A 72,089-nucleotide genomic window follows, 5' to 3' on the forward strand; every position below is an offset into this window, starting at 1 on the left:
TGTAGGAAAAATAGCCAGCTACTATTCATGCCGGTATGTTGACGGAAGGGCTTGTCTACGAATGGGAACGCCTTGGTTACTTACTGTAACCCCTGTTCTCTGAAGAAGGGAACGAAGACCTTACGTCCCATTGCCACAATCCCTATGCTCACCCATGAGCGATTGGGCACTGTTTGGCTCCTCAGAGAAAACTTAACGAGTGTCTCTCTGCATGCTTCCTATATACCCGCAGCACGGGGCATGGATTGCGATGTAAATCTCACTCGCCAGTGTACATTGGCTGTTTCTGTTAATACACAAAGGTGATAGGTGTAACGATGTGGCAGGAATGAAGCGGAGAGAGAATCCAAATGCAAGCACTTTAATAAAACAAACAGGTAATCCAATGGACTCAGGACAGGAACACTGAACAGCTACCAGCAACATCAAAACAACGACCGACAAAACACAACTGAAGCACAAGTGTTTAAATACACAGGCAAAAAAGCTAAACAAGATAACAAGGGGGCGGGGTTAGTTAGAAACACATGGAGAGACTAAAAAACAAGAAAAACTACAAAACATGGTACAGAACAGGAAATAACAAAAGTCAACACAAGACAAGGAAAACAAAGACAGGAATCGTGACATAGATTAAGGAGCGGATTCCAGACGCTCCTCATGAATAGTCCAGGAGGGAGGTGGAGCAGAGGCGGATCCGGGGGCGGGATGGAGGGCCAGGCCCATGGAGCGGAAGAGGACCTGGAGACTGCTGCAGGACGTAAGGCCAGGTTGGAGCAGGATGTGCAGGCGACCAGGGTGGAGCAGGCAGTTCAGGCGGCCAGGGCGCAGCAGACGACCCATCGGGCGGCCAGGGCACACAAACAGAACCCGGCTCAGGAACAGACACCAGAACAGTAACTGCCACAAGGACAGACACAAACACAAGGACAGACACAAACACAGAAACAAACATTGGCTCAGGAACAGATGCCGGCTCAGGAACAGATACTGGCTCCCCTGAGCGCTCAAGTTCAGGCGTGACTTGAACAGTCTCTGGGTCGGCAGACGTGACTTGAACAGTCTCTGGGTCGGCAGACGTGACTTGAACAGTCTCTGGGTCGGCAGACGTGACTTGAACAGTCTCTGGGTCGGCAGGCGTGACTTGAACAGACTCTGGGTCGGCAGGCGTGACTTGAACAGTCTCTGTGCTGGACGGGGCCAGTGGTGAGGGCTCTGTGCTGGACGGGGCCAGCGGCGAGGGCTCTGTGCTGGACGGGGCCAGCGGCGAGGGCTCTGTGCTGGACGGGGCCAGCGGCGAGGGCTCTACAGGGCTGATGTGGAGCTCAGGCTCGACAGGGCTGACGTGAAATGAAGGCTCAGCAGGAATGAGCTCTGGCAGGTTGGTCTCGACAGGACTGACGTGAAAAGACTCAGGCTCAGGGGGTACTGTGAGCTTGAAGGGTTCTTCATCCACCAAGCCCACAGTAAATGCCGAACCGCTCAATAATAGGGCCAGTTTGATATACTGCTCAAGGGTCCCGTTAAAGTCATGCAGGGGCATGAATGAACCGAGCGGTTCAGATAGGCCTCCCCGAAAAAATATCATTAGACATAAATCGTCCATAGGAGACAGATGAGCCAGCTCCAAAAAGTCCCTCACGTAGTCCTCAATTGGTCGATCCCCTTGACGGAGACATACAAGTTGTGCTGCTGGATTCATGTTGGTCGGTCGTTCTGTAACGATGTGGCAGGAATGAAGCGGAGAGAGAATCCAAATGCAAGCACTTTAATAAAAAACAAACAGGTAATCCAATGGACTCAGGACAGGAACACGGAACAGCTACCAGCAACATCAAAACAACGGCCAACACAACACAACTGAAGCACAAGGGTTTAAATACACAGGCAAACAAGCTAAACAAGATAACAAGGGGGCGGGGCTAATTAGAAACACATGGACAGACTAATAAACAAGAAAAACTACAAAACATGGCACAGAACAGGAAATAACAAAAGTCAACACAAGACAAGGAAAACAAGGACAGGAATCGTGACAATAGGGCTCTTAGGCGCGTCACTGACAAATAGGCCCTTTTTCTTTGGCTTATTTTTTTACTTGACAGACTTGGTCACTATGAAAGAATCCTTAAAAAATCTTAATTTGTATTACACGAAGAAACATCAGAACACTCAAAAAAAAAATCAGTTAAATTTATGGTAAAAAAAAACATTTACATTTAGCTGACGCTTTTATCCAAAGCGACTTACAATTGCTATATTTCAGAGGTCGCACGCCTCTGGAGCAACTAGGGGTTAAGTGTCTTGCTCAGAGACACATTGGTGTCTCACAGTGGATTCAAACCCAGGTCTCTCACACCAAAGGCATGTGTCTTATCCACTGCGCCATCACCACCCCTAAAACGACAGCTGTGGTTGTCAAATATATTCTGTAAAAAATATGGTAGCAACATATTAGGTTTTAAAGATTTTTACTCATAGTGATTTTTTTTTTTTTAAATGATACAATGTTAATTTACCAAGCTATTGAAGTACTAATATCTGATTTGTACCTTTGTAATACACTGACAACCACCAAACACAGTGCTGATGAAAGTCATATGATGATCACAAGCAGCTTTTCCATAAGCAGAGGTTAATATTAATATGTAAAAGGTGCACAGTGTCATTCACACAAACACTAAACACTGTTATGGTAACACACGACATACATTTTTTTTTAATAAACATTAATTTAACAACAATAGTGACATAAAAACCCTTATGTACATAACTGATGAGAAACAACTAAAGACAAAATGTGATTTCAACGAAAATACATAAAATGTGAAGTGTCACGCTGGGAATTCTGGGAATGTCAATTTCCCTGTAAATTATACAAAGACTTGTTCTTTTTCACTTCAAAACAATACAAATTTAATGGTATTTTACTGTGCAATTACATTAAATGTAAGATTAGATCTATTACAGTTATTCACAGTATATAGTACGTAAACTTTCTGTTAATCATTTAACTGTTTTAACAGTTGAATTTAAACTGTATGTAGCCTATTTTAAATCATGATATTTTTTTTACAGTGTAGTTGGGGACCAGCATGAGGGTGAGTAAATGGTGACAGAATTCATATTTTTGTGTGAACTACCTCTTTAACAGGGTTGGTATTGCAGAATTGCTTTTGTTAAAGAGAATTTCACCTCCTTTAACTTGACTTGGATAGCAGCCATGTTTGGTTGTATAAAGCCAGAGGGAAACTAAATCTGTTTTTCAGTATGTGATGTATTATTTTTCTGTCATAACAGGGCACCTCTTTCAGATCATATCTGCCTAATCCCTAGCAACAGCAGGGGTTGCTGAAGTATTGCAACATCCTTCATCAATTAAAAAAGCACTCGCTGCCATTTTCCATAAACTGGCAGAAATTACGTAAACATGCATCATTAAAGTGAAAGCTGCCAAAGAACCTATTACACTACAGAAGCCCACCCCAGCCCCACCTTCTCTCCCTCATATTGATCCATTATAAATAGACCACAGCGCACTGGGACACCGGACCATTTGGTGCCTCTTGTCTTTCAACCTCTCCAATCATTTTCTCATGTTTGTCTTTACCATCTCCATCTCCATCCCACAGATGAGGCTATTGATATTAATTAGATGCAATCTGAAAGTATTACCATTAAATTACAATTTTACTTTCTTTAAATAACTCTGAAATGTTAGATGTTGGCCCAGTGCTGCTACATCCTCATTGTAATACACCCTTTGTCAGCAACAATCTGAAGTACTCCCTTCTTGTGAGCTTTTCCATCAAAAGCTCTCCATCTCACTTTCAAATGTATAAGAACATCTATGGCATCTCCCAATATATATATCTTTCCTCCCAAAAAGAAATGTGAATCAATAATCAAAGCCTTTTTGAGATCGAGCCCGAAGGCTGTACGTTCTTCATGCTCTCTGAACTGTTCGCTCAGTCTATAAAAAAAAAAAAAAAAGAAGAAGCAAAAAAGCTGTCTTTTACATGCTACTTGACAGAAGGCAACCTATATGATTTCCTTGAAAAGCTTCCATGAAGAACATATAAAGGTTTCACACACATCATGCTTTTGTAAGGTTAACACAACATCCTGTAGTGGCAAATTATGAACACTATACTGTAATTGCTGATGAAAGGCTGTTTTCCCGCAGTGTTTATGAGAGAACACCATTACAAAAGAAAAAGAAAAACGCAAATGAGATATCCTTACTTTCTCATTCTAAACAGCAATGATGTATAGTATAATAAAATAATACTGGCTGGTAAATTTATTGATATACATACACTCACCAGCCACTTTATTAGGTGCACCTTGCTAGTATCGGGTTGGATCCCATTTCGCCTTCAGAAGTGCCTTAATTTTTCATGCCATATATTCAATAAAGTATGGGTAAACATTCCTCAGAGATTTTGGTCCATATTGACATGATCACCCAGTTGCTGCAGATTTGTCGCCTGCACATCCATGATACGAATCTCCCTTTCCATTACATCCCAAAGGTGCTCTGTTGGACTGAGATCTGGTGACTGACCATTTGAGTATAGTGAACTCATTGTCATGTTCAAGAAACCAGAGATTATTTGAGATTATTTGAGCTTTGTGACATGCCATGTTATCCAGCTGGAAGTAACCATCAGAAGATGATGCCAAGACTGTTGCCATTCTATCAGTTTGAACCAGTCTGGCCATTCTCCTCTGACCTCTGGCATCAACAAGGTATTTTCACCCACAGAACTGCTGCCACTCACTGGAAATTTTATCTTTTTCGAAGCATTAGATCAGTAGTTCTATCAGTAGATCACACTCAGTCACTTAAATCACTTTTCTTTCCCATTCTGATGCTAAGTTTGAACTTGACAGTCGCTGAGTCTGAAATTCCCATACTTTATGAGTAGGTACTGCAATTGAATTTGAATTTACTTCATGACCGTTAAAAAAGTATGTTCTATATACGGTACTATGAATATGTGTAGTACAAATGAAATCCGTACTACATCTACCATATTGTCATTATAACGTGACCTACAAGCGTCAGTTGTGTCGCTTTACTGCCATTCATAAATCCTCTCCCATGGCCTCATGGGATAGTAAAGTGTCCATCGAATGGCACTTCAGAATCTCGGCAGAAGTAGTAGGTCTTCCAGGTAATTTTCGACTACTGTTTTTTTAACACTATTTGAACACACTGCTCTTTTCGTCTTCTGTTTTTGAATACTAAGTATTTGACTACTCTTTTGGCATACAGTTTTTCACCTACTATATGGTAGGGAAGTACTTGATTTTGGATGCAGTGCATGTCTACATGCCTAAATGCATTGAGTTTCTGCTATGTGATTGGCTGATTAGATATTTGCATTAATGAGCATTTGAACAGGTTTACCTAATAAAGTGCCTGGTAAATATATATTCTTCCAAAACCAGTTAAATTTTTATAGCTCTCAAATCTTACTGTTTGCCAATAATTTTCTCATTTGCTTCTATTATTAATCCTGGCTGCGTGTTTAGGAGAAACATTTGAAACTAAATTGATACATAACCGAGAATATTCATGGAATATTCAAAGATTTGAATAAGCAACCTCTGAGCAATAAAACATTCCTCTGGGCAGTTGTGCATAAGCTTTAGCCATTTTTTAAAATATATATATATATATTTTTAAATATCTACTGCAGCTAATAGTTGGCCTTTGGGGAGCTTAGCATAATGAGACCAGATAATTTGGTTAGAGTGTTGGTACATGGAAATACATTTGCACAGTAAGACAACCTCTGTTGAGGTGTGTGGTTGTAAAATTCTATTATGGTTTCTCTAAGCATAAATACCATCTGATGCTAATGCTCTCTTTATTACTGCAGGGGTTAAACAACAGAGGCTGCCCATGCTAGCAGGATAAAGCATACCTCCATAACAGGTAAACCACTGAAGTGCTAGTTTTCCCAGACCCATTTTTAAGAAAGTATTGCCAGCATGCAGTTATCTTGATACCATACGAACATTTACTGGTAAAGAGTTTTGGCTAAGACACCATTACCACAGTGATTATTACTACAATAAAGCTATGCTAACTGAATATTAGCCACGCTTTGTGAAAAAGAAGTACACTTTAATATACTTTTAAAAAAAGAGTAGTTATTACGAAAATAATATACTTTAAATTAAAAGAGTACGTGCCAGCTGAATGTAATAGTTTCTAACACTTAATTGCATGTTATTTGTGAATCAATTGAAATGTATTATAGTATAAATTTATATTAAATGCAATTACCTGAACTTAAGATTCTGTAGTGAAACATAATGTCGGAACTGCAGATGCCTCTGGCATGTCTATAAGTACTGAATGTTTATGTATTTGAAAATCAGTGACTGACTTGCACCCAAATGCACCACCATCTGTGACCTTTATTGGTGCTCAGGGCAAAGGCGAAGTCTAATCGGTGCATTACTATTCCAGGCATCTCCTTCCTGGCATTTGATCAAATGGATGTCCATTTAGACAAGCAGCCCTGGGACCTTGCGTCAAAATGTCAGCTTATTATCTGTTTGGAGACCACCAAGCTCCAATACTGGCTATATTCATCCTCCACCTTGAAAAGGACATCACATTTTTTCATGCCTCTTTGTATTTGTTGCAGCTGGTCTCTAGTAACGAGGCCACTTGACCTTAAACAACTGAACCTGCTACAAACCACTGACTCCAAAGTTTACTGTTGTCACTTTCCTTCTTGTGAAGCATTTGAAATTGTTATCAGTTCTCATTTTGTGAAGCATTTGACTTTGTCAAACGTCTTTGGTGTGGTGGTTTGGGAGTCCATTTCTGTCCGTTTGATTTCTCTACACCGGCATAAACAAGCTCTCAAAGGAGAACACAAGATAGCATCTTCCAGCGCACATTCTCCCTGCTGATTTAGTTTGGACACAAAGTGTAGAAGCACTGACACTGCAAACCAGTGTCTCTCTCCATTAAGAGGATAAATGAATCTATCTCTTCATGTCCATATTCATTCTCTGTTGTGTAGGAGAAAGGAAATGCTCATTTCTGTTTACCCAACCAAGCTAAATGAAAGTGGATGGGACTGAATTGGCTCCTCTGTACAGACCGTCGTGTCCAAATCTGAGGGGAAATGCCACTCATGATGTGTGTGTGGTATGGACCAGGGTCAGAAAGGCCCGATGGCTTTAGCGTTGCATTAGTATAAGGGAAGCTAGATGAAATCTGACTGCGTGTATCTGACTCTCATGTATATTAACCAGGTCCGTCCTCAGAGAGACAGAGTTGATAAAGCTGTCCAATATAGCAGAATCTCCTTCAATCTGTTGTGAGATAAAAGGATCTTTTGCAAATCTTACACTTGCTTGTCTTTATGCTTGTGTGTTAAATGCCTTTTTGAGTGACATTATCAACTCTATATATCATGGATAGTTATTAGAAGAGACTGCATGGGCGGCTTGAGAGCCTTTTCATTCAAAGGGTGTACAACAAGTCATTATTGTTAATAAATTCGCAACAACTCTCTTAAACAAAGTGACACCAATGAATTACTCCTTGTGAAGTGTGTTTAAAAGAAGTGTTTGGTCTTGGCAGAATAGATATGCTACGCTGCCGCAGAGTAAATACGGGACTTGCTACTGCCAATAGATACACAACACGCTGCTGTGAGCAAGTTAGACATGCTGCTGCTGTACAATATAGCGTACATGAATTACGCATAGCAAAGCTATACAGGTGGAACTGGGGAGGGTGGAGGGTTTCTAAAAGCATGCTGCAACTGCTACAGAAAATACTGACCAAGTATTTGAAGGTTGAACAGTGAGCCCGTTGGCTACTGATACAGCAGGAACCAATCAGCTGTGTCCAATAGAGAATGATGTGATTCCAAGCAGATTGAGTTAAGGACCTATCAACCAGCACCATCTAGAGATACATGACAGAACTTTGTATTTCAAAGAAAAGAGAGGTAATTGTGAAATTAAATAAAAACGTACGTCCTGCTTAAGTGGGTCAAAAAATAACCTCTTAAGTTGAACTAACTGTATTTAATAGAAATTTAACCATTTTCTTTCTTTTTTTGTTGTTGTAAGTAACATGCAATTACGTTTTTTCTTGATTGCTTAAACACTATAACCAGGCTTTTGAACTAAAATTGCAAAACGTCTCGGTTACGTATGTAGCCCTCATTCCCTTAAGAAGGGTCACTGTCGACTGATTGGGATCACGCCAGGGAGCCAGTCATCTTCGAGTACTATTGAAACGAGCCAATGGAATTGGCGTACATGATTTGCATCACATACTCCTATGACAGGGGGGAGACTCAACCGGACAGTGACGGTAGAGCAGGCTCTGCCAAGGGAAGACGCAGGCTCACCACAAGGAGCCGTACCGTGGAAGAATATACATATGGGATCACCGTAGGGTTCAAAACATATGGACCCAGCCTAATACAGGTTCCACCAGTGCATACGAGTGATAGGCCTGGCTTTGGACGTTCCGCCACATCCTTTGCCGAAGGGTATGGAAGAACTCGACAGGGTTTGGCTAAAAAGGGGAACTCTACTTGAGCAAGAATTGCCCATGTATCCAGTCCATAGGAGGGGAATGGCGCAGCAAGCCGACACTTCGAACTGGGCTTACAGTGAAACTGGCTTCATGTATAGGGAGCCCATGGGAAGCAGCGGTTCGACACATAGGCTAGTTATCTAGCGAACGTGATAGGTGTCGCTCAGCCCTCAACTCTATTTATTTTATTATATATGTCATCATGCCACATCCCTGAGAATGTACTCAGAGGAAGGAGTCAGGAAGGGCTGTTGAGAGGAGAGGTCTGGTTGGGCCAATAAGGGACAACTAGCAAGACCTGCTCCATCTACTCCCTGACTTTAGCACAGTTGTGTGCAAGAAGGCTCAGCGGGGAACGCATTTTTGGGGGGGCCCTTGGCCAGCTGTGGCCAGATTTTTTTCTGTCGAGGGATGTCCACTCAGACAGGAGAAAAAAACAACTGGTGGAGGGACGAGTCCAGAGGGGCAACAGATGTAACTGTGTGGTCCCAAAGTGGTCCCAAACAGCTGGACCACCTGGGGACGGAGACCCCACTCTCCCTTAGCCATAGGCTGTCATGAGGCTCGTTAGCAGCATGATTGAGCAGGCCAGAAGTAATAAGAGGAATGTAGCGAGCTCAGAAGCTTCCGACTCCGAGGAGGAGGTGGCGGGCGAGTTGTGAATGCGAGGGAAACATAGCGCAACGGTCGCAATGTTGTCTTTTTAGACCAGTACAAATTCAACACACACTCTTTTTCAGAGATGCGATAGGCCAAATCCATCTCCAAACTAGAAAAGTTGTTCCTCAGCCCGTGGACAAGTTTACTCTTTCCCAGTTGACCTGAGGACCCAACTGGCTATGAGCACTTGAAGGGAAAGACTTTGTACTGATACTTCACACCTTTTGAACGCACGAACACAGCATGGCTTGTGGTGCGGAAGGATAGAGACCTGAAGTACATGTCTCTCAGGTCGAACGCTTAACACCAATTGTGGGGACGGACCATTTCGAAATACATATCTGTGTAACAAATTGAACGGAGGCTTCGAAAAAAGGGCCTGTCTCAATTAACACAGAACCAAGATGGTCGTGACCCACCTCTCTAGGGTACAATGAAGTACAGGCTTATAGAAGACGGCCTTCATATCGGCTGGAGGGAGCGACTGCATTGCGTCCTTCACCAGTAGACTGTGATGTAAGCACACAAGACAGGAGCACTGCTCAACACTTAGGTGCGACTAAAATCACTAATTTTAGTAGCATATTTGCTCAACACCTAGGTATGATGAATTTCACTAAGCTTGGCGGAAGCTGAGCGAAAAGGAATCGCAAGCTGAATCTGATGGTATAGTTTGGGGCCATCTGGACCGGTTGGGAAGCATTTTTAGCTTCCACGAACCGGGGCCAGGGGACCACAGACGAACCCAAGGGGGGGCAGCGAGGTAAAGTACAGGGACCTGGCTCGGAAGGCCTGAAGGCGGCCCGAAGCAGCGCCTAAGTGTGGTGCACAACACTTACCTATCTCCACGAGACGGCCAGGGATGCGTGAGAAGGCGGATGACCGGGTCCATGAACCGCACCCAGCTGCTGTGCTGGCGAACAAGAGGGGGCTGAGGGGTTCAAGATTCAAGCCGAGAACAAGCGCAGCCTGCCCCGAGATACCAATCCTCCAACCAAGTCTGAGCGGGACACGGTGGATGATTCCACTCGAGCCCGGCAGCCTCGGCGGCCCATTTCAGCATTGTTGAAAATTCTGGATCCAGCTCGGACAACGTTACACTCCCAGAGGGAGATAATGCAGTTGAGTGGTCAACTCCAGAGGCCAGCTCACCCTCTGATGCTGCTATCGACATCATATCCTCTGGGGGAACCCCAATGGAAACGGCTGATCGGTCCATTACAGAGGGACCAGCACATTCAACAGGAAATACTCCAGCTTCGCGGACAAAGGCGAGTCTCGATCTCAACACCGCAACAGTCATATTACCACAATGGGAACATGAACAGTCCACAAAAGCTGCTTCAACGTGCTGTAAGCCCAAACACGTGATGCAACAATTGTGACCGTCAGAGAGGAACAGGGAACGACCACATCCAGAAATGCACAGGTGGAATGACATCTTGAAAAAGACACAAATGCAAACGTGTTGCTCTTTCAGGAAATAGTACCCATCACCAGTGCCGGAGCACACAGGGGAATGACCGCGGCAACACTGAACAGTGAACTGAAATAGTGAAGCACTCACCTTTCCGCCCTCTAGCCAGCCATCAACAAACACAAACATTTAGAAATTTGTTGCTGTTAAAACAATAGTTGAGAGCTCAAGGCTTTCGATCACCGCTGCACTCGCGCTGTAGAAACCACCAGCACTGGGAGAGTCTTCCAGAAGAACACAGACACACTCGCTCAATGTAAACAACAGCACTCTTCAGAGACATCAAACTGTCGGCTCCGAAGCGAAAGGCAACTAGTGCGTGCATCCACTTCCGTAACATACAATTACCCAAGTGGAAACACTAAGAGTCAAAATTTATCACACACCAATCATAACCTTCAATAGATAGATAAAAGGGCCAGAGTCAGTTCATTGGGTTTTGGAACAATGGATCCAGAAAGACATGAAGGAAGAAGTTGAGGATACTGGAGTTGAGCAGGAGGAGGACGAGGAGGAGGACGACGAGGAGGAGGTTAAAGAGGAGGAAGAGTAGATGGGAGTGGAGGAAGAGGTGAAGGAAGAGGACAAGTATGAGGTAGAGGAGGAAGGAAAAGAAGTAGGGACTGGAGGAAGAGGTGAAGGAAGAGGATGAGGAAGGTGAAGGGCAAGGCCAAAGAGATAAGCATTGCCACTCTAGTTGCCCATGTTTTTGTCCATGGTATAACTATGAGGGAGGCTGGGCAACAAGTACAGCCAAACTTGAGTCGCTTTACCGTCGCCTTGATCCTAAGAACCTTCATGGAAAAAAAACAGATACAGTATATGTACTTCAGACTGCTCTCTACTGTAACTTTTGAATGTAGTACACTGTGCTGTTACAACACATACATGTACTGTAGCTGTTGCCCTACACTACTGTAATAAAAAGAAATGCATCAAATTGCCTCACACAGATAGAGTTTTCTGAATGCTTCCATTTTGTAAAAAGGATGTGTTAAAGTTACAGTAATCAGTACTTCTATTTTTCTAGGACACAGAGACGATGGAATGAAAGAAGTCTGCCAAATATTTCAGTTGATGCGTGCCAGCGGGCAACAGGCATGCAAGAGGATTTTACCCCCGCTGCATGGCTAGGGCCAATATAGCCTGTGATGTGGATGAGATTCTCTGGCCTGACCCAGACCAAAGACGGGATGCTGGGGCAGAGTATTATTATTTTATTTTTTTGGTGTATTGTACTGTACAGTACATTACGGAATAAAAAAATGTGCCAATGTATCCATTGTTTGTGTCTTTTGTGTTCATCATGTGAAAAGGTTTGTCAGGGGGGGAAACACAAGCAACATAACTTACCAGTTTTGGAAATGTTGTTTTGAATTTATTGCACCAGTGTCTACGACTATGTTGTAGTGTGTATTTTTATTAGGGCTTGTGTGTGATGTCCGAGGGCAAAGTTTGGTTTTTCAGCAAGAGTGAATGGTTTTGAGTGTAGAGCTTCATTTTGACCTGAAAATATATCTGGGGAATTTGGTGAGACGTTATGGATTTGTTTTGAGAATACGAGGCATACTTTCAAGAAATGCGTTCAAGCAATCGAGAATAACTGTAAATAGTACTATTTTTTTAATTATGCTATAGAGTACTTCTTTTTCACAAGTTATTTTGTATTGTAATAGACAGCATTTTGTCCATTTAAAAAAATTGGGTTTAATTTCTTCTTACTGATGTTGGACTGGGTGGCATGGGAGTCCAGGTTGGTCTGATCTCATGCCACGTTCATGAAGCATTTTTCTTTCTTTCATGCTTTTTGTGCATTAAACCTGTCCTTTTTGTGTGTTTCCAACTTTTACATTCCATTATTTTCAGCCATCTGTATTATATATTGCTAGACCATGATTCAAAACAATGTGTCCATGGCCAGGGGGCAATTTTTATACCATTACGGTGCCCTGCTGTCCCCGTGGTGCTGTGCCGTCTCGCAATGTGACAGGAATACAGTTAATTTACCTCTATATACGGTGGCTACCTATATATACAGCAGACCCCCCTTCTTCTTTCTTTACCGTAGTTCATCGTGTGTGTGTTTCCTGGAGACGCAGCCTCTCATTGAGTTGACATATATGGGCTCACGGTGGTGTAATAAATTGTAGAAAATTGTTACTTATGTCTTTCAGAGTGACAGTCTCAGATTAATATCAGTCCGGCTCTATCATTGAATCCTGAACACTATTTATTCATTCCTCATATATTTGAATTTCAGGAAAGATAAATGGATTTTAGACACAATTTCATTGTTTTCTCAACTAGACACACACACAAACACCCAGCAGGAAACACAAATGTATGTATGAGGTGTTTGTATATTTACATGGATTCCAGTCTATAACAGGATATGAAATGATTCAGTGTTTTCATTAGTGCTGTTGATAATTGCGTCATGTGTACCACAGAAGCGTTATCCCCTGTAGCAGCTTGAGTTTGGCAGGCAGACAGTGAGAGAAGAGGAGCTGTTTTTGTTTAAATTTGTGTTGAAGCTTCTCCCATTTTGCTCTCCATATGCTGACCCAGGAGATAATAAACCATATGGTTGTAAATTATGTTAATTGTTTGGGAGTATGTTGTTAGTGTAACTGCAAAAGCAGTATTATTTCCTATAAAGTGCTAAAGCTTGCTAGTTTATTGTAGCTTATTTGGTGTTTTGTTCCATGATATGGCATTTGAATTTGTATTGTATTTGAATGATTATTTTTTGTAAAATATAGAGCTAGGTTTGGCAATCTCATGGCAGTTTTGATAAATGTAAAAAAAAGTAAACACTATGTGTTTGCATTTCAGGCAAAGATTTTGACAGAGTAAAGTTCCTTTTCACATAAGTCTCTTGTTGTCAGTACATCTGCACTGCACTGCACATCAGATCTGTTTATTTTCAGTGTACTTGTTTTTTTAATTTTATGTATTTTTTTTTAGAATCTTCGTACACGTTTCATTGTACACTGTATATTTTATTTCATTACATTAATTTATTATTTTATTGTTATTATTTGCTTTTTATTTATTTTATTTTATTTATTTATTATTTATTTCCTTTTAGTATAGTGTTATTCCCTTGGTTTATTGTGTGGAATTTTTAAATTCCTAAAATGCCCTCTAAAATTAAAATTTCTAAAATGATTTTTTTTTCTTTTACAGTTTTTCTGAATTGCTAAAACACTAAACCCCATTCTCTGAACCAAATTATCAATAGTCTAAACAAATTGGTAGAATAAATCACTCTTTCTGTAAAACATTAAACAAATTCAGGTAGTTAAAACACTGTTTGCACTCTCATGCACTTTTTGCAAAACTCTAAACACATTCTCACTCACTAAAACACATTTTACACTGTGATGCACTTATGTTTCAAAATGCTAAACACAGGTAGGCGAAAATCAAACACAACTGCAACTTAGTTGTCATCGTTTACATGCGACTCAAATTTGTTCACAGTTATTTATAATCAAACCAACTGTACATAATACAAGTCAGTTCAGAGTCCCAAAATGTACTCAAAATGTTGCACTGAATGTTGATACCAACAATGGATAGAAACAATATAAAAGGGAGAGAAGGAAGAGAATGAGTAAGAGGAGGTGAACAAGCAGGAAGTGGATGAGGACGAGGAAGAGCAAGGTGTGGAGAATGTTGTCAAGGCTGGATCTTGCTTTAAGGTTTTACCCTTTGCCTGCAGAGTTGAAATTGTCTGCGATGTGGAGAAACTCCTCCGGACGGACCAACATGAAGACATTATACTGAAGCAGAATCAATCTCTCTCACTGACCTTGATTTTGCAGTTGCACAACTCTTCTGATTGTACTTTACTGTAACCTTTTTGGCTTCACAGTATGCAAGTGGTGAATATACAGACATTCGATAGGCCTACTATTCAATATTCAGTGCAATACTATACTTGCAGTGGAAACAGTATACAATTTATTCACCTTACTACTGCAAGTTGTCATTACTGTACTTTTTTACGTAATTACAAAATTTGTTTAATATGTTACAATATACTTTTTTCTGTAACTGCATGCTTTGGATTCTGTGTTCTCCATTTTTTGATGTAGTGTCTAATGAATCTGTAGTGTTTATAATTTTGACTCGCTGTGTGTATGATCTGAAAGCATTGTTTGATTTTGAGCACAGATAAAATGGTTTTGAGGCAATTGTTTGAGTTTGCCAGAAGAGTCCAAGGTTCTCTGGATGTGGTTTGAAAATTTGGTTTTGTGTTCAAGGTTTTGAGAAAGTGAGAGCTGGTTTCAAGAAATGAGTATTAGCAATTCAGAAAAACTGTAAACAATTAGCAGTTTAACTGTCTACAGAACCATGTACTTCTTCAACTGGATAAAATTGTGGAGTCCATATGCCATACTCACAAAATAAGTGTACTACAAAAAATTATTGCAATGCCAGTCACTTCCGGCACATGTTACCTTCACTTGCTGTATGTGCTATTGTGTCACTATGATTACTAATATTATTTCCGAAAGAACTAATAGCACTAATCAGCCTTGTATAATACATTAACATTAACATTGTTGTGGGACCTCCCCCACTAGTTGCCAACAGCAACTTTCCTTCAAATTATGTGTGATGCACAGGCTGGCAGAAAGAAAGGCAGCGTCCCTAGTGTCTCTGATGCTGGATGTATGGGATGGGCGTAGTGCCAGCAGGTGTGATTGGCTTGTCCCCTCACATCAGTGTGAACAGGCGTCCTCATCATGCGTGTGTGTGCCAGGGGAGCTGTACGCCATCTGCCGCCCTCTCCTCCAGCAGTCATAAACCCAGCCTTCATGCCTTCAGCTATATGTTTTGACTAGTTTCAAGAAGCCCACTCCAGGACACTTGCACTGGTGTACCATGACTTTTATAAAGCATGTCATGCACAAATGTTTGTTGTTGTTGTTGTTGTGAGATCGATTACATGTTTGATAAACTATTATCTAACATAAAATGTATCTTGCATGAAAAGTAAATATTAATATATTGTTTTGGAAGAACTTAATACTTTAAATTCTGCAAGGATGCATTAAATTGATCAAAAGCGACATAAGGACATTTCAAATTTCACAAAAGATTTCTATTGGGGGGGGGGGGGGGAACTGCAAAATTCTGTTCTTTTAAACTTCATATTCATCAAAGAATACTGATTTTATTTATTTATTATCCCAGTTACAGCAGCAAATCAGCATATTAGAATGATTTCTGAAGGATCATGTGACAATGAAGTGAGGAGAAATGATGCTGAAAATGTTGCTTAGCCATCACAGGAATAAAATACATAGCCTACTAAATTTAGTAAAATAAAAATGTTATAATATTTCACAATATTGCTGCCTTGGTGGGCATAAGAGACTTCTTTAAAAAAAAAAAATTCTCACCAAACCCAAACATTGGAATTGTGTGTGTGCGTGTGTGCGTGCGTGCGTGCGCTTAACATTAATTTTATATTATTTATATTTTTTATATTATTTTAGATATTTATGTAATGTAATAAGTATTGCATTCATGTACAAAATACATTAGTAAAAAGTCATTTATGTGATATAAAAAGTCACACAAATCAAATAATTAAACTATTTTTAATAAGCATTGTTGGTATTAGTGTTAACATAAAACTGGGTTAACAACAGGATTAAATTACAGTTTTTTTCAATCGCTAACAAGCGTTTGTCCAACCAGTTGTCACATTTTCAAAACTCCAAACACAATTAGCACAGCATCGGTCTTTTGTGGCCATACCATTCACACATTTCATGTCGTTTTCACACAATATGCAGTCAGTGAACACATTTCCACAATGCTTACATTTTCTTAACAGACAAGCTATACCTCCCAACAAAATTATGGATTATTTTTGTAGTATTTACAAATGTTAACACACACCATCCCACAATAGCAAAAACAATATTCCAAACCTTAGATACAGTATAAAAACCTCTGCTTTTGCAATGATATCAGTTCAAAAACAATATATCTCAGCTGATAATAAACAAACAATTGAATAATTGACACATAGCTGATTTATGTTAGGTAAATTGGGCCAACCATAGCGGATTCCAGTCTGGCTTAGACTCAGTGGCAGGGGTTATTTTTTTCTATTACATGACACTTATACAGTAAAAGGAGGACTTTGAGGAGTGATGTTTTTGGAAACAGAAAAAGAAAAACACTGTAATGTCTGGACGAGGAAGAGTAAGAGCAAGGGGCCCAGTGAGAGGAGCCGTGAGAGGTGCAGTGGGTGGTGCAGAGAGAGGTGGTGCAGAGAGAGGTGGTGCAGAGAGAGGTGGTGCAGAGAGAGGTGGTGCAGAGAGAGGTGGTGCAGAGAGAGGTGGTGCAGAGAGAGGTGGTGCAGAGAGAGGTGGTGCAGAGAGAGGTGGTGCAGAGAGAGGTGGTGCAGAGAGAGGTGGTGCAGAGAGAGGTGGTGCAGAGAGAGGTGCAGAGAGAGGTGCAGAGAGAGGTGGTGCAGAGAGAGGTGGTGCAGAGAGAGGTGGTGCAGAGAGAGGTGGTGCAGAGAGGTGGTGCAGAGAGGTGGTGCAGAGAGGTGGTGCAGAGAGAGGTGGTGCAGAGAGAGGTGGTGGTGCAATGAGAGGTGCAGAGAGAGGTGCAGAGAGAGGTGCAGAGAGAGGTGCAGTGAGAGGTGCAGTGAGAGGTGCAGTGAGAGGTGCAGAGAGAGGTGCAGAGAGAGATGCAGTGAGAGATGCAGTGAGAGATGCAGTGAGAGGTGCAGTGACAGGAGCAGTGACAGGAGCAGTGACAGGAGCAGTGAGAGTGTCACGGAACATGCAAGATAAAAAGGTGTGAGGACTCAAATGCAGAGAATGGTAATTTATTACAAAAATAAACAAACACAAAGCAAAAACCCATGAGGGGGAAAAACACAATAAATAAGAATGAAACAACTGAACCTTAACATGAAGCGGGGAGCGGGGACCGGGGAACAGGAGACATTAGACACGATCCGACAAAGACTGCAAACAAGAGGAGACTTAAGAAGGGAACAAATCAAGAGGAGACAGGTGGAAGAACTCAAACTATAATCAGGTAACGAGGGGGAGGGATCAGACAACGACCAGAGCACATGGGCCAGAATAACAAAACACCCATGTGCAACACAAGACAGGACAGGCATGTGACAGAGAGGTGCAGTGAGAGATGCAGTGAGAGGAGCAGTGAGAGGTGCAGTGAGAGGAGCAGTGAGAGGTGCAGTGAGAGGTGCAGTGAGAGATGCAGAGAGAGGTGCAGTGAGAAGATCAGTGAGAGGTGCAGTGAGAGGAGCAGTGACAGGAGCAGTGAGAGATGCAGAGAGAGGTGCAGTGAGAGCTGCAGTGAGAGGTGCAGTGAGAGATGCAGTGAGAGGAGCAGTGAGAGGTGCAGTGAGAGGAGCAGTGAGAGATGCAGAGAGAGGTGCAGTGAGAGATGCAGTGAGAGGTGCAGTGAGAAGATCAGTGAGAGGTGCAGTGAGAGGAGCAGTGACAGGAGCAGTGAGAGATGCAGAGAGAGGTGCAGTGAGAGCTGCAGTGAGAGGAGCAGTGAGAGATGCAGAGAGAGGTGCAGTGAGAGCTGCAGTGAGAGGTGCAGTGAGAGATGCAGTGAGAGGAGCAGTGAGAGGTGCAGTGAGAGGAGCAGTGAGAGATGCAGAGAGAGGTGCAGTGAGAGCTGCAGTGAGAGGCCCAAGGAGAGGGCAAGGTAGAGGTGTAAGAATGCGTGGTGGTGGCATTCCAAGGGCTGCAAGAACAGTAGTCAGTGATGAAATTCGTGCCACTATCATTGACCATGTAATCAACCACAGTCTTTCACTAAGAGAGGCTGGTAAACAGTAAATGAAAAAAAAACTGATAAGCTTTTTACTGGAATGCTTTTGAATGTGAATATTACTGTAAACGTCGACATACAGTTCCTAACCAAGAAATTTAGTGTAAAAACGGTGGATTGCATGTTTTGCATGCAAATACCTGTAAAACTGAAACACAAAAGTCTGTGAAGTTTTTGTAATGTCAACAATAGCCAGTATTTTGAAACCGGGTGTACTTTGATTGACTGCATGTACCTTGTGAAGTGAAAACAAGTGTTATTCTTTGACAGAATAATTTCATTCTGAGTCAGATTTCCAGTGTTTTGGTAAAGTGAGTGTGTGCAGAGAAAGATGTGTTCTATTTTGAAATGAAGAGTTAGTATATATTTAACAAAATGAGTATTTGAGAAGAAAATTTTCCATTTGGCCAATTGTGTTTTGTAGGTGTGAGTCTGTGTTAAGAGTTTAGGAAAAGTATCTGAAGTATGGGTAAGCGCTTGTTAGCGATTGAAAAAAACTGTAAAATGAATAGTAAACAAAACTCATACAGTTTTTTTTTTTTTTTTTACATGAGGCTAATGATCAACATTTTCTAAAGATCAAGCACCTCCTTTTACTGAACATTTGTCAAATTTTGTATTTATTTAAGTTCAATAGGTTCATGTCCATCTCAGAGGAACCATATTTAATGTTTACTGTGGTTTCTGTAGAAGCTGAGCTTGATATGTATGGATGACCTTGGCTGTTTTCTTTGCTTTGGGTTTGTTTGGATGGCTCTGCGTGAGGCCTGCACATGTGTCTGTATTTGTGCTTGTCTGCTTGAGTCAGGTAGCAAATGTGTCTGGGGGCATTATGCTAAAGCTGGTCATGGCAAAGGGCAAGGCAGAATTAGGTTGCTGGACTATACAGCAGCTTTGACCTTTTCAAGAGCTATTACACAGAAAGCAGGATCTCACTCAAGTCTGTGAGGGTCTTACATGTGGGAAAGCAATTCAGCCGAAAGGGTGTCCTTATATTTTATTGCAAACTGGTGCGTAATGTATGTGAGTGTGTGTGTGCAAATGGAAGTCTTCTTTTAGGTTACTCGACCAATATTTGGTCTGGTATCGATTTGCGGTGTGTTTGAACAAGCAAGTCTTGTGTGTTCAAGTCTCCATGCTTATGCATTCAATGTCTGGTTTCCTTGTGCATGTGTGTGCTTGCGTCTGCATTCTTCCATGCTGTGGATGAAGCTTGTATCCAGCTAGGTGGTATGATTAGACTAAGGGCTGATAATGAACATCAAAGGGGGGTGTGATGGAGCTGGTTTGATCTGTGTCTGTTTTTAGGAAATAGAGATTTTGTGTCCTCCGTGTGTGTCTGTGCGGTTCACTCACTTATTCCAGACACACACTTGCACCCTTTAATCTCAGACTGCACACAAGATCTTCACTGTCTTTAACAAGCTCATCCCTGCTGATGAACAGAAATTAATCAAAGATAATGTTGTCTATGGCCTTTGAAACAAACCTGGCAGTGGCAAGAGGTGAGCTAATGACTCAGTGGTGAATTACTAATTACAGTAGGCTACTGATTGGACTTACTTTTCAAACATACTCTAATATGTGTTCAAACACTCAAATGGTATTATAAAATGTATAGATGCCATCCTGGATTTTTTATTTTATTTTATTTTATTGTTTTTTGTTTTGTTTTATTGTCTTGTTTTATTTTATTTTATTATTTTACTTGTATGTTTGATATTGTGTTTACTGTACTTCTTATTTTATTATTTTTCATTTATTTTTAATGTTATTGTCACGGTTGTGGTGTAGATGAAGACAGGCTGAGGCAAAAAAGCTCCAATTCAAAGATTTACTCAAAAGCAACAACAAACAGGTACAGGCAGGCAGAGGGTACACTCACAAAACACTCTAACTTTACATAGACGAGAACCGACCAAGACAGACTGAACAGAAGAAACTAAATACAGAGACAAATGAACCATAATGATGTGAAGACAGGTGACACAGATGATGATAACGAGGAACAGGCTGGTAAGTGAGGGAGTGAGTTCAGGTGTGGAGACAAGGAGGATTCTGGGAAGTGTAGTGCAGACAAGGACAGACAGGTGCAGACGAGGACTGTGACATTACTCCCCCCTCCCGGTAGGCGTGACCCCACGCCTTAAAACAGGGGTGGGAGGGTGGGCATCCTGGAGTCTGTAACGGGAAGGCGGACCGGGTGCAGGAGGATGGACTCTAGGATGGACCAGGCGGCCATGGCGGAGCAGGACGTGGGCGTGGCCATGGCGGAGCAGGACGTGGGCGTGGCCATGGCGGAGCAGGACGTGGGCGTGGCCAGGGCGGAGCAGGACGTGGGCGTGGCCAGGGCGGAGCGGACGGACCCTCGGGCGTCCAGGGCGGAACGGTCGGACCCTCGGGCATCCCGGGCGGTGAGGACCCTTCGGGCGGCCATGGCGGTGCGGACCCTTCGGGCGGCCATGGCGGTGCGGACCCTTCGGGCGGCCATGGCGGTGCGGACCCTTCGGGCGGCCATGGCGGTGCGGACCCTTCGGGCGGCCATGGCGGTGCGGACCCTTCGGGCGGCCATGGCGGTGCGGACCCTTCGGGCGGCCATGGCGGTGAGGACCCTTCGGGCGGCCATGGCGGTGAGGACCCTTCGGGCGGCCATGGCGGTGAGGACCCTTCGGGCGGCCATGGCGGTGAGGACCCTTCGGGCGGCCGTGGGTCCTTGGGCGCCCACGGCGAGGGCCTATGGCCCCCCCCAAAAAAATTAATGGGGAGAGTGACAGAGTCATTACAAGTCTCTGGGCTGGACGGAACCAGCGGTGAAGGCTCAGAAGGGCTGGACGGGACCAGCGGTGAAGGCTCAGAAGGGCTGGACGGGACCAGCGGTGAAGGCTCAGAAGGGCTGGACGGGACCAGCGGTGAAGGCTCAGAAGGGCTGGACGGGACCAGCGGTGAAGGCTCAGAAGGGCTGGACGGGACCAGCGGTGAAGGCTCTGTGCTGGACGGGACCAGCGGTGAAGGCTCTGTGCTGGACGGGACCAGCGGTGAAGGCTCTGTGCTGGACGGGACCAGCGGTGAAGGCTCTGTGCTGGACGGGACCAGCGGTGAAGGCTCTGTGCTGGACGGGACCAGCGGTGAAGGCTCTGTGCTGGACGGGACCAGCGGTGAAGGCTCTGTGCTGGACGGGACCAGCGGTGAAGGCTCTGTGCTGGACGGGACCAGCGGTGAAGGCTCTGTGCTGGACGGGACCAGCGGTGAAGGCTCTGTGCTGGACGGGACCAGCGGTGAAGGCTCTGTGCTGGACGGGACCAGCGGTGAAGGCTCTGTGCTGGACGGGACCAGCGGTGAAGGCTCTGTGCTGGACGGGACCAGCGGTGAAGGCTCTGTGCTGGACGGGACCAGCGGTGAAGGCTCTGTGCTGGACGGGACCAGCGGTGAAGGCTCTGTGCTGGACGGGACCAGCGGTGAAGGCTCTGTGCTGGACGGGACCAGCGGTGAAGGCTCTGTGCTGGACGGGACCAGCGGTGAAGGCTCTGTGCTGGACGGGACCAGCGGTGAAGGCTCTGTGCTGGACGGGACCAGCGGTGAAGGCTCTGTGCTGGACGGGACCAGCGGTGAAGGCTCTGTGCTGGACGGGACCAGCGGTGAAGGCTCTGTGCTGGACGGGACCAGCGGTGAAGGCTCTGTGCTGGACGGGACCAGCGGTGAAGGCTCTGTGCTGGACGGGACCAGCGGTGAAGGCTCTGTGCTGGACGGGACCAGCGGTGAAGGCTCTGTGCTGGACGGGACCAGCGGTGAAGGCTCTGTGCTGGACGGGACCAGCGGTGAAGGCTCTGTGCTGGACGGGACCAGCGGTGAAGGCTCTGTGCTGGACGGGACCAGCGGTGAAGGCTCTGTGCTGGACGGGACCAGCGGTGAAGGCTCTGTGCTGGACGGGACCAGCGGTGAAGGCTCTGTGCTGGACGGGACCAGCGGTGAAGGCTCTGTGCTGGACGGGACCAGCGGTGAAGGCTCTGTGCTGGACGGGACCAGCGGTGAAGGCTCTGTGCTGGACGGGACCAGCGGTGAAGGCTCTGTGCTGGACGGGACCAGCGGTGAAGGCTCTGTGCTGGACGGGACCAGCGGTGAAGGCTCTGTGCTGGACGGGACCAGCGGTGAAGGCTCTGTGCTGGACGGGACCAGCGGTGAAGGCTCTGTGCTGGACGGGACCAGCGGTGAAGGCTCTGTGCTGGACGGGACCAGCGGTGAAGGCTCTGTGCTGGACGGGACCAGCGGTGAAGGCTCTGTGCTGGACGGGACCAGCGGTGAAGGCTCTGTGCTGGACGGGACCAGCGGTGAAGGCTCTGTGCTGGACGGGACCAGCGGTGAAGGCTCTGTGCTGGACGGGACCAGCGGTGAAGGCTCTGTGCTGGACGGGACCAGCGGTGAAGGCTCTGAGTCTCTCAGTGGCGGTGCGGACCCTTCGGGCGGCCATGGCGGTGCGGACCCTTCGGGCGGCCATGGCGGTGCGGACCCTTCGGGCGGCCATGGCGGTGAGGACCCTTCGGGCGGCCATGGCGGTGAGGACCCTTCGGGCGGCCATGGCGGTGAGGACCCTTCGGGCGGCCATGGCGGTGAGGACCCTTCGGGCGGCCGTGGGTCCTTGGGCGCCCACGGCGAGGGCCTATGGCCCCCCCCAAAAAAATTAATGGGGAGAGTGACAGAGTCATTACAAGTCTCTGGGCTGGACGGAACCAGTGGTGAAGGCTCAGAAGGGCTGGACCACCCACACACACAAAACAGCCATGGATCTCACAAGGAGCACTGCCTCCTCCAGAGTGCTGCCCACACACACAAAACAGCCATGGATCTCACAAGGAGCACTGCCTCCTCCAGAGTGCTGCCCACACACACAAAACAGCCATGGATCTCACAAGGAGCACTGCCTCCTCCAGAGTGCTGCCCACACACACAAAACAGCCATGGATCTCACAAGGAGCACTGCCTCCTCCAGAGTGCTGCCCACACACACAAAACAGCCATGGATCTCACAAGGAGCACTGCCTCCTCCAGAGTGCTGCCCACACACACAAAACAGCCATGGATCTCACAAGGAGCACTGCCTCCTCCAGAGTGCTGCCCACACACACAAAACAGCCATGGATCTCACAAGGAGCACTGCCTCCTCCAGAGTTGGCTGGACGGTCTCTGGCTGGACGGTCTCTGGCTGGACGGTCTCTGGCTGGACGGTCTCTGGCTGGACGGTCTCTGGCTGGACGGTCTCTGGCTGGACGGTCTCTGGCTGGACGGTCTCTGGCTGGACGGTCTCTGGCTGGACGGTCTCTGGCTGGACGGTCTCTGGCTGGACGGTCTCTGGCTGGACGGTCTCTGGCTGGACGGTCTCTGGCTGGACGGTCTCTGGCTGGACGGTCTCTGGCTGGACGGTCTCTGGCTGGACGGTCTCTGGCGGAAGAAGCTCAGGAAGGTCGTCAAAAAGCTCAGACTCAGGCTCGGCAGAACATGACTCAGGGCCCACAGTGAGGGAGGATCCACAAACCCACAAGGTGTGGTCGATGAACTCGACAAAAGGGAGATGAAGATCTCCCAACAGCAGCATCTGGGCGAGTAGATCGTCTATCCCACTCCAGAATTGCTGCTTGAGAGATTCCTCATCTCTACTCACGTCCTGATACAGGTTGATATAGACCTCCACATACTCCTCCAGTGATCGCCCATCCTGGGAAATCCAGTGATCTGCCTTCTTGCCAACCCTCCTTTTCCTCATGGTCGGTTCTTCTGTCACGGTTGTGGTGTAGATGAAGACAGGCGGAGGCAAAAAAAGCTCCAATTCAAAGATTTACTCAAAAGCAACAACAAACAGGTACAGGCAGGCAGAGGGTACACTCACAAAACACTCTAACTTTACATAGACGAGAACCGACCAAGACAGACTGAACAGAAGAAACTAAATACAGAGACAAATGAACCATAATGATGTGAAGACAGGTGACACAGATGATGATAACGAGGAACAGGCTGGTAAGTGAGGGAGTGAGTTCAGGTGTGGAGACAAGGAGGATTCTGGGAAGTGTAGTGCAGACAAGGACAGACAGGTGCAGACGAGGACTGTGACAGTTATGGTATATTTGGTATTGTTTATTTATTTGTTTGTTTGTTTATTTATTTGCAGTTACACTTTTCTTTATATAATTGTATTGTGTTTTCTATACTTGTTATTTTATTTTATTTATTCATTTTTAATATTTTGGTATGTTTGTTATTTTTTTAACTATACCTGTTATTTTATTTTATTTATTTCATTTTTTTTAAGGAATTTTCATGACTGAGCAAAGGAGAGAACATTAGTTGACCTTTTTGAAAGTCTATAAAGGGAGTCTATGGGGAGTGTATAGGGGTTGGCATAAAAACACACTAAAATCAAAATGGTGTAGAAACAATTTTCAGAAGTGCAATTTACAAATAATTACAAAGAATCAGCAAGTAACACGTTGCATTAAACCTGAAAATCTGAATTAGAACTGAGGTTTTGTAATAGTGTTACAACCTATTCCGAGTATACTTACCCAATCGATCTCACCCTGGTAATGGTGTAGGTTGTCACAACGTACACATATTAGACATTGTAGATTTCAAACAACTTTAATTTGTAGCAGATGAACCTGGCAACAATATATACAATTTGAACATAAATAGTGCTAAAATACAAATGTAAAGTAAACACCCTACTTATCCCATAATTCATCACTTCGACTGCCCACATTCAAATCTCTTGTTCTACCCATATAGCACATTATCACCCACATTGTATTAATGAGGCATTGCTGGCAGGTGTTTGAGGGGATAAAGGTAGCGTGTAGGAAAGAAGGGACATGTTTTAGGGAGAGTAAAGCCCAGGCTTTCACATACAGCCAGAAACAAACAGTGCCAATTAGTGCCAACTGCCTCACGCACCACAGAGGGAGGCGACGTGTCCCAGGAGGTGCAAGACTCTCTGTCTGTGATTCCCCATGATGCCTGTCCCTAACACTCTGGACGACTGCGGGATGGAGAGTCCACCTGATACCTGTTGCCGTGGTAATGGCCCTGTGAGGAGGTGTAATTAAGTAATAAAGCTGGCTGGAAACTATGGCATGTATTGGCTGCTGTGCTGTACCTTCTTGTTCTTCTTGTTTTTTATTATTATTATGATATGAATCATGAGAGTCTACCAAGATTAACACCATGGTTTGCTACCTAATTACTTGGTGAGCCAATCATGGCCTCCATATACAATTGTGTTACAAGTTGTGTAGGGTTATGTGAAGGGCCAATGCATTCCCATCAGGAACTTAAACACACCTTAATGTTAAACTTTTATTCATTTTGTTCCATAAACGCACTGCTCAAGAAAGAGATTTCTGGTAACACTTTACAATAAGGTCTCATTTGTTAACATTAGTTAATTCCTTAACTAACATAAACTATCAAATAAGCAATATGTTTTTACGGCATTTATTAATCTTAGTTTATGTTAGTTATTACAGTTTTTCTCAATTGTTTACACACAAATTCTGGTACTTGAGACACAATAACCACAACATGTAACTCATTCACCAACCCCCTCAACCAATTCTGCTAAACTACAAGCACAATTCCTGCTTTACACTCAAATTGTAGTACTAAAACACACTTTTTTCAAAAAACTACACACAATTCTCTGCTTTTCGCACAATTTTCATGCAGAAAATATCTTGTTTTCACAAGGAACACACTGCCATTCAAATATGCACACTGACTCCTCACATGGGCAAACACCCTTCACACTATTTTACAATTAGCAATCAGAGCTTTAGCATAAAAGGGCAATAGGTGAGCTCTTCAATGGAGCAATGGATGCCAACATTGGAAACAGAGGCAGAGCCAGAGGTGTGAGAGTAAGAGGAGGAGGACGGGGAGGACGAGGACGTGGACGAGGAAGGCCAAGGACCGTAATCTCTGATGAGATCCGAGCCACTTTGGTTGATCATGTGGTCAACCATGGTCTAACAATGAGGGAGGCTGGGCAAAGAGTACAGCCAAATCTGAGCAGGTACACTGTAGCATCCATCATCCGGACTTTCCAAAATGAGAATAGGTAAGAAATCTACTCCCACTAGAAAATTGCAGTACTGCATATCAATACAGTACTCAATGAGTACAGTAGTACAGTATTGCATGTGGACTGTTCTGTAGGACTGTAAAAATACTGTAAAGTATGTTTCAAGTATTTAGGAAATGTATACCTACTTTGTATTTACAGTATTTTACTATTTGTTTGGCAGAACTGAAAGATTACCAACACAAGGTGGTCGGGAACGTGTTCTGTCTCCTGAACAGGAAACAGAAGTCATAAACATGGTCCTAGAAAACAACGCCATAACATTACAGCAAATACAAAGAAAAATAATAGAAAACAATGACATATTTCAAAATATTGATAGGGTAAGCTTATCAACACTGGGCCGTGTCTTGCGCAGAAATCATCTCAGGATGAAGCAGGTCTACAGGGTGCCATTTGAACGCAATTCAGAAAGAGTCAAAGAATTGCGATATAACTATGTGCAAGTGAGTCCAACAATTGATGCATACTCTCAACATTGTATACAGTAAATTATACATATTTCAATATTGTAATCATAATGATTGTGCTTCACAATAGTGACCACTCCATGTCTATTTCTGATATTGTCATGTGTGTTTCAGAGAGTCCTTGAGCTAGAGGTGGCTGCAGTGGAGCACCAGTTCATCTTCATTGATGAGGTTGGGTTCAACCTCACAAAGAGACGAAAGAGGAAGGAATATCATCGGCCAGCGTGCCATTGTTAAAGTCCCTGGCCAGCGCGGAGGGAACATCACAATGTGTGCAGCAATTACCCACCACGGCGTCATCCATCACCACGCTACCCTTGGCCCCTACAACACCGCCCATTTGATCACATTCCTGCACACCCTACACAACACACTCATTCCACCAGATCAGGTAGATGGCCCAGAGCAGCTCAGGTACGTCGCCATTTGGGACAACGTAAGTTTCCACAGGGCTGCTCTGGTTCGTAACTGGTTCACTGCCCACCCACGCTTCTTAATTGTTTATCTCCCTCCATATTCTCCATTCATCAATCCTATTGAGGAATTTTTTTCTGCCAGGAGATGGAAAGTGTATGACCGTAATCCACAAATGCGTATACCTCTTCTCCAAGCTATGGAGGACGGATGTGGAGATATAGCAGCTGATCCTTTTTATGTCTGCAATCTCCATGCTAGACGATATTTCCCCCGCTGCTTGGCCAGGGAAAACATTGCTTGTGATGTGGATGAGGTGCTGTGGCCAGACCGAAACAGAAGAGAGGATGCAGCATAGATTTTGTTAGTTTTTTTTTTTTTTTTTTTTACTGTAACTGTGTACAGTAAATTCTTCTGTTGTTTTGTATGTAGTGTATGTGCAACTTTGTGTTGGTTGGGAATGGGATGTACAGTACACTGTGTACATTGTTTTTGTGGGGAAAATAAAATATATTTGTTACCGTGTATTTGTGTGTTCTGAGTATAAAAACAATATTCTCAAATATTTTATAACACACTTATGTATGTACTGTCTGTAGTAAGTGTAACACTGAACAAAAAAAAGGCCTAAATCATTATGATGAATGGAGAAGTGTTTTCCATTCATCGTAGTGTTTTACATTGAGTACATCAGTGTTCAACTGGTTCTTATAAATGTCTATTCATATGATGGTTTGTGTGTGTCATTTGAAAACAAAAACCATTTTGAGAAGAAATAACATTGTTTTGAATGTAAAGTTTCATTTTGCAGGAGAATTGACGGGTTTTGCCCATTGTGTGTGTGTTTTTTGATTTGTGTGTAGAGTTCTGAGAATATGAGGCATTCTTTCAGAAAATGTGTGTAAACAATCGAGAAAAACCGTAAAATGGTCATATTCATGTAAGTCCACAGTGCATTAACTAATGTTATTACACAGCTCTGTGGAATACTTGATTCTGATTGGTCAATCGTGCCATCCAGCGGTATGTTATTCAAAGATAACAACCGCAGAAAAACGATAACACATGCTCATCCGGGTTACTGAAGTCAGCAACGCTATACGCTTGCTAGGAACGTTTTTTCTTTGTGGAAGATTTGCATTTGGTGAGCTAATAAAATATTAAAACCGTTACGGAACAGAGGACCCGGAGACATTAGAACAAGTGATAGTTTATTTTGCAGCAATGGGCATACAAACAGGTGAATGGCCAACACAAGGGAGAGGAGAGCACAGGACGCAGATGCTGGAGAGGATCTCTGGAGAAGAATGTAGGACCTGATCGTTGGAGGTACACGGAAGAAAACACGAGAGATAAAGGTCCTACAGGTTTCACACACTTGGGTAAAACGAGACTAGACGATGAGGGAACACAAGGTGAGTGGTTAATGAGGGAGATCGCTGACAGGTGCAGGTGATTGTGAAGCAGGTGCAAGGAGGTGTGGGCCAAGGAGGTTGCTGGGAAATGTAGTGAAGGAAGTTGTGACCGTGACAAAAACTCAGTCAAATCAATATTTTGTGTGCAGTTATTTAATTATGCCATCCAGTATCGTGGACTCGCGCTCTCTTGTTTCATACAAACGCAGCTGCTTCCATTTAGTGACTATTGTTGTGTACACTGTTGGATTATAAAATACAAACAGGTACGTTTTTAAAACAGTATAATCTTCAATCAATATCTCTTATCTCCATAGTTATTTATGTGGCTAAATGCTGTGTAATAAGTTGTATGACTGTACCGTATCTCATAAATGTCCGTCTAGTTTGAACTTGCCAAGCCAGCAACTGCTCTCTCCGTGGAAGCTCTGCGTTCAACGACCTACTAAAATATTTATGACAACATGGTAATTTCAAAATATTTGTAAAACAATTGTGCTTCTTAATAGAAACTGTGACATTTTTTTTCAGGATTCAAAAGAACAGCATTTATTTGAAATATTTTGTAACATAATAAATGTATTTACTGTCACTTTCGATCAATTTAATGTGTCCTTGCTAAATAAAATATAAAATATGAATTCACTACATTGAATTAAATACATTTATTTTCTTACGGTAATTTGTTCATGGTTTTATTGTGAAGTCATAAGTGCATATTCCAGAAAAAAACTTTTCTTTCTTTCTTTCTATCTTTCTTTCTTTCTTTTTTTCTTTCTTTCTTTCTTTCTTTCTTTCATGTTCAATTGAGTTTCGCTAATGTCACTTGTCACATTACAGCAGCTCAGTAGTGAATACTGTTTCATGTTAAAGGTGACTAAATTGTTTTAAGACCATATTTGGCTCTTCATTGGCTGGTCTGAGAGAGATAAACGGCATTAATGTTGATCAGCCCATCATGAAATGCTAAGATTGTTGGTGGTTTTAACGCTAGTTTGTTGTTATCGCTAGATAAGCGCATTAACTCTGTCCATCCCAAGAGCCGTGGCTAGTTCGTAAATCTCTAATCTGTTTATTTTTATATTAGCAAACATTACCAATACTTCCTCTCCCACCACCCATGAGCCTATGGTCAGTAATAATATCGCCTGGAATGTGAAAGGAAACTGGTCAATGCTAATATTATCAGCTGAAAGCAGGTTAGCATGGAATATTGCAGATTACGTATATTACAGCTCATATTAAATTACACAGGAGTGGTCTTGCTGCTCTCAATGACACTCTGTTTGAACCCAGTATTATTTGAGATGCACACTAAAAATAAGTGTTGCTTTTAATCTTTAAGTCAAAGATGCATTGAATATCCTCAGGCAAGCTGTAAAATATTTCATATTGTGCATTTCTCAAATGTCAAAGCATGCCTCATATATGACATCTATGTCTTTTCGATGATATAAACGTCCAAGCTAAATATATTACACAATGCACATGTGGGATTTTCAAATGTCAGTATAGTCATGGGTAAACTCACAAGACGAGGGTATTTAAGCATGTTAGTTGTGCTGTTCTGTTTAGCTGTGGTTGCTGGTTATTTATTTGGCTTAGTCGTTATCACTCTTAGTAGAAAAGGTCTTCATAGAATCTTTAGCTTTAATAATTTAATTCGGTTTAATTTAAATTTTATTAATTAAACAGCTCATAAACATACTTTATCAATACAAAAAAAAACATGTTAAACATGAAATTATCATGCAATCATTTGATACATTTCTTCTTTTATAGAACCTTTTTAATTCTTTAAAACTGTATCAAGAACCATAGGGTTTATATAGAACCCCACTGACCCCTTTTTTAAATTGTAGAAATGTGCATTAATATTTTCAGAGTTAACATTTATAATGGTGAAGCAGAAATGTTTCATTGAATTATTTCTAGTGCAGCCCTTGAGTAGGGGTCTGTTAATGGAAGCATATTTCCACTTTTCAATGTAATATATTCAAGACACTTTGGTCAGATTAACTATAATTCTGAAGGATAATAGAATGTGTAATTCATAATTACAGCGACAAAGATTCTGATTAGAATGCTTTCAAAGTCCTTTTCAAGGAAAGTCTGTTCACTCTGTGGCCATATTTGTAATGCCTCAGGTGCAGCTTTTTCGGGGATCCAAGACCGAGTCCTATTGAAATGGGGGAATCCTAAAATCTCTAAAACTGCTTGCCGAACTAACAATTAACCCTTAAATGCATGAATGTTTCGGCAATCATTATTACATATTCGGGTCTTTAGCGACCCGGATCTATATCTAACACAGATGGATTTCTGGTCGCGACAATATAAAACTAGAATTTTCAACATCTTCAAAATCAACATTTTGATCACTGACAGCTTCCTCACCAGATCCACCATCAAGTGTCAGTGACTCATAATGAATAGGAGTTATATTAGGAGTGAATAATAAATGAAAATAAATTCTGCAAACAATATCTTGAGTTTAGTGATATTTATACCACACAGTGGAGACTTTTTACCCCAGTGAATATTTCTCAGAATAGGTTTATTTTTGAAAATCCATATCTGGCACATTCAGGTATTGGCTACAAAAAAAAAAAAAAAGTATATTGAACATTTCCAACAGTTCATTTAACATTGACCTTCTGTGATAACATCTCAGTCAGTAGTACATCACAGTGGGAAAATCCCACTAAAGAGCACACTAAGATTTTCAGCAAGTAAACATAAAATAATTCATGAAACATTTTACTAAACAGCCATTCAAAAGTTTGGGGTCAGTATTACTTTTATTCAGCAAGGACACGTTCAATTAATATAATCTGCATATTCAAATGATTTCTGAAGTGTGATATTGATATTCACGTGACATTGAATGAATGCTGAAAATTCAGCTTTTCCATCGCAGGAACAAATTACATTTTAATCATATCTTAAATAAAAAATGTGTAAATTGTAATAATATTTAACAATATTACTGTTTTATTATATCAAATAAATTCAGCCTTGGTGAGCAAGAGACATCTTTCAAAAATGTTTAAAAAGCTAACCAAACTTTTAAGCACTATTGTGTGTATGTATATACTGTATAACAAACAAATCATTAATACTTTTATAATATCTAACTTTTCCAAACTTGGCATTTATAGAAAAATATACTTCCCATGATAACAGTTTACAAAAAATTACTTCCTGTCACTATCTATCCTATTACACAACATAATGATATACAATATAAGTAATGTTACTTTGAAGATAACTGTATCCATTTCTTATTATATAACAAAATATATGTTGTTAGTTGCCATCATTGCTATACATTGCTTTTGTTTGTTGAGTGAACTACAGTGTGAGCACATTTTTGTTTCTAAAAGCAATTCCATAAGTAATCTCTATATTCAAAACAAGTAGTACACAGGATTCACTTGTACTCTCCCTTATAGTAATTGCTTACATTTACAAGGCTTTTTCAAAATGCCTTTTTAAAAACTGTTTGAGGCCACACTGCTGTAATCTATTGAAAGTGTAGAGTGCAACACTCTTATAGCTGAATTCCATCCAGCCTTTAAATCAATATTCCTTTGAAAATGTTTCTTGAGCTGCTTAAGGATTTCTGGCACATACATAATGATTTTGCTGCTGAACATAAGTGATTTTTATTGATCTCCTAATGAATTTCCAGCAGAAGGTGAATACTACTGCATAATTGATAATAATGCTGACCAAAAGTTCACTTTTGAGAAAGGAAGACTGCTCCTGGCTAAATATTGTTATGGAAAACTGCTAACACACAGGGAATGCAGACTTTGTTCATTTTGTAGGCATTCATAAATGTTTTAACACTGTTATTTCCATCATATTATAGATGGTGCTTCCTGAAAATCTGCACGTCTGCTCATCAGAGCGATGTCGGAATTGCTATATGAGGTTCTGGATATGAAGAGGGATTTATGCATATTTTCCTGTCACCATGGGATCAAAGCATATATTTGGGTCAAGGGGGTTGATTTATTAGTTCGTGCACACCTCTGCTTCTTATCAATCTGTTTCAAACACAACACCAAATATCTTGCTACAACAGTAATGCAATTGTGGCTACGATTGAGAACAAATATATCTTCTTTCAGCTGCTATTTTAATATCATGAAATATCTTCACTTGGTTAATACATGTGGCTTTACAGAAGGAAAAGACAGGGGCAAAATGAAAGTAGAGATGATTTCTTTATTTGATTCCACTTTGATACACACACAAGAGGTTATTCGGTTAGATGTGGCGATGCTGGAAGGAAAGCAAAAAAGAGGATTTCTCCTTGGGAATGGAACTGAAAAGACACCTCGACAACTTTTGGATACAAAGACACGCTTTTCATTCTTTAATGCCATAAAAACACATAAAACACATATACATGAGGAAATCTAGTTATTGTTCACCATCAATATTTTACTCTAATCCGATTTCATCAGATAGTCACCCTGTGCCTGTTTTATTGTGGTTCTGGGTGAAGTATATGAGTGTTACATTTTATGAAAAGCTGTGTGTTTGAGGCATTTTGAACATTCAGCTATTCTCAGTATTCCATAATCGCTAGGCCAAAAGAAAATTTGCTACAGTGGCTTAGAGTGCAGCGATAACGCTGAAGAGTGACGGTAACCTTGAGGAGTCCATTGAGACTTTAGAGAAAGTCACTGCAACACAAGGCATAGTGGGAACGCCGAATGAAGGCATTCGGCCAATTAGAGCCGGGAATCTCCTCAGGCAGCCCGGACCCAATCCCCCTCCCTTAGGGATCTCTCTCTCTCTCTCTCTCTCTCTCTCTCTCTCTCTCTCTCTCTCTCTCTCTCTCTCTCTCTCTCTCTCTCTCTCTCTCATCCCTTTGCTCAATCTCACTCGGCCTTAGTTTCTCTCCCTCCCTTGACTCTTTCCATCTCCTTCCTATCCCAGTGCGGTTTGGCTCTTAGTCCTTAACTCTATTAACTCTGCCTTATTTTATGCCTGTTCTTTACAACAGAGGGCCACAAATTGAGAGAGGTCAATCAGAGTTGAGCCCAAATGGCTGGGAAGGAGAAACTTTTCTATTTCAATTCAAAGGTCTTTGTGGAAGAGAGTTTCACTTTGAAATGCTGATTTAGTGGCCTCTGTAGGCCTGGAGTAATTGAGCTCCTTTAGGACTCGCGGAAAGTTATTGAAAATTGTACACTGTCTTTAAAATCCTCTGGTAGGAAGTGACAGGTAGGGTTATATGTGCAAGAGAGGGAAAACTACACCAGTGTATGGAATGTTCAGGAGGAATGTTCAGGCAAATATCTAGTTATTTATACCACAGTGACAATAAGTTATTTCACACAGACGTTGTTGTAAATTAAACTGTATTTTATCCAGTTCAGAGATCTTGTGTGAGCAGGAACTGAATTCGAAGTGGCTTTATACCTTACCAGCCAGTTATGCAGTTCAACAATTAATTCTGTTTATTCAACCTGTGTTGGGAAGTGAATAAAATAATAATAATAATTCAGTGATTTGTAAATGCTGCTGTTTCTGTATTGTAGTTTTTAGTTATATGTATTAAAATGTACACTATTGTTCAAAGGTTTGGGGTCTGTAATATTTATTTATTTATACTTTTATTCAGGAAGGATGCATTACAGTTTTTCTTGATTGCTTAAAGGAACACCCCACCGCTTTTTTTTTAAATAGGGCTTATTCACCTTCTTTGCTGCATTTAAATAGGTGGGCAAATGCATTTTTGTCTCAGTGCATGCACTGTTTTAGTTTGGCAGAGCAGCCGCTAGCTTAGCTTAGCATAATGAATGGAATCCTTTGTTGCCAGCTACCATGTTGTGAGTAAAACTGATAAAAAAACAAAAAAAAACGAATTACTTCTTGTGGCCTGCGTATTCACAACGAGTACAAATAGCAATCCAGATTAAGACTAGGCGATTTCCTATGCAGGTATTACTTGGGACTATATGGGTGGGTGGGGGGGGGGGGGGTGGGGGGCACAGGCGAAGCACTGGTACTTGGACGCAGAGATATCACACAACACCTGAAATCCATCAACATACCGCGTGAATATTAGCTGGCTATTTGTCCTACAGTAGACATAGGGAATGGCGATGAACATGGCGGATTTTGTGAGAGACGAAGAGGCTGACTTCTCATACAGTCAAGATCCAGAACCATACCTATACGAACCAGAGTTTTCAGAAGAGGAGCTGCGTGCTTTGGAAATAGAACGACAGGAGGAGAAGGTTGCGATCGCTCAACATCAAGAGGACGTGAGGATGAGAGCCAATACGAACTGGTGGTGTGAGTGTATGTCTTTTGCTCGTTCTCACAACCTCTTGCTATGCAGGCAATTACCATGTTTGCTGTAACTGTAGCTGTAACTTCTCAAACTCAACACAATTGAAAAGCGAAGATACTCGGTGCAGGTCACGCCGGTATGTTGACGGAAGTTGGGTGATTTCAGGTGTTGCGTGATATCTCTGCGCCCAATTAGCAGCCTGTGCTTCATCCCAATATAGTCCCAAGTCAATATCTGCCTACGAAATCGCCTAGTCTTAATCTGAATTGCTATTGGTACTCGTTGTGAATACAGGCCACAAGAAGTAATTAGGTTTTCTTTTCTTTTTTTTTTTTGGATCACTTTTACTCACGACATGCTAGCTGGCAACAAAGGATTCCATTCATTATGCTAAGCTAACCTAGCGGCGGCACTGCCAAACTAAAACAATGCATGTACTGACACGAAAATGCGTTTGCCCACCTATGTAAATGTAGGGGAGATGGTGAATAAGCCCTATTTTTAAAAAAAATTGTTTTGTTTCTGTTTTGTGTGGCCAGCAGTCGTCCGTGAGGGGCTGCTGGCTTATACTTTTGTTTTTGTATTTGTTTATTTATTAAAGTGTTAAATGTTCGCCGGTTCCCGCCTCCTTCTTCCCATAACATCTGAACCTCGTTACACCAGGCTTTTGAACTAAAATTTCAAAACGCCATTTATAAAAAAGCATACCCATTTCCCTAAACTATAAACACTACTCCCCTGTTTTGACACATGAGCCAGATTTGTTGAACTGTCACAGCAAAACTCTACACACAAAACCCTTCATTTCTCATTGCCTATACCATGTTGTCATTTAGAAAGCACTAGCATTCAATGTTGTTTACTCAAGTCAGCACAGCTTCAGCTCAGTTAGCACACAATTACCCAAGTGGAAACACTAAGAGTCAAAATTGATCAAACACCAATCAGAATCAGAATCAGTTTTGGAACAATGGATCCAGAAAGACATGAAGGAAGAGGTCCGGACACTGGAGTGGAGGAGGAGGAGGAGATGGAGTGGAGGAAGAGGTGAAAGAAGAGGAGGAGGTGGAGGAGGAAGGTGAAGGGCAAGGGCAAGGAGACAAGTCTCGGATGAAATTCATGCCACTCTAGTTGCTCATGTCTTTGTCCATGGTATGACTATGAGGGAGGCTGGGCTACGAGTAAGGCCAAATTTGAGTTGCTTCATCCTCGCCTGATCAAGAAAAACAGGTAGATGTACTTCAGACTGCTCTCTACTGTAACTTTTGAGAACTCTCCCATGTGTGGTTACAACACATACATGTACTGTAGCTGTTGCCCTATAATAAATTTCCCTACTACTGTAATAAAAATAAATGCATCAAATTGCCTCATATACAGATAGAGTTCAGCCGACAAAGTTTAAATCCCATCTGGTTAGTGTCCCATAATGTTTACGCATCAGGTCAGTAGGCGGAGATAAGGCGGTCTTTTGTGGCTGTTCAAACACATTCAACCACATGAGCATCTACACTACGCTTTGTTTATCGACTACCACTGGAAGGGGCCGAAAGTGGACAAGCTCAATACGTTTCAGGCCCTATTTACACCTGTATTTAGCGTTGTCCACTTGTGATCCGATTGACCAAAACACATCTTAATACCAGGGGTACTAAATGTAAACTAAACAGGGCCTAAATTATGATAGAATAGTTGGGTGAACTATCTCCAATTTAGCTACTTTTTCTCAGTAGCTTGCTTCTACTATATATAGTACATTGACAGTAGTTTTACTACTTTATATAATGTGTCTTACCTTGGCAAGCTACAGTTTCTAAATAGCTTCCCCAACAGCATAATTTTTTCTTGGAGAAACGTAATGAATTTATGCATTCACATACTTCTCCGTGGACAGAAAAAAAAAAAAGGGTTTCTTTCTCTTTCCAAAGCCTTGTCTTCTCCCATGACTTGTGGCATGCTGGAGCAGGATTTTTATGCTGAAATAAAGAAGAAAAATGTTTGAATATGAAAAAAACAGCCTCTCAGCCCATGTGCCTTAGCCTCTATAATTTTTAAACAATATTAATAAACAAATGTCTTGTATATGGTATGTTGTAGTACATCACTCAGACAGTAATTTGACCCACTATGTATCATTTACATGCCTTTACATAAGTTAACAACACGTCCTGTATTTCTGTGGGTGTCAGTATGTGTTTATATGCAGAGTCATTACGGGTGACTTATGCGTTGCTTGTGCAAGCAGAACTCGTGTTGCAGAAAACATGTTGTCCTTCTCTTCGTTTGATGGAGAGCAGGGAGGAAGTTTGGCCCTGCAGCCCCATTCATTCTGCTCCAGTAGTACAGGGCTTCATGTACTGCATGGTCAGATCAAGCAGAAGGGACTGCTTTTGAGTTCAGTTTGATCGCGGACCACCTCCAGGCAGATCAACACATAAACAACAACCAGTGAGATAGACTCTCATAGGCCCCACTGGCCGGACAGCACTTTGATTACAGCCTCACTGTTTCTCTTTCATGCTGTTTCCTAGTCTCATGTACTGCAAGGTCTATATAAATACTTGGAAGTGTGAAAGAAAAGTGAGTTTTTTCAAAGTGAACAGGTGCCAAACATGGCCTTACTTTGCTCATCTTTCCTGAAAAAGCTCTCTGATTTATTGACTTAGCTCTCTGTCCCTGTTTGTACATGTTGTTCTTATGGAGTTGGAGTCTTTCCATCAGTCTGGTGTAGTGTTTATTCGTGCGCTGCAGGCCACTGGTGGAACACAATAACACGACACGCATCCTAGCGTGGGAGCAGCCAGTATCTGTTCAGCTAGACAACTGACTAATACCTTCGTCTCATTTGTACTTGTTGTGTAAGCCAAAGGACGTGGTGCGAGCTCGTCTGAGTGCTTGGTCACGCGCTTCCATCTGCAAACCTGGACATTCAACTGACCCGACAGTGAATATCAAAACTCATAAGAATAGTAGTGCACTGATATTGATCAATATAAGGCAGTGGGGTTGTTTCCTAGGTAAGTAAGGATTTGACTGTCCTTCTCAGACAATGGGCGTGTTGGTACATGTACAACCTTGTGAAAAATAGTATACAATAGCATACTTTTTTTTTAAAAGAGTACTTATTACATAAATAAAATACTTTAAAAGAATATACTTAAGTGTGAAATGTAACTGGACACTTAAAGGTTAGTTGTTCTTAACCTAAATGAGTTTCTTTCTTCTGCTGAACACAAAATAAATTATTTTGAAGATTGCTGGTAAACCAACAGTTGACGGTAGCCATTGACTTCCATAGTAGGAAAAGAAAATACTATGGAAGTCAATGGCTACTGTCAACTGCCTGGTTACCAACATTCTTTCCTTGTGTTCAACAAAAAAAAAAGAAACACACACAGGTTTATAACAACTTGAGGGTGAGTAAATTATGACATTATTTTAATTTTTGGGTGGACTATCCCTTTAATTGCATGTAAATTGGAATTAAATTACAATGTATTATGTTTAAATTCATATTAAACTAAATTAGCTGGACTATAAGTAGGACTTACAATAAGTACATTTTACATGTAATTTCATGATTACTTCAATGGCCTATTCTATTGGTAAAATGTAACTTTTTTTATGAGGTGGTGATTTTTTATGAATTTGTATTCTCTGTAAATTGTACGAAAACATATATTTTTAAGCATAATAACCATGAAGGTCAAGCTTAAAGCATGACAAAAGATTATTAAAAAATAATTTAAAGTAAAACTTTTACTTTGTATATAATTCTTAAGTATGTTAAGAAACACTAATGAAAGTGTACTCTCTTTAAGTACACTTAAGTGACTTTTTATTTTATCTTCATTTCAATATTATATTATCAGCATGTTTGTTTAAAATACACTTTTTTTAATTTGAAGAACATTACAAGTACACATTAAATGTAAATAAGCATACTTCTTTTTCACAAGGGCATCCACACTTCTGTTGAACTGCTTTTGGCATAGCAAGCAGGGACAGATGCCTCATGGCCTGACAAACTGACATTGTGCTAAAGGAACAGCTGCATCGTGGCGCCCTTGGGATTTGACACTAACCTTGAAAGATATCCCTTACTTTACCAGAGTCTACTCATGTACGGTAGCTTGTTGGTGATCGCCCAAAAACTGCATCTGCACAGTAGCGCACATCAACACACCACAGCGGTAGCAAAGCAGAAGAAAAGCCTGTGGGTTTGGCTGCCTGTCTGACCAACTCACTTCAGCACGCCTTTTATCCCGTCGTTTACTGTAAACACACAAACACAAACAGAGCGGAGCTCGGCTTCAGTGGGAATGGGTAATGATGCTGGTGTGTGTGTGAACCGCTGTCAGGGGTGAGCGGCAGATTGCACAGCACAGCCAAAGGATACTAACAGGAAACACTGCTCACATCTCAGGCCCAAATGTCTCGTACTGGATCATAAAGTGTGCGAAGGAATGCCAAGCAACCTCTGCAGAGAGCTATTCTAGAGAAAACGGAATCGTGTTTATGCAGGCATGCTGTGTTGAGCTGTATCAACTTATCTATTTATATAAACAACATTTCTGGGAGTCAACTGTGAAGGAGTTTATAGTCAGCTGTAACAAAACTAGTTTTTTTATGCTGTATCTGCTCTTAGTATGTCAGGGAAAACTTGCAGTCAGCAGGTCATTATAAACCAAAATAAACCCCTAAATGGCAGTGCAGGTTCAGATATGAAGCCGAGGTTGTCATTTGTTATCAATTGTAATTGGTGTCAAATGTACCTTGGTTTAGAACAATCAATAGTAGACTCAAAAATGCACAATGAGTAATGCAAGCATGGCTGGGAGCATCAGACCAACTACAACAATGAGAAATTAAGGACATTATTGGATTATTGTCTGCAAAATGGCTGAAAAATCATAAATACAATCACTATTAATTAGATGTAAAGGCTTATCACTTTTGACCAATAGGTGGCGCTGTTACCAAATTGACATGGCGTGGTCAGTGTCAGGTGACAATGACACATCCAAAGTTTGGAGTCAATATGCCAAAGCATGCAAAGTCACAGCCTTAGAATCAGCTTGGCACCATGCCACCAAATTTGTTGATGTGTTATTCGAGAATGGTTTGGTCAATAAAAAAAAGTTTTACTAATTTTGTCCTGCCATGGTCTGAAGATGATCTGAGCTGATTTTGGTTGAAATCGGGGCAACCGATTGGTTTAAGGAGGAGTTCAAAAAAGTAGGTTTTCGAAGAAATTCAATATGGCAGTTCAACCGAATATGGCACAACTGGTATAATTTTGATCATATGATTCAAGGAATCTATCGAGACCAGTGTCATTAAAATAGGCAAATTTAATCAAAATCTATTAGCATTTGTTTTTAAATTACATTATAATTTTTGACCACAATGTGGCGTTGTTTTGAAACTTAATGAGTAGTACCTTCAGGCCAAGGTGCAAAAAACACATACCAATTTTTGTAACAATGCACTAATAGGTTTGTAAAATACAGCATTTTATGTCAAAACTTCAAAAATGGAAGATGCTCAAAATGGCTATGGGATAATTTGGTTTCATTCGACTCTTTCTCTCATTTTTTTTGTTTTGTGATTTTTGGGCAAACCATTCGGAAGTTATAAGCAAAAATAGCCATTTTTCATATCCACTGACCAGTAGGTGGTTCTAAACGTTGCAAGTAGCCTCAGTTTATGCTTGAGATTAAATGTACCAAGACTCTAATACACTAAATCATTGCAGAGATAAAGCCTCGGTTTTTGTTTCTAGACCTTATGGTTCAAAATGTATTAGCATAAACGAGTGCAAATTTGGACAGTTACAGCTACTCATAATACTAAAACAACACAGGTAAAGGATAATGTACATTTAGTGGACCACTATAAAAATAAACACTTAATGGGGTCCTAATGTCATTTTCACAAGAGGCAAAAGAGTGTGTATGTGTAGTTTTAGCTCAAAATACTCCACATATATTTTTATAGCATGTAAAATTGTCACTTTTTAAGGGTGAGCAAAAACACGCAATTTTTGTGTGTGTCCTTTTAAATGCAAATTAGCTGCTGCTCCCGGCACAGAGGGCGGAGCTTCAAGAGCTTGTGTGTTACCAGCTCCGATTACCTCAAGCACAGAAAATTTCATAAACTTTTAGCCTTTTATGTTCAAACCAGAGTCGGACAAAGATGGAGAGGGTCAAGAAGAAGTGACATGTAGAATGCAAGAGGACATTTCTGAATGGTTAGTTGATGAATGTATCTGATGTGGAGTTAAATCTCTTCTAGTCATTGATTAGCATATTATGTCATGACAATCTATAAATCGCGTTCCTGGGGGTGGGGTTTATGTAAATTGTAGAGTTAGTGATGTCACTAACCTGTGAAGAAGCTCATTGTAGTCCCTACCAGTCATTTGTTTTAGTCCTTAAAAAGTGATTTCTGTAAAAGAAAATATCTCCCTTTGCATTGAATTTTCGTAACTTTCCAGATGTTGTTTTTGCTCAAACAGTAACATTACACACTAACAAAAAATAAAAAAAATGAAATCATAATCAACCAACCCTTTAATGCGAAAAAGAGGGCTTGCACGGCTACTTAAAGTAAATTATTTTAATATATGAGAAAAAAAGATACCACAAAATGGTACAATAGCCATGAAACTAGCACAGATAGTTTAGGGGTCATAATGCAAAAATATTTTTCCAATCAGAATCAAGTATTCAAGAGAACTGTGTAATTTGCATGCTTAATGACTACAGTAAACACCTGAACTAGATTTCCAACAGTGTTACAAGCCATGCTTTTTAATAAAAACAGTCTGTGTACATGTGTAATTCAATTTTGATTCAGATATTGTGGCGAGTTAGCTTCAGGTGGTTATAAAAGGGAAAGCTCAGGGGAAATAACAAGCCCAGTGACCGCAGCAAAACACTGAGGCACAATTCACCCCATGCCAGCTTTAAAAATGGACATGAGCTGGGGTGAATATTACACAGCCATAATGAAGGCATGAAAAGTGCCCTGAAGTGCATTCCACGCATTTGCTTACTGTCAGTGTGTAATGAAGACAATAACAAAACTAGTCAGTGCAATACTCCTACTTATTTATGCATTCAATAGACACTGAACTGATGGAAACAGCACGGCCAGGCAAAAGCATGCATTAATATAAACATTGCGCTGTGCTTTTAGATATAAATATTCAAATAAGTTGCATGCTGAAATTGTCAGCCTCAAACAATTTAGCAAATGTGTGATTTTGCGCTACATTGCATTTGAAAATGTTTGTCCCTGGTTTTGATGGCAGCGTGTGATTACATGTGATCTTTACGGTGGTAATTCAACAGAGTGTGTCCTCCGTGTTTTCGCAGGTCGCATGTCACTGACCCACATATGGATCAGGGAAGTCTGCTGTCAGTTAGAAAACATAATCAGTGACACATTACTGGCAACTCCAGGCTATGTAGTTAATGCCACAAAAATGAAAATGTATATTTAGAGAATATACAGAAATGGACTGGATTCAGACTGAGTTAAGATGTTTATATTAAGCTCAAACTGAGAACACTGAGTGAACCGAGTGAATTTATGGTGTATACAGACTCAGAGAACTCAATAACCTCTAAAAGTGTTTGAAAAGTGTTTGTTTCTTTTTTGGTTTTTGGTTTCGAAAATAATCCAAAGCATAAGGAATCCTTCTGGAAACCTACGGATAATGGGGTAAAGCTAATTAATGCTTGTTCACCTGTAAATTCTTTGTTATAATCTGAGGACCTCAAGTGCATTCAGATGTGTGCTGTTTGCTGCGGCGGGGCGTGCGGGTGGATGGGTTGGGGGCTCAGTCATTTGATGTCATTTAAGAATGATTGAAGGCAGTTCGGAACAAAGGATGCTTCAGAAAATAGCCAAGCATTAAAGCTGATGCTCAAATGCACTGTATTAACTCTGTAAAAGGGGATATAATAACTAATGTACATGAGATGAGCTGGCAAATGAAAGTAGATTGAGGAAACATATGGAGATGAGTAGGGTCTGGCACGAGATGAGATGTGTGACCCACTTTCTGGTTTGAAATGCAACAGATTGAATACATGTACTGTAATCCTGATATGACATAATACACTAGCATTAAATGCTATGTTGCGAGTACTTAAGATTCTATGATGCAAGCACTTAAGGGTCATTTAAGGAAACTGCTGATGTAGCTAATACGATCTAACTGTCATTTTGATGTTGGGGAAAAACAAACGGATAACTGGATGCTTGGCACAGTCCATGACAATGTAACTGATGCGATGCCACTGAATCCTGTGTGAAAGTTGGCACAGAGAGAAACGGCATTGAATTTGTCCTAAAATCTATTATTCATATTCGTTAACCTAGAGAGGGAAACTTAAACTCATCCACCACAAATTACTGGTGTTGATTGCAGTGACAGAGATGCTATAACCACAAACTTTACTGAAAGTGTCAAGCGGGGATACGGACTTCACCACCAGCACAGGGGAACTGAAGCAAAAGAAATGTTGGTAATTTGAAGTAAAATAGTTAAATACACTCATTGGGGATTAATAAAGTCCATTTGATTATGAATTGCAATGTTACCTGTCAAAACCAGTGGCTCAAACAGACAAACAGTCTATGTATGTTAACTTTAAAAGGAATGTAAAACAAATTATCTAAATATGGTAAAACTGAAATGTTTAAGGGTGACTAGGTATCAAAAAAGGATATGCAAGGTTTTTATTTCTCCTTTTCTTAATCCTAAAATAAATAGTAGACTTTCATGCCATATAGAAAACCATGCAAGCAATAAGGTATCATTAATTAATAAAACTGCCCTGTTGATATACAGATGTTACTTTATAAATCTTAAAGTCCCCCTGTGGTGAAAATAGAGCTTTTAATGTTGTTTATATGTCTATGTGGTGTTTTTAATATGCTTTGAGACAAACCATGTGCAAATTCAACACCATTGAGGAGTATTTTCTCTTGTCTCTGCAAAAACTGTGGTGAACCAAAGACAGTGTCAAAAGCGTGGTTTGAAATCGCTGGTGTTTCTGACGTCACAAACTACCTTGTAACCAATCACATCAATGTGATCGTCAACGAGTGGATCCCTTAGCTGGTGTGAGTGAGTGGAGGCGGGGTTAATTTGCATATTCATAGAACCGCATATATTAAATGAGGCAAGAGTGTAGAGTTACATTCAAGCTATTTTAAAGCATGAAGACACTTTTTTTCAAGGAAAAAACATTTAAATATGTAATTTTGGTGATCAAAGGTGAGCTTTAAGGGATCAAATTATTGACTACCGGGGGACTTTAAGGTAATTCATTTAATAAAAAAGAATAGCCTCTCCTACCATGTTTGCCAGTGGCAGAATTAGCACTATTAGGAGAGTTTGACAGAGATCAGAGTACAGTAAATATGAGGGGTCATTACTCATCTTAAATTGATTACTGTAAATGCATCAGTAAGAATTGGCATAGAGCTTTGGTTGCCAAACTATCTATATACTCAAAAACAGCTAGACAATCCATGTATTTTGGATTGAAGTAAACAATACATACTGTTTATAATATAATATAATATAATATAATATAATATAATATAATATAATATAATATAATATAATATAATATAATATAATATAATATAATATAATACTAAACACAACAAATTGTGATCAATTAGCCTTAATATAATATAATATAATATAATATAATATAATATAATATAATATAATATAATATAATATAATATAATATAATATAATATAATATATAATGAGTAATTGTAATATTACATATATTACATTAAGTGTTCCACCATCTTAAACATAGTTCACGTTATTCTACACCTGCATGGTTGACATTACTTTGTGCCCCCCATGCAGAACAGATGGTCCATCCTGTTCTGGCGCCGTGCTGCACTGTATTTCACACTGAAACCGCATTTATACAAGGTTACATATCTCACAGTACTGAAATGTAATATGACACTTGTAACTTTTACCTGAGAGCCTCTTAACAGAGAAATACCTGTCTGAGTTCTCATCAAGGACAGCGGCGTGTGAGACCACATACTGGATGTAAATAAAACTGTAAAGTTGTACTTTTCCAAGCAATGACTAATAAGTGATTTTCTAGCAGGAGGAATCCGAGTGGAGATGTTCTAGATATCAGTCTTCTGTTTTCCCCTGTGACCAGCATTGCGTTCCTGCTAAGCGTGGTATGATTTGTGCCACAAAAAAATATTTAGACGTTGGCATGTATTGTAATACTTGCTGCCGGAAGCAAATAAAGGCATACATTATACACTTCCACTTACTTTGACTCACTAACATTGTTAAAAGATGTTCCTACATTGATTTCACTTTTTAAAGGCTCCATCATTCCCACTATACTGTGATTAAACTACTATCTGAGGCATATCTGAGTGATGCTATTAGCTGTCCTTCAGTTCAAGAGAAACGTGCACCTCCAGCATACCCCACTAACTGTACATTTGTAATATTCCCTTGAAGTCTGCGCATGGGAGGAGGGGAATGAGCTCTTGTTCACGATATTGCGTTTAATGTTCCTCGGATTTACCAAAAGCAAATAAATGCAATGCACAAAAACCGCCCGCCCACCCACACGCACTCAAACTAAGGGGATCGTATATTTGGCAGTCGAAGACGAATAAGTGAATGTCTTACCTGGACCCAAAAGTGCAAACAGGGGAGTTGAGGGGGACAACGACTCTATGTTTCGCTCTGCAGCAATGATGGAGATAAACGCAGACACGCTGAATATGATCACCAGCTAAAAGAACGAAATAAAGCGGTGCCGAAAAAGAGCAAGAGAGGGGGAGAGAGAGAGAGAGAGATAGAGAACTCCGTCTCCCCCTCCCCGCACAGCCTCCTTCGTTTATCTCCATCCCTATGGCACAAAGATAGAAGCACAGCCACAGACAAGCTAATCTCAGCTAAGGAAAGCATCAGCAAGAACTGAACCAAAACAGAAGGGAAACAAACTACAGGCTACTTGCAGTCGTCTAAACCTACCGTAGTGCAAATATATGTACTAGTCAGTGCGTGTGGGTCGCTTTCTCTCCCTCCCTCGCTCTGTCTTCCTCTCCGTCTGCCTCGCTCTGGCTGCGTCCAGACATGACTGGGGCTGATTTAGGTCAACACGTCTGTCTGGCTGAGCTCGGCTCATCTGCTGCGTTGCCGTTTCTGTTCGGCTCTAAGGACTAAGTCTAAGATCGAAAGCCCCTTTAACCTTGGAGCGGAACGGCCACTTTGGCCGGTCGCCGCGAATGGGAATGCAGGCGGGCCCGGCTGACTGGACGTCTCACGATGGGACGGGTTTACGATGGGGCGGCCCGGTGACGCATTGGAATCCAAGTCTTTATTGTTGACTTTTCAGCCTGGGAACACCGTCCTGCACATGCAGACAATGGCATCAGCAGCTCCAAAAAAATAAAAAATTTGATCCGGGCTCGCTTCTCCAAATTTTCCGTCTGCATATGAGACGGAGCGTAATTCCAAGATGTTTGACTCTTCTTTCTTGGCTCTACTCTCTTCAATTGCTCTGCCCCGATGAAAATGATACCTCAACGGCGGAGAGGAGCAGAACAGCGGTATTTTGAGAGGAGGTGCTCAGCTTCTCTGCCTCCCCAAAACAAGCCAGTAGACTGCAGCTGCGAGCTCCTGTGCCTCCACTCTAGTTGTCTGGCTGTGCCGCAGTGCGTCTGGGAGGAAAAAAAGACTCTACGTCTGTAGCCAGAGCGCTGCCACTCGCCTAAAACCATGCCGTGACACAGCAATCAGATGACTTGTGTCAGCAGAATGATGCGTCATCATTTCGTTGAGCAGAAGGGATGCCGGGAAAGTTTTTCGGTGTGCCATGCCATCCGAAAACCCTGTCTTAACATTCTGCTATACTTGTCTCCGCTGTCGGGGAGTAGCAGGGGCACTATAGAATAATAAACAAGAGAAAGGGAAATTGTATGAGAGAGAGAGATGGCAGAAATGCATCTTGTTTGCGCTTCATCCACCTTAATTTGTATTCCATTTTTTTTCCTCCACCTTCGATGTTTGACTTCCCTCTCTGTCTCACTTCCAAACTTCCTCTCCACCGCTTTTTCTTTCTGCTACTCTGTTCTCTCTTCTTACCCTATGAAGTGCATCAATGGAAAGAAAATGGCTTCTAAGTTTCCAATGTTCAGTATGAAAAGGGTCTCTCATCCTTTAAATGTCACAGTCTATTCTGATGGAACAAACAGACATATAACTACATATACGCTCACATGCCCACTCTCATATGCATGGCATTCTCAGTGTCTTTATCATGGTACAGGTACACCTTTGCAGTCCTTTGTCTGCACATGCCTGTTGTAATTAGCATAAAAGTAATATGTCTTTGTTCTAAAATTGACATTTAAGGGAGAGGCAGCCAGTACGTGAGCTGCTGAACTGATCTGCTTTCTCTATCTCCAGAACTTATGCTGTCTGCAATTGTGAAAGCAATAATTGTCCAAGAAAAACACTTTTCTCTATTTCTCCTCCCTTCACTACTCTCACTCTCTCTTTCTCTTGCGTATGTGTTTATTAAAGGAACATCTCACCCAGAAATATTTCCCTTGAAAAAGTAGACTTTAGCAAACTTTAAAAAAAGAACACTTATTATGGAAATTATAAACTCTAAAATAATATACTTAAGGACACTAGATGTGGCATGTTAATTGCCATACAAATTTAAATGAATAAATAGTTACTTAACTAAGACTTAAATAAATATTTACATGCGATTTTAAAATTGCTTCTAAAAATGGTTAAAGTGTCCTGTCGAATGTACTGACAAGCATTTATGGTAAACTAAAATATACTTTGTCATTTCTATTGAACTTGTATGCCAGTAAATACACATTTGTAATGATCAAGTTGCAATTTAGTAATTTAAAATATTTTAACTTTAAATGTAATATTGAATAACACATTACAGTTAAAATGATAATCAAGTATTTTAGTATGTTAGTCAATACATAAAATAAGTGCACTGATGTACAGAATGACAAAAAAAAATATTGATTTAAAGTGTACTTTCTTCAGTGGAACACAAAAGGAGAATTTTTCCTAAAAACTGAAGGTCGCCCTTTTCAGTGCAAAAGAACTTTCAAGCTTCAAGAGGGACACAAAAACACCTTAGTAGATTCATAAAGTGATCCATATGATTAGTGGGTAGCACTTTATTTTACAGTCCTATTAACCGGTACTGTAAGTACATTGTAAGTACACATTAGTGCACGCTGTTAAATAAAGTGCAACCGATTTGTGTGCTATTATATTCCAAGTACTCTGAAGAGATGATATTTGAGTTAGGAAACCAACCAATTTAAGTTGTTACTCAACAATATTACTGTTAATTGCTGCAAACGGATCACTGAGTCAGTGAGTTTAGAGAATCATCCGTTTAATTTGTGAAAGAATCTGGCAGATTGGTTTTGTGATGTGGACAGTGCTTGAAGAGGGCCGGTACGTGTACCACCAGTTTTTCTTACATACCGGCACTTCTGACATGTTGCCTGTACGGAAGCACGCTCAGCCCTTCCTTCCTCAGAAAAGCATTTTGATCTGATCATCGGGAGTACCAGCACGTTTTTGTTCATTTCAAACACTGGATGTGGATCAACTGATTCATTGAAAATATCTGTTTCAGAGGAATTGAATCCATTGAATTCATGAATCCATCATTGTTACTTCTCTCATAGATTCTGCCATGCAGAGCAAGTCATATGGATTACTTTTATGATCATTTATAGTGCTTTCACATCATTTTTGAAGCTTGACAGTTCCAGTCTCCATTCATTGTAATTGTGTCTTTTTTTCTTCTTCTTTTTTGGTTAAACTTAAAACATATGTTGAATATCTCTCATATTTGTAGACCTGACTGAGATTAATTTAGGTCAGTGGGTTTGGGTTTCATGTACTAAAGGTGTGTGTGTGCGTGTGTGGCTGGTATATGATACAGGACCCGTTAAGTCAGTGATGGGTCCTCTCTAACTCCAACAGACAGGAAAATGGACGTGAGCCTGTAAGCAAACACACACACACACACACACACACACACACACACACACACACACACACACACACACACACACACACACACACACACACACACACACACACACACACACAGACAATATGTTGTTCTAATATTCACCTAAACATATTCCACTTTTGGTACAAACTTTGAGCCAAATGACATAACTTTCCATGCAGAGTGGATTCACTCTCCATAATTGTATTAAGCCATAAATGTATTTGGCTTTACTGTCCACAAAACATTTCCCTCTCCTGTTACTTAAAAGCACAGCCTACTTACAATAACCCATAGAAAATACTGCTCAAGGTTGCTTGCAAACCATAAACAAGACCTTCCTACAAGTGAATGCACTCTGCTCATCAAAACACTTTTTGTTGCCTCCAGAGCAGCACAAGCTCTATTCATAACCTTGAGTAAAACCTCTAGTGTTTACTAAATAAGAGATCAAGTTTAAGCTGTCAGAGACACAAAAGTGAAAAAAGAAGACACTCTAAGACATTCTATTTATATGTCAATATACACTTTCGAATAAATAAATAAATACATTCTCAATTTCACCTTTTCAAACTTGCTTTTTAAGTATTTTTAAAATACTTCTGTAAATCACTCTAAAAATATGTCCAAGTCACATTTTTCTTTTTTTTCGGGTCACAATTAATAGGGGAGAAAAAAATCGATTTTGCATAAAGATAACAAAGACTAATCTTAAGACAAAACCTTTTTCCATTGTAAAATTATTTGAATTAAATTAATTATCGTAATAGATTCAGACATTTTACTTTTTTTCCTTCAAGAAAGAATAATTTCCATTATTCATTATGGTGATTCTCATTATGCTCTCAGTAACAGTAATACAGTGTTTTTACCTCTTTAGCACATTGAGAGTTTTTATTTTTTATTTAAATAAGCATTATTTAAAGGCAATGCTATACAAATACGAATGCTTCAATTGTAAAAAAAAAAATACTTCACAAATAATATGAGAATATGTTTTTCCACATTAAAATAATAAGAAAGTAATTTTTATATCGCATTACACTAATGAGAATTATGTGTTTAATTGTCATAAAATAATAGCACAATGTAAAAACAAAAATCTGTTGTAAAACAGGCTTTGTTGCTTTCCTGTCTTTTCATTTCTTAATGATTTTTCTTTTGGTTTCAGGGTGAAATATAACTTGACAGGTTTCATGAGATTCACCCACTTAATAAATAACATGTAGATGAAAATAAATGAATTGAAATAAACATGTCTCTGGACGAACAGTTCAACCAGAAAGACTCGGGAGGCACAATAACGTAATAAGCATGCATTTATTAACAGCCCAGCAAGCAAGTATTGTGATATAAAGTTCTTTGGCGTAGGCCCCGTCCGTAGCTTGCAATCTGAGGGTACGGACTCTGCATTCCTGCCTGAAGACGAAGGCAGGGGCGCAGCCGACCCCCTGGGAGATATGGGAAGGGACTATCCTGGTGGTGGTTGGGAGGACGGAGTGGAAGGCACTATCCTGGTGGTGGTGGGGAGAATGGAGGTAAATGTTGGCGTCAGCATCTGTGAACTCAGACATGTGAAAGCACCGATCTTTTATACTACAAGTATTAGAACACAATTGGATAGATGAGAAGGTAATAAGTGACGTAAAAATTGAGTCTTCCCGGCAGAACGTACGCTAAAGCTTTCATTTACAGTATACTGGTGTCATTATATCGGTTGGTCTTTTTATTATAGCATCACCTCAGTTTATAACGGTCGGTAACACTTTAAACAAATGAACCTGACTATATCTTGACTGGAACCTATCCAACAAATTCAGTTCAGTTTTTCTATGGACTCTTTATCGAGAAAACACATCAGATCATAATTAACATGAAACCACTTTTGAGAATAGTTGTGCTGATGAGTTGATGCTATCAAGATAAACGTTACTGTTCTTGGAAGCTCTTGCACTGGTGAACGTTAGAAACACGTGAAACTTGAAAAAGGAGGCATGCCTTTGGGTGCCGTTCCTGCAATTATTGCTACAATGGGGAAGTAAACCCTTGTGAAAGATAAGCCATCAGCCGTTCACTCCTGAACTTGTGTTCTTACCTCCGTCTTCTGCTCCGGGGGAAGTAATCTGCTGAGCTGGACAATTGGCTGTAACCGTTTTGGCTCTCTGGTTCAAGTTATCTGGGTGACCTCACCACAAGCAAGCGTATCCAACTAAAGAAAGGGACAGACATTTGGGTGACCTTTTTGCAGAAGTTACAAGTTTAAACTATGAGAACTTAAAGCATTACAGATGGCATACACAACTTTAAAAGCTAAGAGGAATACCTGCTGGGGTCAGGTTGAACCACAGTTATATTTCAGTTGAACAGTTTCAATGGAGCTTAGCAATCTCACGCAGATACACACACATGCTTACATGCACAAAGACTCCATTGTGCGATGGCAGCAGCACAGAGAGGCTGGAGAAATTAGCCTGGTAATGAGAAAGGCAGCAATGATGGGCCAGAAAGAATGTAATGAATAACTCGAAGGCACGCTCCTCCAGACCGTGTCATAACGGCTCCAACTATCATTCTGACCTCAGTGCACACACTGTCTGCACTGTTCCCTGCCCCAATTCATCTTCCTGGCAACTGCAGGATAAGCTCATTTTCATAAACCCAGATCTAGTCCGTTGGCCGCTTGTCTGTATAACCCAAGCCATCAGATTGACATCTATGCAAATCCATTAATATTTGTTTGTGTATGGGTTTGGGTTTGGAGGAAGAGAAGAGATCGACAGGCAGATTGATAAGGACGTTCCCGTGTCCTTGTAGACTGTGTAGTTCAGCTCCGCTGGGCTAAGACTAGCAAGATCATGTACTTTCTTGTCTGAATGTGTTTTGAGAGCAAACACACAGGATTTCCATGGCAACACTAAGCCAAGCTTGAGGAGTGGGGTTTGGATTGAACACCGTGGTAGTGGGGAGTGAATGAGTGAATTAAGCAAACAGCCGTCGGTGCGCCGTGCCGCCAGTCCATTACTTAAGCCTCTCGTTTCAGCCTATGAGATCAAATACTCTCATTATGAGTGGATATCTCCATCTCTGATCCTTCTGTTGTAGCTCATTTTTCGGTGGCAATTGCACGTGAATTTTATCCTGTAGGTGATTTTGTTTTCTTAAAAAGACACCCCTGGTGAAGAATGTAACTAAATATACATCACCACACTTCCCCAGTTGTTAAGAACTGCAACAAAAAAAAAAATTAGTATCACAGGTTTTCTGAAATTTGATTTTTAAATATGCAAATTATCTAATTACATGTGCACTCATTTGCATACATTTCCAGAACAGAAATGAACAGTAAATAAAGAAAGGCAGGTTTGAAATTGTTGTTTCATTTTGTTGGCATATTAGAGTCAAATGTTTTAGAGGGGATTTTGGATATCTCTTTTTGTCATTCTATAAATAGGAAAATACTGTTAAACAGCAAACAATCACCTTGTATTTAGGAATAAAATGTATAAAATCAGGCAAATGCAGATGTGAATAAAACTGTGTTTTGTGTATGTAAGTGCTGCTGAATTTGAGATTTCTGCAGGAGAAAAAAATACTCATTTTGAGAAAACAGCCTTTAAAGATATGTATTATAATTGAAATCTATAGATTCAAATAGATAAAGTGCAATCTGCTTGTTAAGACGTGAACACTTAAACCTGTTTCTGGCATCCAGGCATTTGTTTCAATTGAGAATATCTCACCAGCTGTTTATGAACACTATTTATTCAAATTAATAAATGTGAACACTATTTATTCACATTTAAGCAAAACATTTATAAAGTTTTCTGGGTCACGGCATCCCGGACACCAACATTTCAACGATTCAAAACATGAATCACTGTCTGGCCATCTGAGATTTCAGTAAGGATATAAAGGTTATGATCATGATTCTTCAGCCCTATTACAGCACACCGTCCCATTGTTTCACAGACAAGGCTTAAGTCTAGTCCCAAGCTAAAATGCATGTTTGAGCTGTTTTAACTGAAAGCAATGTGCACTGACACATTTTAAAATAAGCCAGTGCCATTGTTTTGTCTCAAAATGCACACAAGTAATCTTTTTTTCTAATTTAACTGAAACTTTAATTGAACTAAGGCCTAATCCTGGCTTAATCTAAACCCTGTCTGTGAAACCAGGCCTGTGAGTGTATGATATCACTGTTATCACTTATAAGTGTATTATGAATGTTTTCTTTCCACTAATCTGGAACACTAGCCCAAAACCTCTTTCTGCCTATAGTGACTTAAATAGCACACATATAATACACTTGCTGGTTGTCAAGATTATAAGCAAATTGAAACAAAGTAAAACAAATGCCAAATTTTACAATCGATTCTGGCATGCAACAGTACTCACCTTTGACTCACCTGGAGAAAATAGCAGTTGTGGGCCTATAGCTGGTGTGTTCCTGTTGAGGTGTAACTGCTAAAGTAAATAATCGTAAGTGTAGCAGGGAGACCATCTGTCCCTGTAATGAGACACGATAAGGTAAACTAGTGTGCATTCTCTCCCAGCACACCTGTTTAAACAGTCAAAGGTGTTTGATTACTGTATTCAAAATCAAATGGCCACAGAATTGCCTTAGAAAATCTCATGCACACGGTGTACAATTGGTGGTGTAAATGGTTAACCTTTTTTTTTTAAACTAATACTTTAGCTATGAGGTCACTGAAGTATTGATTTCAGTTATATTGATTCAGGGTTTAGGAAGTCACTGTCTGCTTAGCAGAGATAGTGGAGATGAATCTTCACATCTCACAATAATGAGACTTGAGACACTTGCCTTTTGTTGTTATTTTCTATCCATGATAGATGACTTGATTACGTAATGCATATTCAGATCTGTTTTATCTAGTTAAACAGTTATTCAGAGCACACACTTTCTGTGTGGAATAACAACTGTTTTTGGTCCTACGTTGGCTCTAGTACGCCATCTGGAGGCATGAGCGAATGCAGTTTTAACAGAGTAATGTTGCCGAACGCTTTCTTCACCTCTTGCATTTGACTCTTTACTGTGTGAGTGCCTTCTGGTATCAGCTTCATTCTAGTAGCCTAGCTATAAACACAAAATTTGGAAGAATATGAAATGGACTGTTTAAGAAATAGACATTGCTGAAAACCAACCATAAAACACATAATTAGAGCTAGAGCGCGAGCTAACAACACAAACAAGAGCATGCTGCATTTGAATGGAAAAGCGCGTGGCAAGTGGGCGCGCGCTGTCTTTGTGTATAAATAAATAACGCACGGGTGCTGTGCATGCTGAATATTAATGGATGAGCGATTTTTGTTGTTGTTGTTTGTTTTTTAACCAACTATTAGAACATTCTATTCATATCGCCATTTAATATTGTAAATAAAACAATAATTTGCAGTCCCTCTAAGATTCATGCAATACCCGCGAGAAAAAAAAATAAACACTTGATTGTGGAAACTGGGTTTAACAATCTTACATTTTAATCCGTGTTATCGCTCATAATCGAACATCAGAATTGTTTATCTTAACTTACACCCTTGCCAAATTGATCAAGGAAAGGGGGAGTGCATAATGTGCCTTTAAAACTAAGTTTGCAGTGTAGATGGAATGAGGTCAGACAGAAAGCTTCTCATTGCACGCGCCGATTATTATTAGATACTATATTCAGCCAATGAACGGCGACGAGGTGTGGCTTTGGCTGTGGATAGGCTAGTGACAGCAGCTGATTGGCTGGAATCCCTTTCCTTTATACCTTCGGAAAAGGATAAATCCTTGTGAGGCGGTTTAGCAGAAGTATCGAAAGTTGTGAAGGGTGATAGGAAGTTCAGAGCATGAAAAAGTGCAGTCGCCTAAACCTACCGCATGGTCATACGACAAATTATGATGAAGACACTTGTCCGTTTCCATTAAACGGCTTCAGATACTTCGCGTCCAGAGCGCACTCTGGGTTTGTTTTCAGTCGAACCGGCAGTTGAACGGCAGACTGTTGATTTTAACGACGTTGCTGGGACTTGACAGGGATATGCGCTTTGTGGACGGCGTGCTGAACCGAAAGACAGTCAGCAGCAGCAGCAGCAGCAACTTTGTGTCCAGACTGACTATATAATATTCCACACAAGAGTGAAGAAGAAAGACTATTAGCGTTATCAACGCGTCTCGAGCTGCAGCACGTGTAGGATTTTCGTGCGCAATTAAAAGTTGAGACTCTTTGTAGCGCATGGGCACAGACCTGGCTATGGTGGAGCAAACGCACATCAGCAACAACAGCGACGTGCTCCCCTGCGATTCTATTGATTCGGGGGATATGGACCTAGACATGGACGCGTCTCAGACCCCCGGCTCCCCAAACTCAGCTGGGGATAAAATGGACATCGCCTGGTGCAAAACCCCATCGGGGCACATCAAGAGGCCAATGAACGCGTTCATGGTTTGGTCGCAGATAGAGAGGCGCAAGATTATGGAACAGTCGCCGGACATGCACAACGCGGAGATCTCCAAGAGACTCGGCAAGCGCTGGAAACTTTTGAAAGACAGCGACAAGATCCCCTTCATCCGCGAGGCCGAGCGTCTGCGGCTCAAGCACATGGCAGACTATCCTGACTACAAATATCGACCTCGGAAGAAGGTGAAGTCATCCAGCGGCAAGACTGTGGAGAAGGGGGAGCGCGTGAGCGGCAGCCCCGGCGCGAAGTCTGTATCCAAAAAGAGCTCGAAATCGTTCAGCAGGACGCACAGAAAGTCTACGCCGCTTGAGCTGACCGCCCACTACGTCCCTGCAGACCACCACGCGCTCTACAAGTCCAAGTCCGTATCCGCCGCCAAACAAATACCCGAGAAACCAGCAAAGCGCGGGCATGCGTTCGGGGGATGCAGCTCTGACAGCAGCCCGCCCTCCGTCGCTGTGCCGGCCAGTCCCACTCTGAGCAGCTCGGCGGAATCCAGCGACCCGCTGAGCCTGTATGAGGACGGGCTAGCGAGCGGGAAAGAAGACGCGGAGCCCGCCGCGCGCTTTAAGTACACCCGCGCGCCGTCTCCGACGCCCTCTGCCTCGCACTCGTCCTCCTCGCAGTCGTCCTCCTCGGATGAGGAGTTCGAGGACGAGCTGGCGGACCCGAGTCCCGGCTTTGACAGCTTAAGCACCTTTGGCACAGCGCCTCTGGACAGAGATTTGGAGTTCAACTTTGAGTCTGGCTCCGGCTCGCACTTTGAGTTCCCCGACTACTGCACCCCAGAAGTGAGCGAGATGATATCAGGGGACTGGCTCGAATCGACAATATCTAACTTGGTGTTCACTTATTGAGCGCTAATATTGAGTGATTGAAAGGAGAACTTGAAAAAAATGACTGGAGGACTGCAGAAATCCTCCGAGACGAGTCAGAAGACGAATCAACGACTTGATTCCTCTTGTTTATCATGCATCAGATACTGTGGGCTCTCATTATCCCCTGACAAGAGTGCAGATGAAAGTGCTTAGCTTGCTCGTTTGGTGCTGGAAGGAGGCGCGCTTTGGATGCAGAGGAAGGCGTTGCGCGGTGGCGAGTTCACGTTGTGCGCCCTCTTCGACTTAAAAAGGGACGTTTTTAAACAGAAAAAAAGTCTGTTCAAATGCTTGTTTTTTGCTGGAGGTACTGAATGGATGTGCTCGCGCTTGAGGTTGTTTACCAGAGTCGTTTGTTAGACCAGAATCGCATGCTTTCATTACGATTTAACTACGAAAGGCTGTTGAGAAGCGTAACTGGTGTTGATTCATTGAAACCGAATGGCAGCGCCATATCAGACGCAAAAACAAAACAATCACAATCACCAGCTTTTCTGTCGTCATGACATCAGGATTCAGACGCAACTCAGATGATATTCGACTCTTTACACTACAAATCAGGACCAAAATTCATCCGAGGAGCGTTAATTCTCTCTCTTTCTCTGCCTTTTACTTTTTTCATCCTCGTTCTGTCGCAAGTAACTTTTAAGCGCTGGCATTTTTATATCGATGTATTTATAATGGCCAAACATTGCTCCCCTCAGTCAGTTGTGTTCTAGTCAGTCTGTTGTGTGTATAGGCTACACATGCACATTTCCGTCTGTCTCGCGGAAGGGCTAGTCTTGTTTCTTATTATTTAATTGATGACCTCTCACATGGAACGGAGATTAAATGTTTCATTATTTTCTGAGTGTATTTTTGTACAAAATCTATCGAGGGGGTGTCAATCGGTGAATATCGCTGTTTGGATTTCCGATTTTTAAAGCCAGGGGGTTGGGTTGTCTCCAGAATCTGCCCCCTAAACATGTTTACAGTGTCAATCCACAGGCTTCTTAAAGAGACAGTATCTACATTTCAACGACCAATCATCATTAGCCTACGGTGCGCGCGCTGAATGAGGTTGTATGTAGCCGCAGCGACAGCTGCGATTTATTGTGTCCTTATTTGGGATACTGTACCTTTTGAATACCGATTTCTTTGTGCTTTTATAGTGACACGTTTCGGTTTTAACCACTGGATGGAATTACAGATACGGTCGAAATGCCTATAATTCATGAACAATGAAGTACGTCTTCACTCCATAATTGTACAAGGATATTTAATCTTTTCTACTTGTTGGCTAAATGTAGCTAATTGTTTTAGTATATTATGGCATGGCGAATAGCATTTTGTATTTCTGAATTCAGGTTTATGTAGAGCAGTTGTGTTTAAGGCAGAGGATCAACATGAAGATTTATGTACATTGACTGTAAAATAAGTAAAAGATTGCGTGTTTATGTCTGACGATGATATATCATGACAGGAACAAGAACATATATCTTTATACATCCCTATGTTTAAGAGTGTTGTTCATGACTTTTGGAATATATAGATATGTTTTATTGTTTCATTTTGTGCAATATGCTGTGTACAATATTGTTTTGTCTTGCCATACCATATCTCAACATTTGAGTAGTGAACTCAAAAGCCAGCCAATTGTGTCAAGTCACTGCCTGTCAGACCTCTGTACAGAACTTTGTCTTTTTCCAAGAAGGAAATAAAATCAGCTGGAACTGAACCTCAGTTGCAAGAGTGTTTCTCTTCATATTCCCTTTTTGTTTTTCCTAATACAATTTGTCGTTAAATTTAACATGTCATAAACCAAAGAATCTTTCTGCACCACCATGCATGTTCATTTCTGTGAGAAGCACTGCCCCACAAAGGCAAAACACAGTAACACACCAACACTGTAACAGAAAATGGCTTCACAAATGTTTTGATTGATTTGAAATCACACTATGATTCACAGATTCACAGCAAGTAGTCATACAACTAGTGTTCGGTTTTTTTTTTTTTGCATGGCAGACCAGTAAACAATCCCTAGTTTGTTTCTGAAGTCTAAAAATGTAAACCGTATATCACAACTTTGATGCTTTAAAAACATTCCAGCATAACATATTAAGCTCAAAAGCTGAGAATAAATACGATTATTTATCAATACCATTATCACAGTCCCCTGCATCAGCACCACTTCTGTATGTCACTCTAAATGTGACATATTTAGTGACGCATGGCCAAAAGTTTGATTGACAGGCCTGTTGCAACCTGGAGGGACAGGGAACTGTCACGTAATAACATTACACCACTGTCACCATTTCAATTCTCTAGTCCTTATAGTAAACATCCATCCAGCCATTCACCCCTCCCTGCACTTGTCCGCAATAAAACACAGGTGGGTGGGTATGCGTCTAAGAGAGGTGATCCAGACATCACAAACATGCAATAATCACATTACATGCCTGCAATATGGCATGTTTACATGAGGGGGGAAAATAGATCAGATGGTTTGTCAGTGTCTCAAGAGCTGAGTGTTTCAGCAACTCGGCCTGAGTCATTATCTAGCATCATCCCAACTGATAGTGCAGGGTGTGAACCTAATGCCCTAGTCAAGTGTGAGCATGGATGCACACTGCAGCAAGAGGGTCTAGACATCGGCTCAGTGGGGGAGGAGTGTGAGACAGATGAGATGTCTCTGCCGGGAGGCTACATTGGGGGCGCTCAAGTGGATTGTTCAGAAGGGATGACTGCTGAAACCAATTAATTCCTTCTGGGTGCACTGGTTTGTGTCGGGAATGGGGAGGGGGCCCTCGAAAGATTTTTGCGTTAATCTGTTTACAACCCCCAAATGAGAACAGAGACAGGAAGCCATTTGAATACCACAGTTGTGCAAAGTAAAGATATGAATGTATCAGTCTGTCAAGCAGACTTGGATGCAAACTCATGTATCTGTGTTACTTGCTATACACTGACTTGTTATCTGGAGTCAACGACACAGGCAAAGCTTATATTGTACACACACACACACACACACACACACACACACACACACACACACACACACACACACACACACACACACACACACACACACACACACACACACACACACACACACGTGTTGGGGTTTACATACATTTGTTCGTAGCTAAATAAAATAGATACTAAATATTGCATGTTGGTTTTTGTTTATTTAATACTGCCTGGAAAAAGCTATATCTCAAAACAATTTTTTTTTTAATATGATGATCAGAGTTGTACTTATTTTGTCTTCTAGAAAACATGTACATATCTTATGTAGCTTCTGAAGGGCAGTACTAAAATGGAATACAAGATCTCTAAAAAAAAAAAATAAGAGCATATGTAAACTTTTGAACAGGGTCGTTAAAAAATCTGCTATTATTTTTTCTTGTATATTATGTGTATATGTATGTATGTGTATATATAATACTGATTTTTTTTCTAATAAAATTAATTAATCACGATCAACACACTAAATAACTATTTAGCACTAGCAGAAGGCAGCACAGATGGTTTGAATCAGTGCACTTAGAGAGATTAGAAACACTTAGAAATATTTACACTGATCCACAAACTAGGGTATCCACGCATGTCACCAATACAACCTGATCAGCTTTTGTGAATGAATAATTATTTACAAACATAAGCAATTTACTCATAAACAAAGCCCTCAATACACCCAGTGACCTATATATTCTATTGAAGCAACAAATGTCAATCAACATATTTCAGAATCATAAGAAATTATTCATGAGTGCTCAATCCATGACAAAATCATGTCAAAGTAAGATTATTATTATCTTGACATTTTCTAACCTTTTGAAAACAAAAAAACAACTAAGACAAGCTTGAATAAAGTTCTTCACAAACGTTTGTAGGTGAAACTGTAGGTGTCATGCTGCTAAATGCATGGTATTGGACAGGGGGTGGGGTCATGGGTGAAAGGGGCGTGGTCTATCGAGCTGTCTAAGCACGTGCAGACAATGCATTATCATCAATACAAGCCAAACATCTGAACGCTGAAAGTTTTACGCTTTTGGATTACAAGGACAGAACGGGATCACCCATCAATCGACTTTAACATGTTTTAGATAAAATTCTTCGAAGATGACTTCCTGACATAGGTAAATGATTTTGCAATATTTTAGCGGGAATTTTGGTGAGTCTGCTCTCAAAGTTGAGCACAAAGGGGGAGTGGAGTAACGTTATTCCTTTGTTCATCATGTAATGAACTGACTGGTCACAAACTTCGCTTGGCCACACGATAGTGGGATGAGAACACAGTAACCGAATGGAATATCAGTACTGGATGACTTTTCATAAGAGTGGCCTTTGATTTTTAGGAGCTCTTTGGGAATTTTATTTACTCACCACCACGATTGACACGAGGAATAATCAACAAAGAATGAACCCACACATTTTTGTCCATGTCTCCTAAACTTTACAATAATATTTATATTATTTTTATCTTGACTATTAATCAAGGTTTTGACCAGAACTAGGTTAGCAACAGGTAGATTGTTTATCACTAATTCTATTTAGCAATTCTGCAAAAAATGTGACAATCTGCAATGCATTTTTTTCTTAATTAGAGCACTGTCTATATTGTCATGATTATATTATTATTATTAATATTATTATCATCTATGTTTCCATCCATTTAACTTTTCCACAATAATTGCATTTAAATGAGACAGTCAAACTATTCTATTTTTAAACAGTTCATTATAATTAAAAGATGATTAGGCCTAAAGGTTATTATTAATTTATTTTAATCAAGAAAAAAGCGTTCTTATAAAAAGTGAAAGTTGGAAAGGTTGTAAGTTTTTTTTTTTATAAATAAATAAAAATCCAAGTGAGCTACAGTATCAGAAAGTGCAAATGCAAGTTTAATTGCAGGGAAAATCTATTAATTCTTAATAAATGTTTCAATCTCAGAGAAAGCATTTTGGGATGTTTTCTTCCTCAATTCCTTTACTAGACAAAGTATTTCATTCTCACTGGTGCATCTTTTCAAGGATATGAAATCATGTTCAAGTCACTGGTTGTACAGTGCAATATGCGGTGATGATTACTGGTGTTCTTGGTCCTTTTAAAGTCATAGGTCACACTTGTTGTTCAGAGTGATTTCCCCCCCCCCACTTGTGAATGATATACAATAGATAACTATTTTGATATTGATTAAATGCGGCACAAGCAACCTTTTCTGAAAAATAAGAAAGGAATAATGTGCAATACAGAAAGATATGTAGTAGCTGTATACAGTGTTGGGAGTAACGCGTTACAAAAGTAATGCATTACAGTAACATATTACTTTTTGCTGTAACGCAGTAGTGTAAGGCATTACTAATCAATTTTCAGTAATATTTTACTCGGTACATGTTCAGTAAGGCTTGCGTTACAACAGACTTTTAGTTTTGATTGTAAAAAAAAAAAAAAACTAAAAAAAAAAAACAGCAAGACCGCGAGACATTAACGAATGAAAAATGCAAGTAGGCTAAATTACCTGTTCGTGGTCAGTCAATAGCCGCGTGTGGTGTCCAAGTCTGTAAATAAAGACTAAATGGCAGCGTCTGATATATTTGTATGGCGATTTATTTTTTACAGGAGTGCCGTGAGGTATGATTTCGGCCTCTGTGCTCGCGCTGGCCAGTGGAAAAGCGGCTAATGGTGAAGATGGCATGAAGAGGACTGTACATTCGCGAGATGGACGTATGCGCATTAGGCTATTCGTTCTGTGTTTTCTTTCGAAACAGTTAGGCTATGTTTATGTGGTATTTTTCATGTTTTCATCACGCAATCATGTTTTTGATGCTTTGGTGACGCGTTCATGTAAGGGCGGCGGCGCTGCCGATAAAGCACCTAAAAGCTGTCACAAAGAACCGGCAAAAGCAATGATTATGAATATGTCAAATATAGGAGAAGGAGACATTTTAATTGTTTATTAATAAAGTCAAGATGAAGTTGACGATGCTGACTCGCGATCTTCGCAGTAGGCTAGTGAATGCACCCGAGAGAAATGCACATTTCATTTCATAAGCAGAGAGCAGTCTGTTTTCTTTCGTTTTGAATTGTTCTGTTTACAAGTAGACATTTCAATATATATATATTTTTCAGGTCCGTGAATAAGCTTATAGGCTACGCTGAGTTTCGGTTCATTTATGAGACGCGCTCCAGTTCACGCCCTGGCGCCTCCGTATCGTGATTATCTATAATTGTCTGCTATATTTAGCCTACTTCTTATTTTTTAAATCCAGGCAATTGGTTGATGAAACATTGATTAAAATTATTATACAATTAATACAAAACGAAATTCACTTTAAAGAAAGGCTTTGTGTCTTCTGTGTAAGGCCTCTGTGAAAGTTTTAAAGCAGTCTTTTAACGTCCGTAACGGAGAACTGTCACGTCTGTAACATTGATTTTTCCTCATAAATGCGAACACGAAAAATAAAAAATAAATGAATATTTTATGTTCTGTGGAGACGCAACCCTTCTTCATCCGATTTTCGCAGTGTAATTCACAGAATTACAACAAAAAAAATCGTTGCCTCCTAAAAGTTAAAGATTGTTTTTGTCACGCATGACTGTCTATTTCCCTAATATTAAATATAAAACGCATGTGTAGACTGATATTTTTCTAATGTCTGGACTCCTTTCAAGGAGGAGCCTATGGATAAACATACGTTTCAATATTTTGGTATTAATGTATTTTCTGAGAATTTATATTTCAAGTTTTGACTGCAAATGTCATGTCCATAACGCTGTAATTCCCAAATTTTAAATAATTTATCCTCAGCTAGTTTTGTGGTGTAGGTCTACGTATTTTATAATGTTAAGTTAACTTCAAATAATACTAATAGTAATTTAAAGATGTGGTAGCATTGGATCTGGACGGTATGGATAACACTTGGAGTTGGAAAGGGTGTGTCGCGATTCTGCAGGTTCGTGGATCTGAGTGCCCCGATTTCGGTTTCATATCGCATATCGTTACAGCCCTAGTCATTTTAGAATGTTAAGTTCTACTTCTGTATAGTTATTTTGGTGAAAGTAACTCAAAAGTAATACAGGAGTAATGTAACAGATTACAATTCTGAGACAGTAATATTGTAAGGTAATGAATTACTTTTAAATAACAGTAACAAGTAATGTATAATGTATTACAGTTTGGAAGTAACTTGCACAACACTGGCTGTATAACACCAAGAGAGAAAATCCTTTGGACACTTTAGACACACTTTACAATGCATGAATGCCATTGCATTAGTTAAATCAAACCAATTGGCCTTTTCTCAAAACTAATTTAATTTTCTTTTTTTGCTGTTGCTTTTAACCAGCAGATTGTTGATGGATTTATGAAGTTAGTTCTCACAGGTGTCAGACCTCAGTGTAGTTTATCACATTGACTATGAACATGATGCACAAACATTTGGCAACGGCTGTGTATGAAAGGATACAAATGCTACCTTCGGAGGATACATTCCAAGGCACGTCTGAATCCAATAGTTAACTTCATTTCCTGTCCCCTGAGATTCATCTGAACGATTTCTGAAGGCAGCATAGATGCATCCATCTCTGCCTTTGTTATCCCACAATCTTGTGCGTTATATTCTGTGACAGTTAAGCTAAAAAATATAGATGGCATCTGAAAGTCGCAATTGGTGGTCATGCATGCTTTTTGAGCAACTTTTTCCACTTTTGATGTCATTTCTAGTGAGACATTACTATTTATCACCAAATGTATCACTTTTGTGAGGTACCTTCGTGTGCAAACGTTGTCTGCTAAGTCATTACCTAAGCTTTCGGATGCAGCTAACCACAAAGTGTATACTTTCTGGCTTTATCTAAAATCTACCCTCATTATACCCTCATTCACCATTCCCTACTTTATTCCATTAAAATAGTCCAGTGAAAGTAAATGAGTGAGTGAATTTGGACCCTGGATATCTTCCCTCGAGAATTCTTTCTCACAGTGAATGGTGTATTCTGTGCATCAGTTATACACTCATTATTGAGGTGCATTGTGGGATTAAATAAGTGCCCTTGATCAAGTCCACTGGTTTCGGACACCACTACAATTGGTTGTCCCCTCAAATAGTGCACTGTATAAGGGTATATGGAGCGATTTTTTGAAACCGACAAGGGGATCAACTGGAGACTTCTACCCATCACTGCATTTGTTTTCCAAGTAAACTGTTTAGAGGCCGTCTGCCGGGGTTTAGAGACACTGTTTGTGTATGTGTGTGAGTGAGCGACAGACATGGTGTATAATGTATGCCTGCTTAGAAAGGTTGTTACAGAGATAGCTGTGTTGCCTTGGGTTGTTGAAATGTCTTGTTTTGACAAGCCTTGTCTTCCATACAAAAAAAAATAGGAGAAAAAAAGACATTGCAGGCATCAGAAGACAGCACAGCTAATTAGTCACTTTTGTGCGGGAAGCGTGGTGAGATGATGTCACCGGCAGTGAAGTAATTACTACCCATAAATCATAGTGTGTGTGAGGTGGTAGTAGTAGAGGAGCGAACGCTGGTTCTGGCAGCTCTATTGTCTTGAAGTCATGAGCCCACTTCTGTCTCCTTAGTGGAAAGGTAAATAGATACCTTCTAGCTCTCAGACGTGCTTTAGGATGAGGGAGATGAACCTAAAAACGCTTCCGTGCCTGAGAACTGCATCGCCTCCCTATGGCTTCCAGTGTAGTTATGCATCTGTTCGGCACAAGGGTCATTATTTTAGAAATTAATTTCAGATCTCAATGCTTTTTTTTTTTTTAGTAGAAGCTCTCTGGCTGCGCTGTGACATCAGGCGTCATCCGCAGCATTACTTTTCTTCCCAGCATCACAGCGGTTGTTTTGGCACCCCCTTATGTTTTTTAATAGTTTGGTATCTTAGGCCCTTTTCAAGATCGTGGTAGAGGCCTTTGAAATTAGAGTGAGTTTCTGTCAGCATATGCTTTGATTTACTTGCTCCCCGTCTATCGCTCTCCATGCAGCCAAGAAAGCCTGATGTTTTACTGTCTCGAAACTGAGTGCGAATTTGCTGACGGTGCTAAACTGTAGGGATGCGCAGGCAGGGCTCCACAGGCTCTGCCCAGCCACACCACTTCTGAAGTTCTCCAGCACTCTCATGTGACAAGCAGTTGGTTTCTGACGGGGAGCAACTGGTATAAGTTTATGTCATGTTTATGTGTGGTTTGAATGCACACATTTGATGAAGGGTAGCTTTGCGTCACGACTGTGCGTCGGTGCTTTTTTCTGCAAGAGTTTATTGTTAAATTTGTTGTTTTGATGTGGAGCTGCTCTGTGTTCTTCACACTTTTGCACATTTGGAGTGACTGAAGGGCACATCTGGTTCCCCATAGGGTGTTTCAATGGACAGGCCTTTCTGAGTTTATTGCTCTATCTAATGCTTATGTTTATCATGCAGGGCCTAAGGAGAAAAATAATTGTAATTTTACAACAACAACAAAAACAGCTGTGGTTGTAGAATAATTATGTAAAAATACAGTAAAATGTTACACAACAACCCTGTACATTGTACAGTTTAAAATAGTATCTTTAACATCTATGCTGACAACCACCATATAAGCACCAACATTCAAGTGTTGATAAAAAAAGAATACATGAAGCAAGAATTTATTTTATTTATTTCGCTTAAAAGCAGAGGCTCTGTCATTTCTTTTGGTATATTGTATGTTCAGATATTCATACAACAAAATATTTGAGGGGCATGAAATGGCTGGCAAAAAAAAAAAAAAAATGCTGGCGGGGAATGCGTGAAAGTCTTAAAATGTTTTAAATTCACTTTGATCAAATTTAATTCCATTCTAAGTCTTGGTGCATACAGTACAGTATTAATTTTATTCGTTCAGGTCTATAAAAGTCTTACATTTTACTGTGTAGATATCCTGAGCAGTGACTGTTGCGAATTGCTCTCCAGCACATAAGGAGCACATGAACCTGGTGCTCTATTCGCAGCTCAATGCAAATGCAGCACAGATGTTACTGTACTGTGAAGTCTCCTATCCTCTCTCTTCCCATCCTCTCTCTTGCTTTCTCATCAGAAAATCCCTTTATGGTTCGGATTGGCACACAACATCCAAGCTCCTTCTTCCACCCAGAATAACCTCCCCTCCGCTTCCTCTTCTTGCCTGTTTTCCATTGCTGCTTCTCACTCACACCCTGACACCTACATATTACTTCTGTTTTCTTGAATTCATTCCTCTGTTATTCCTTTTCCCTTATTAGTCAACTCCTGTGGAAAATGTAATTTGAGCTAAATGAGATACATTTCTGTGGTTTGGCACTTTGGCTGTTTTGTAGCTTGTGGGCTCACAAGATTTCATACTTTATTTCTCGCCTGTGCAATTTTCAGCATGCATTACTGTACTAATTAAATCTATTTCATATTAAATAGATTAATCTATGTAATCTCTGTGCTCTACAAAGGTTGTATGTGTACTATAAATGTTTGGTCTTTTTTGTAGGCTTTTCTAATGTAATCTCCATACTTTTTGTAAGAATCTGATTATATTACAAACAAAGTGTACAGTTACTTTAGAGGGCACTTAAAGCATGGAATGGACTACCACCTTTATCTGTATTGCTATAGGTATCGTCCTTGGTGTGAATATGCCTTTAAACATAAAGGTTTTTTATTGGCATTGATGGTTCCAGAAAAAACGTTAAAATCCACTGAACCTTTTCATTGCACAAAAAGGTTTCTTTTATTTCTTATTATTACAATGTTCTTTACATTTAAGAAAAAACTAAATTCTTTATGAACTGTTGACTAAAAGTTTCTAAGCTAAAATGAATATTCTTTGACATTGCTGTCAAAAATCTCCTTTTGGAACCTTTATATTTAATAGTGTAATTAATATTACAGGCTCAGGTGACTGGCTCTAAAACAATCGCAATATGCAGACATATTTTATTTTATATTGTTTAATTTTGACTAATTAATTGAACAGAATATCATATTTTTAGAGATTAGAGATTTAGAGTTAGAGTAGGCAGGGCTGTAAATTATGGGATGTGATAAGAAGAGAATTAGAGATAAACCGAAAGGCAATGAGTTGCTGGAACTTTCTTTATAAGTTTTGTCAGTACAGAACACATTTGTGAAAGCAATCACTGTATATTGCACTCGAGGATGAAGGTCAATGTCCTGTGACAGTTGGAGATTGGCTTTACACTGTGTGTGTGTGTGTGTGTGTGTGTGTGTGTGTGTGTGTGTGTGTGTGTGTGTGTTTGTGTTTAAGCAGTTCCACATGATTCAGAGAGGATTGAATATTGCTCCGGGACTACAAGAGACCCAGTCACTGAGAACCTTTCACATGGTGAAGACTGAGAGACTAAACGATCTTCACTGCAATCTAAACTCGCAGTTTACAGAAATCACCTTTGAATACCGTATTGACAATGAACTCTTCCATATCTGAGCCGCGTAAACTGGAAGGTGAGAGATATTTTCCCATTAGAAGTTTTTAGTTAATGTTCGGTGGTTTAGAAAAGATGAGAAGACTCTGATTATGAGAGAAAGATCTGAAACCAGAGCTTTGAGGTGGGCGGCACAAATGAGAGAGTGGCAGACCTTTGGAACATCTGCCAATGTGCCTGTGAATTCTTGCAGATTCATTAGAGCAAGTGGGCGGAGGGTGTTTCAGTACTGACAGTTAACAATCTGCAGGAGGCCGCTCCACTAGTTAGGGTGTGGATTGTTCTACTCTCTTTCCTGACCCCCATCCAGTCAGCTGGTGTTCACAGCAGCTTAAAACCAAATGTGCATTATGTCTTTACACTAAGGAAGGTTAAATGGGGACAGTGCATTACTGTGTGAGAGAGAGAGAGAGAGAGAGAGAGAGAGAGAGAGAGAGAGAGACAATTGCTTGGTTTGTTGGAAGCATCAAGTGTCTGAGACACTGTGGCCATTAAGAACTACATATTCGAGACTTATTTTTTTTTAGGGTTAGTGAAATTAATGCAGTGGTGTCAAAAAACACCCTAAACACCCTTCGTATTCAGTAGCTATGTTTACACAGCAAGCCAAACTAACCTATTTCTTTTTTCAAGTCATTTATTTATATATCGCTTTTCACAAAACAGATTGTTTCAAAGCAGCTTTACCGTACGTTCACACCGCCGCCGACTTGAGCTTCTAAAGTGGCCGGAAGTCATTCATTTTCAATGGAAGTTGGCTTCTCTCAGCTGCAAGGAGCGTCAAATCCCTCGGCGTCGCGTTTTGAGCGTTTTGAGCGTCAATCAGAAAGTTGAAAGAAGCTCAACTTTATGGTAATGAGCTATGACGCGGTTCAGCGGCAAGCAGCGGCAAAACGCCAGAAACCAATCAAAATAAAGACGTCCTTCACTCTGGCTGATTCCGGAGAAGCATACGATGTGACCAAAACATTAGTTCCGAGAAAATGGAGGAGAAGCTGATAATCGCTGTTGCTGGGTTTCCTATCATATATGATATGACGTTGTTTGCTTACAGGGACCAGTTACAAAAGAACGAGGCATGGGATACGCTCGTTTTAAGCGGGAATGCAATTAATTTGCTCACGGTGACAACGATTTGACCAATTGCACTAATGCAAATAATAGTCTAAAGCAAATAATAATAATAGCTAATTATTTTTTTCCCCGACCAAATGTGACCAAAACGGTTATAAAAATGCTGTCATTATAAAAGGTTTCTTCAATGTATTGCTTGTTTTTTCTGTTTATTACATTTCATGTTGTGACACTTCTCTTCTCCCTGCTACGTCAGAGCGTCTAAAGCGTCAACGAGCTTCCCCGTGCTTTTTGACATGCGTCCTTGACAGAGCGTCCAGAGCTTCTTTGACGCTCAAGTCGGCGGCGGTGTGAACGTACAGTTACAGAGATAACAGGAAAATAATGCAAAGAAGTTTGTTTCCAGAAGAAATAGCATCACAGTCCAGCTTAAGTACAATGATGTTTCATTTTTGTTTAAATAAAGTTATTAATTGAGTTCTTAACTCAAATTAATATAGGAAGTGTTCCCAGTTCCTTCCGGCTGACCTAATTTATGCAGCTTAATAATCATTTAACTGATTTAAATAATAGGAATGCATAATTTTCTATGTGTATGCCAGGTTAAAGAGATGTGTTTTTAGTCTAGATTTAAACTAACAGAGTGTGTCTGCTTCCCGGATAATGTTAGGAAGACTGTTACAGAGTTTAGATGCTAAATGAAGGTCTATAATGCGTTAAGAGCTCGCTCAAGTACTGGGGAGCTATTTTAAAAATGTATGCGATATTTAATAGGGAGCCAATGCAGTGTTGACAGACACGTGCTAATATGGTCATACTTCCCGGTTCTTGTAAGAACTCTAGCTGCTGCGTTTTGGACCAGCTGTAGTTTGTTTATTATGCGTGCAGGGCAACCACCCATATCATTTTGTTCATACAATGACTTGAATATCCATCTTCTTCTTAATTAATAATTACTGAATTTTAAATCAGAATAGCAGCCCTAATGATATAATGAAGACAAATTAAATGGATTAAATTCTTAAAAAGAAAGTCTGAAGTTGTTTGGCATAATTTGTTATAGTATAACAGCATAATAATAATAATAATAATAATAATAATAATAATAATAATAATGAAATAATACTGCATTTGGCAAGCACCACTAATAATAATAAAAATAATAACAATAATAATAATAATATAATTATTTATATATATATATATATATATATATATATATATATATATATATATATATATATATATATATATATATATATATATATATATATATATAATTATTATTACAGTTTTTTTTTTTTATATATTTGTCGTCCAAATCGTGGTGTAAACATGTAGGGGAAAACAAAAACAGGAAATGATATCACAGAGAAGACTGTTGCGGACCTTCATGATTGTCAAGGTCATTAAGTCTTTTAAATATATGATAATAATTTTACCTTTTTATGGCAAGGCTAAATCAGGTTAAATGTCATGTGATGCAAACTGTGAAAATATATAACATGGATGAATTCATAATTCATGGGACAGTTTTTGAGATCGTTCAAAACAGTTTTTACATTTTAAAAAATTATTTATTTTTTATAAATAATAATACATATGACTGACATATTCAAGGTATAAGGATTTTTTTTTTACTTTTAACTTGGTTACACTATTTGTAGAGTACATACCTAGAAACTCCTCTTGAAAATGGCATAAGTTTTTTTTTTAAAACCGTATGAAACGAACATAAACTTTAATATGACATTCAGTGTGAAATGTCATTATTTAAAAAAAACAAAAAAAACGGATCTGTATTACACATGAGGGGGAATACAAAAAGATATGGACAGCATTCGGCTGCACTGTGAATGTAGCCATAGTCAGCTGCTCTCTACTCATATAAAGTAATTAAGAATTTGTATGTGTAAAAAGAAGTGCTAAAGCTGTCACTTGTGAAGTGCAGTGCTTGTAGTGGTTTGTCAGTGGAGCCTTTTACTTTGGAAATAATGGTCTTAAGCTCCTAGCCTTTAATTCATTAGTGGCACCTAATACCTTCAGTTGCTTCATCAATATTCACTAATTGGTTTTAAAACTTCTCATGGAGTCTGTGCTGACAGTATTGGATGGAGTTGTTCTTCAGTCGGCTTTAACATTTGTATTCCTAATGCTGCAGTTCCGCCGAATTCTCTTAGAGAATCTGAAGAGTGTTGGTGCCATTTACCCTTTTTACTTGTCTTTTCTTTAATTAATCCCTTTCTAACTGTGGTGTGCCAAAGAGAATCCTGTCTCATTAAGTGTCTAAATTCATGTGGCAGACTTGTGCTTTTATAAAAGGTACCAATCAAGGGTGTTAGAATGGTGCACTGTGCTTTTATTATTAGAATCTAATGCATCACTGTTGGCTTTTCAGCACAGTGTGTAATGGCCAACTACGGCTCATGTGCTCTGAAGTAAGTGCAGTCATAGCTGATTGCTTACTAGCTAAGGGGGACAAACTGAGCTCTGCTTAATACAAAGTTTACTTTAGCATTGATGAGGTATATGACCCCAAGGAACTCGGCCACACATTAAATCTTTGATTCACTGCGCTGCACTGTGAACAGTTTGTACTCATGTTGTACTCCTCTAGGTGACTAGTTGGAGATCAAGCTGCATTTACTCAGCCTGGACAAGTCCAGCTCAGTCATGTTGACTTGATCTATGAAAAATAATGAAACGTGGTGCTAGGCCATTAGTCATTTTGATGGAGTATGTTGACAGTGTAGTGTCTGTACCAGTGGCTTTTGCTCCTGGTCCTTAGGACCCACAGCACTGCTCATTTTGTATGTCTCTGTT

The 72,089-nt window shown here is 40.6% G+C and overlaps 1 protein-coding gene and 3 long non-coding RNA genes across 6 annotated transcripts in view; 2 read left to right on the forward strand and 2 right to left on the reverse strand.

The window, feature by feature from the left end:
- Nucleotides 1-33,221: 33,221 nt before the first annotated feature.
- On the reverse strand, nt 33,222-47,942 carry LOC143702478 (uncharacterized). Of its 2 annotated transcripts, none has more exons than XR_013190443.1 (2): nt 46,387-47,942; nt 33,222-39,599 (listed from the first exon to the last, which is right to left on the reverse strand). It is a non-coding gene; the product is annotated as an uncharacterized LOC143702478 (long non-coding RNA). The 2 variants fall into 2 exon arrangements; XR_013190444.1 differs by lacking the exon at nt 46,387-47,942 and adding an exon at nt 46,039-46,175.
- A 496-nt stretch (nt 47,943-48,438) lies between these two features.
- On the reverse strand, nt 48,439-54,983 carry LOC143702479 (uncharacterized). Of its 2 annotated transcripts, XR_013190446.1 has the most exons (4): nt 54,919-54,983; nt 53,833-53,933; nt 51,522-51,635; nt 48,439-49,415 (listed from the first exon to the last, which is right to left on the reverse strand). It is a non-coding gene; the product is annotated as an uncharacterized LOC143702479 (long non-coding RNA). The 2 variants fall into 2 exon arrangements; XR_013190445.1 differs by lacking the exon at nt 54,919-54,983 and having other exon boundaries at nt 53,822-54,100.
- A 222-nt stretch (nt 54,984-55,205) lies between these two features.
- sox4a (SRY-box transcription factor 4a) lies at nt 55,206-58,477 on the forward strand. Its single transcript, XM_077196394.1, has one exon. It carries the CDS (start codon nt 55,660-55,662, stop codon nt 56,740-56,742), a length of 1,083 nt encoding a protein of 360 aa, XP_077052509.1. The 5' UTR covers nt 55,206-55,659; the 3' UTR covers nt 56,743-58,477.
- A 2,108-nt stretch (nt 58,478-60,585) lies between these two features.
- LOC143702498 (uncharacterized) overlaps nt 60,586-72,089 on the forward strand; it is a 158,043-nt gene continuing 146,539 nt past the window's right edge. Inside the window, exon 1 of the long non-coding RNA XR_013190459.1 lies at nt 60,586-60,881. This is a non-coding gene — a long non-coding RNA (uncharacterized LOC143702498). The remainder of the gene's footprint in view (nt 60,882-72,089) is intronic.

The sequence above is a fragment of the Siphateles boraxobius genome, unplaced genomic scaffold (assembly GCF_051911475.1).
Source record: "Siphateles boraxobius isolate OS27281-9 unplaced genomic scaffold, OSU_SipBor_1 35, whole genome shotgun sequence".
NCBI classification, from domain to species: domain Eukaryota; kingdom Metazoa; phylum Chordata; class Actinopteri; order Cypriniformes; family Leuciscidae; genus Siphateles; species Siphateles boraxobius.

Coding starts and splice junctions, on each gene's coding strand:
- sox4a (XM_077196394.1), top strand. CDS start 55,660: ATGGGCACAGACCTGGCTATGGTGGAGCAAACGCACATCAGCAACAAC.